Source organism: Monodelphis domestica, chromosome 8 (genome assembly GCF_027887165.1).
Source record: "Monodelphis domestica isolate mMonDom1 chromosome 8, mMonDom1.pri, whole genome shotgun sequence".
In the NCBI taxonomy this organism is placed as follows: domain Eukaryota; kingdom Metazoa; phylum Chordata; class Mammalia; order Didelphimorphia; family Didelphidae; genus Monodelphis; species Monodelphis domestica.
The window spans coordinates 54,503,505-54,575,593 of NC_077234.1; positions in this window are offsets into that span (position 1 = coordinate 54,503,505).

A 72,089-nucleotide genomic window follows, 5' to 3' on the forward strand; every position below is an offset into this window, starting at 1 on the left:
CATTCTGAATTTATCTTGGTGTTGGGTGTGAGATGTTGATCCAAACTCAATCACTCCCACACTGTCTTCCAATTTTCTCAGCAGTTTTTGTCAAATAGTGGATATTTGTCCCAAAATCTGGGATCTTTGGGTTTGTCATATACTGTTTTGCTAAGGTCCCTTACCCCAAGTCTATTCCACTGATCCTCCTTTCTGTCTCTTAGCCAGTACCATATTGTTTTCATGACCACTGCTTTATAGTATAGTTTGATATCTGGTACTGCTAGGCTACTTTCCTTCACATTTTTTTCATTATTTCCCTGGATATCCTTGATCTTTTGTTCTTCCAAATGAACTTTCTTATGTTTTTTTTTTCCAATTTAGGAAAAAAAAGGTTTCTTTTCTTAGTATTTCAATGGGTATGGCACTATATAAGTAAATAAGTTTGGGTAGGATTGACATTTATATTATGTTAGCTCATCCTACCTATGAGCAATTTATATTTTTCCAATTATTTAGATCTAGTTTAAATTGTAAGGAAAATGTTTTGTAGTTGTACTCATATAGTTCCTGTGTTAGTCTTGGCAGATAGATTCCTAAGTATTTTATATCATCTAGAGTGATTTAAATGGAATTTTCCTTTCTAATACTTGCTCCTGAGATGTGTTGGAAATATATCAAAATGCTGATGATTTACGTGGGTTTATTTTGTGTCCTGCAACTTTGCTAAAGTTATTGATTATTTCCACTAGCTTTGTAGTTGATTCTCAGGGATTCCTTAAGAGGAACATCATATCATCTGAAAAGAGTGATAGCTTGATCTTCTCATTGCCTATTTTAAGACCATATTTGTGTCATAAAAGGAATTTTTAGAACTCCTAATTTGCTTATTATGTCAAATAGTTTGTATTGTATTGGGATTAGTTGTTCTTTGAATGATTGATAGAATTCACTTGTGAATCCTTCAGATCTTGAGGATTTTGTTCTTATGGACTTCTTTGATAGCTTATTCAATTTCTATTTCTGATATGGGGTTATTTAGGTAATCTGTTTCTTCTGTTACTCTAGGCAATTTATATTTTTAAATATCTATCCATATTACCTAGATTACCATTTTTTATTGCCATATAATTGGTCATAATAGCTTTTAATGATTGCCTTAATTTCCTCTTCATTAGAGATGAGGTCTCCCATTTCATTTTTGATACTCTTGATTTGGTTTTCTTCATTTCTTTTTTAAATTAGATTGACTAGGAATTTGTCTATTTTATTTGTTTTTTCAAAGTACCAAATTCTAGTCTTATTTATTAATTCAATAGTTCTTTGACTTTCAATTTTATTAATTTCTCCTTTAATTTTTAGGATCTCTAATTTAGTTTTTATCTGAGGATATTTAGTTTGCTCACTTTCAAGTTTTTTGATTAGCATATCCAATTCCTGGACCTCTGTCCTCCCTAATTTGTTAATATATGAACTCAAGGATATAAGTTTCCCCCTGAGTACTGTTTTGACTGCATCCCATAGACTTTGAAAGGGTGTCTCATCATTGTCATTTTCTTCAGTGAAATTATTAATTATTTCTATGATTTGTTCTTTAACCAATTTTGGAGAATCATATTATTTAATTTCAAAAAAATATATCACTCTCCATGTACCCTTATTAATTATTAATTTATTTCATAATGATCTGAAAAGGTTGCATTTATTATTTCTTCTTTTCTGCATTTGTTTGGCATTTTTTATGCCCTAGTACATGGTCAATATTTTGTGAATGTACCATGTGCTACTTAAAAGGTGTATTCCTTTTTGTCCATATTTATTTTTCTCCATATGTTTATTAACTAATTTTTCTAAGATTCATTCAAATCTCTTACCTCTTTTTTTGTTTGATTTATCTAGATTTGATAGAGAAAAGTTCAGGTCTCCCACTAGTATAGTTTTACTGTATATTTCCTCCTTCAACTCCACTAGTTTCTCCTTTAGAAATTTGGATGCTATACCATTGGGCGCTTACATGTTGAGTACTGATATTTCCTCACAATCTATACTGCCTTTTATCAGGATGTAATTATCTTTCCTATCTCTTTTAATCAGATCTATTTTTACTTTGGCTTTGTCAGATATAATGATTGCAAATCCTGCCTTCTTTCTATCAGTTGAGGGCCAATAGGTTTTGCTCTAACTTTTAATTCTAACCCTGTGACTGTCTATCTTCCTCATATGTGTTCCTTGTAGACAATATATGGTAGGATTTTGGTTTCTAATACATTCTGTGATTTGATTTTGTTTTATGGCTGAGTTCATCCCATTCTCATTCAAAGTTGTGATTTCCACTTATGTATTCCCCAACATTTTGATATCCTTTACTAGTTCTGCCCTTTCTTCTTTTACTATGTCCTTTTAAATGTGTGGCTTGCTTTTAATCAGTCCCCCTCTTTCCCACCCTTATTATGCTTCCCTTTAAGCCCCCTCCATTTTTTTCCTTCTTCATTTTTTTGGAGTCTGTTAAGTTCTCTCCCCATTTTCTTTCCTTCCCTTTTTGTACTCTCCACCCCACTCCCCACTACCCCTTGGTTTTCCCTTCTCACGTTTACTGTAGGGTAAGATAGAGAATTCACTACCCCAATGGAGTAAGATGATCTTCCCTCTCAGAATTGATTACACTGAGAATGTGGTTTTAGTATCATATATAAGCACTCTCTTCCTCTCCTTATAATAGTATTCTTTCTCTCCCCTTCCCATGTGCCTCTTTATGTGATATAGATTACCCTATTTATCTTATCCCTTCAAGTTTCTCTTGGTGTCATTTTATATTCCCCCCCCTCCCTTTTTTCTCTTTTCACATATCATCTCATACCACTTATTACCCAAATCTCTACCTGTGAATGAGCCTTGAAATTACTATAAGAGTATAATTTTTGAGAGTTGCAAATAACATTTTTCTGTATATTAATATAAACAATTTGATCTCATTGAAGCCCTTAAAGAAAAAAATATAAATAAAAATTATGTTTTCCCTTTCCCTTCTCTTTCTTATTTACCTTTTCATGTTTCTCTTGATTTTTGTGTTTGGATATCAAATGCTCCACTTAGTTCTGGTCTTTTCTTTATAAATATTTGGAAATCTTCTATTTTGTTGAATGACTATATTTTCCCTGGGAAGTATATAGTCAGTTTTGATGGGTAGGTTATCCTTAGTTGAAGAACCAATTCTCTTGCCTTTCTGAATATTGTATTCCAAGCCTTGTGGTCGGTTAGTGTGGAAGCTTACAAATCTTGTAGAATCCTGATTAGTGCTCCTTGACATCTGAATTGTCTCTTTTTGGCTTCTTGTAAAATTTTCTCCTTAGCTTGGAAGCTCTTGAGTTTGGAAATTACATTCCTGGGTGTTTTCTTTTAAGGATTTAGTGTAGAGGATGTTCTATGAACTCTTTCAATGTCTATTTTGCCCCCTTGTTCAAGAACATCAGGGCAGTTTTCTTGGATAATTTCTTTTAGTATGATGTCAAGATTTTTGTTTATTTCTATGAGAATGACACCACAGGGTCTACTAGGAAAAAAAGACAAAATTAGGGATAGACTTAAGGCTTTGGAGAATGCCTCACATTTCAAATTGAAAGAGGTCATAGAAAATGTGATTGAGATAATTTAATACCAAAATAATTAACCTTTTGTTTTTATGCCATAGACCTCTGTCAATTTTATTTCTCTCATAATGATTTTTAAATGTATAACATAAAATACATGATTTAATTATATTGAACCAATTATCTAGTTATCTAATCTATTTATAAATCTATATTTAGATATAGGTATTTCTGCGTCTCTATATTTTAATTTTTATTGTCATGAAAAACACTTCCACATGGGTCTTTTTTTCATTGTTTTAAGAGCTAACTCATACATAACCAAAACACAAAATAAAACCCAAAATACCCTGATGTGAAAGAAAACTCCAACAGTTCTTTCTCTGGAGGTTGAGACCATTCTTCAACATAAGACTTTCAGGATTTTCTCATATCATTGCATTGCTGAGAGTAGCCAGGTTTTCAGGGGTAATCATCACACAATATTGCTGTTATTGTGTATAATGTTCTTCCAGCTCTGCTCATTTTGCTCTACATCAGTTCCTACAGATCTTTCCAGATTTTTCTGAAATCATTTTACCTATCATTTCTTTATAGCATAATAATATTCTATCTTAGATATGTACCAAAATTTGTTCAGCCATTCCCCAAATGATGGAAATCCACTCAATTTCCAATTCTTTGCCATTACAAAAAAAACTGCTATAAATTACATTTTTCTATTTTGACTTTTTAACTCTGAATCTTCACAGTGAATAATGGGGGTAAGGGCAGTGAGTGATGTTCAAAAACTAAGAAAAACTTTAGATTGCTAGATTTCTATCATTATAGGTGAATATGCAACCCCCCCCCACTTGGGTGGAGGTAGCTTATGACATAGTTTTGATCCTTCTGTAAGACTTGAAGTTATCATTTCTATGATGGGCTCTATTTTAGCTAAAATGGCTTTTAAACCAAAATTATTGTTTTTAAAATTCAAGCAAATTTCCTAGTAGGTTTTGTGCTAATAACCAGAAGTTGTGTGTATGTGGGCATGTGTATTTCTTCTTTTCAATAATCAACCTGGTCATTAATGACAAAGGAAGACAATTCTAGAACCTCTTTGACTTCAGCTAGTTGTAAGCCATCCCAGTTCCCTGACTACCCCCTCACACTCCTATATTCAATTTATGCTCAGTGGAGTCTATTAATGGCCACATAGTATATTAGCTTTTTCCTTATTGGCTGCAGACTACTAATTGACAGAGCAGAGTCTAGTGGGAAATGAGTATTTTACCTGACTAGTTTAACAGTCTATATAACTTTTCCTCAAAAACCAGCCAGCCTCACATTTAAGTGAAGAATGTTGAGAAGTCATGTACTCACCAGGGACTGGGAGATATTCAGAAAGCTGAAAATATTCATGTCAGTTTAGATGTGATTGACCAGACCTAAGCTGCTTGTTGTTTAATGGTGTTGGTAATTAACATTTGAGCTATGACTATAAAAAAAGACTAGAAAAATGAAAGGCATGACTTAAAGGGATAATGAGGAAAGAGATTCAAAGGATTTGAGATGTAGAGGTAGAAGGAATCTCAGAGGTCATCCAGTCCAAGTATCTCATTTAGCAAATGAAAAAACTGAAAAACAAAGATAGGAAGAGACTTTATTTACCAAGGTCACACAGTTAAAGTGGTAGACCCACAATTCAAACTGAAGGCCTCTAACTATAAGACCACAGTCCTTTTTTCCCTTTCACAAATTAAATTGTGGAAGAGCAGTTGAAAATCTTACTAGTATCCTCAAGTTCTAGCAAAAATTTTGAAAGATATTGGAAGAAAAATCAACATTTTTATTGAACCAAAAACAAAATGGATATCCTCAGTTGCCTTACATCATAGGTTATATACATATTTATAAACACCAAAAGGGAGTCAATTTAAAAAGAATGTAGTGAGGTATCAAGATATTGAAACTATAGAAACAAGATGGTAAAAAACTAGATGGATGGATGGAGGCAGGGTAGATTTCAGATTTGAGCTCTAACATTATTTGTTATTCTTCCTTTGGAAGATGATGTTGGTAAATACGTATAAGCCCAATTTATTGGGAGTCCCTCTTTTTAAAATTTTATTTAAGTAGTCAATCTAGAATATTTTTCCTTGGTTAAGAGAATCATGTTCTTTACCTCCGCACTTAACACTCCCTCTCCCCCCATAGCCTATGTGCAATTCCATGGGATTTTACATGTGTCCTTGATCAAAACCCATTTCCATATTGTTGATGTGTGCATGAGGGTGATCATTTGGATTCTAAATCCCCAGTCATATCTTATCGACCCATCTGATCAAGCAGTTGTTTTTCTTCTGTGTTTCTGCTACCACTGTTTTTCCTCTGAATGTGAAGAGTGTCCTTTCTCATAAATCCCTCCAAATTGTCCTGGATGTTGCTAGTAGAGAAGCCTATTGCATTCGATTTGGAGCCAAATGCAATGGTTCAAGTTGAAATTGTGTTAAATAATTGTGACACCATGGACTAGTCCCTTCACATTCTAGCCTTAAATTTCTCTCTTTCTGAATTATTTTAAAGTCTCTTCCAGCTTGACTCCAATAATCCTGAGATATACCAGCATCCAAAAAAATACCATATAGACAAGAAAAGTGCTTCCTAATATTCAAAGAAAGTATGAGGTGGAGACAATGTGTATGGAGGCAGGCAAGATTCATGAGGGATGAAATGGATATGAAAGTTTCATTGAAGTAAAGTTGTGCCTTGAAGGATGAAATGAATTTAGACAAGCAGACATTGGGGAGGGCATTATGGTGAAGAAATATGACATGTGCAAACACAAAAGGGAGTTTTTCCCGTCCTCAGAGCAGAGGAGATATTGTAAAAATTAAATTTATATCTCTAATAAGGAAAATATTCTATTTTATGCAGGTTATTAAGGAAGTCAAGGAATAAAGAGGATTCAAAATAAAACCATGTGCCCATGGCTGATTAGCCCATTTAAAATCCCCACGCTTAGTTTACCACCATACTTGCTGCATCATTGCAAAGGAAGAGAGAACATGGTAGGTGTTACTGCCAGTTAAATAACAATAACATGATCTTGCCAATGTGGAGATGTGGGAGATAGTATAAGGAATTCTGGGAAATACCAAGGACTTCTGGGGAATTAAGTATAAGGTTCAAAAATCTCTACTTATAGAACATGCTGGTTAGGAGTTAGAAGGATATGTTTCAGACCTTGAAAATTGATAAGATTGAGGAAGTTTGATGGCACAGTAAATAGAGAACAGGGGCCTGGAGGCAGAAAGAACAGAATTCAAATCCAGCCTCAGATACTTACTAGCTGTGTCTAGCAAGTCATTTAATCCTGTTTGTCTCAATTTCCTCATCTGTAAAATGAGCTAGAAAAGGAAATAGCAAAGCATCTAGTATCTTTGTCAAGAAAATAACAAAAGGAGTCATGAAGAGTCAAAAGTTTTTTTTTTTTTTAAATCAATAGTAACAAAGAAAATTGGTAAGATTTTAATTTGAGTATTTTTAAAGGATGTGTGAAGTAACACAGATACAAATAAAAAAATTAAACATTGCTCATCAATGAGGACCTCACTTTCTCTCTTCAGTTGGGGAAATTTGGATCCAGATAGTGGTTGGATTTATACCTCTAAAATGTGTTCTAGAACAGTGCAGCTATCGAACATCCTAAATGCTGGTTGATGCCACTTTTCGATGCCACAACTTAGCAAGTAACTTTTAAGTCTTCCTGAAATTCAAAATAAGCCCAAAGAATATCGAGCAAGAAACAAATCAGAGTGAAGGAAACAAAACAAGAAGTATAAGAGAATCACCTCTGTACTGTATTTTATCTATTTTCTCTTTAAATTTAAATTAGTGTGTGCAACAGAGGGTAGCCAGCACATTTTTCTCTACTATCAGAACTCAAGAATTGGTTGAATAGCTCCCATGAATACTAATTTCTTACTCCAGCCACCTTTTATATCATCAGAGATCATGCTCAAGTCATTACATTTAGAAAAGAATTTTTTTCACTTATTTTTCAAATTAACAAATACCTCTGTTTTATGAGTTGTTGCTTTAAATGATGTTATATTAGTAATGATTACAAAGGAATGAGGGGGAACCAGGAGTTTTAAACAAGAGAAAATTTGGAAAATTATAAACATTTCAAAAGTTATTCTTGATATATAGGAAGCTGATTTTGGAGATATTGTTACCAATCAGACAATAAAATCCCTTCTGTATTGAATAGGCCCTCTTTCTCACAGTTAATCCTTACGTGGGGGTGTATACATTCCTGGTTGCTAGAATTCTAAAGACTAGGCAGGGTGGAATAAAACTAAAATTCACATGATGAGTAAGTTGACTTTTTATTTTTTTTTCTAGCCAAGGTGTATTTAAATCCCCAGATCTAGTTTAGAATATGCTTTCTAGTTTTATCTGCTAGTGTAAGACTTTAGAGATTATGGGAAATTATCCTCCCCTCCACTAGTTTGCCCCAAAATATTCCTGCCTTAGATTTCAGAAATCCTAGCATGATCTCATATATACCTCTCTTACCCTTCATTGAGGTTATAATGGTTCTAGTCTCCCATGAAGTCCTTCCTATGCCCTGATTCATGAGATGGGGAAGAGTCTTTTCTACTTTATCCTGATATCCTGATATCCTGAATACCCTGAATGGTATTCCTAAATTAACATGAAAAAGTGGGCGTCTTCTCACACGTAGAAATCTCAATATACTGAATTCTAGAAAGTGTAACTCATGACTTTTTGGGTCTGGATGACTTTGCTGAAATAAATCCGCTAAGCAGTTGCCCCAATTGATTCTTCTCTGTAGGTGAAGTATGAATGTTATTCTTATTGAATTTAACTGACATTCAGTCCTTATTTTTTTCTAGGAACTTGTTATGTGACCAAATGGCTTCAACCACCCTCAACTCCATTCCTGTTCCTGCCCTCCCTTTTGTCTGTCCATCTGTTCTCAAATAATATCTAATTCAATCATCTATTTTTTAAAAATTTTTTCAAAGCTTATAGTCTGTCCTTTGAAAAATATCTACTGTGATTGGTAGATGTAAGAATTTAGGGGAGGTGATATAGGAGAAAATTCCCTTTAAATAGGAGCTCAGATAGAGCTGAAAAAAGATTCTGATTCAGATGCAGATTCAGGATTGAGCTGGTGGAGTCAGCTGAGATGAAGTTGGCCTGGTGTCACTAGAATCTTTGCTTGGACAGATCTTGTGGTGAGTGATTAAGGACTAACTGATCTTTCTCTTAGGGCTGAGGCCTGGGTTGGCCAGGGCTGCTCTGGGCCAGCCTATCCTTTTCTCATTATTTTCTTTTTCTCTCTTTCTCTCTTTCTTTAATTCCTCTTTGTATGAATTAAAATCTCTATAAAACCCAGTTGACTTGGGTATATTTTAATAATTGGGAATATTTCCCTGGCGACCACCTTATATGTGATTTAAAACAAGACACTGTCTTGAAAACACATTTTCTGCAGTCACAATTTACTCATCCACTCTTATATCTACTACAAGTTATGTCTTCCACTATTTTAATCACTACAGTTTATGACAACCAACTATTTTAGCTCTTACATGTGTACATATATATATATATATATATATATATATATATATATATACATATTCTATGCTTGTGTTCAGGTTTGTATTCTTATTTTTTTCTATATCCATGTCTATATTTATTTCTATATCTATGTCTATTTCTTTATTCTTATCTATATTATTAAAAAATGAGTGTCCCTAGCTCTACCACTAACACTTCATATAACACTAGAGTTCTGATCCAGACAGGAACTAAACCTGTGATTTCAATGATACTGAAAAACTCCTTGATGAATTAACTTCTACTGAGGCAAAATGCCACAGTCTCTGCACTTATAATTTTAAACATTTGCCTATTTCTCTGATAGGTTGAGTGATTTTCTAGAATTATTACATGCCAGAAACGATATTTACAATCTGTTTTTCTTGCATATAAGACCAATTTTCTAATAACTATGTCACGGTGACTTTTTGATAACTGAGTGTTATAAAAATTAAAATTAGATCTCAAATATTAAAATGCTATATTTTAGGAGATTTATTAGTGATCTTTAGAAATCAAGGAATAAAGAGGATACAAAATGAAAACCACATGCCCATGGCTGATTAGCTATTTCAAAATCCCCTCTCTTTGCTTACCACTGCCACCATGCTTGCTGCAAGCTCAAGAAAGAGACCCAAGAGGACTGCCCACTTGCTAATATCTTCTGTCTACAGGAAGTATGCAATGATAGGAAGTCAATGGGCTCCCAGGAAATATAGTTCTTTTTTAGGGTAACAGATTTTCAATTATACATTCCACCATGAGATCAGTGGAAGACTAGTCTCTCCAATGGATCTTGTAAACATAACCAACTTTGAAATTACAATAATTTGGGGATAAAAGAAAAAGAGAATAAAAACAATGATTCCTAGGCACATTGAAAAAAACACCAATTACAGGGCAGTCACCTTTGGCATAAGAGTATACATACAAAACAAAGGCATTCAACTCCACACAGTTCAAATCACCACAGCCCAAAGTTCACTCTAAATCTTCTGGTGCAGTGTGTGTTCTGTGGAGGCATCTTCATGGTTCCTTCTCCAAACAGTTCATTTTCTGAATTCAGAAAGGTAGTATGTTTCTTGTCCTAAAATTACTCCCCAAAAGTACTTAAACTTTTTATTTTAGAATAATAATACATTCCCCCCTGAAGAGGGTGATTGAAAACCATAGGGATCACTTAGGGATGCATGGCTGAGTTATGAGGTATAAGAATCAATTGGCAAGAGAAATAGAAAAAACATCCAAAAAAAAAAAAAAGAGAAAAGATAACTTCTGGATGAACTATAGACAATTCAAGGTCCTATGTGTAAACATTTTAAGTAAAAGAAAAATAAATTCATAACAAGTCTTTGAATCAGGGTCCAGTTAAAGTAATTTCTATCTCGTAAGTCTGTAGGACAAAATGCAGTAATATTTCACTTACCCATTTGTAGCCAAGACTACAGGAAGTTGCCATACTTTAAGAGATAAGGGGGATTAGATTATAGGATAAAATGAGAGCCTGGATGGAGCCAGAATAATCAATGTCATGCATTTTATATAGAGTGTGTGGTACAAGGAAGTCCTGCATTTAACACATGCTAAACAGCCTCAACCTTGAGTTGTGAAGTTTAGATTTACTCCACCCTGCTTAGTCTTTAGAATTTTAGCAACCAGGAATATATACACCCTCATTTAAGGATTAAGGGGAGGAAGGTCTATTACATATGTGTGCTAACAAGTGACAAATCAGAAACAACTAGATGACCCCTTGGCCATCCATAGCCAAGTTTAAGTCGCCATTGGTACATGTAAGACACAGGAAGTGACATAAAGAACTGCCTTTATATTTCACGTCACTTCCTGTGAGAGAGAAGTGGCCATGGAATTCGATATTGGAGGAGCTCAAGTGTGGGATCTCAGATTGCTTCCCTTAGACTGTGACATGGTGAGTGATATGACTGACTCCCCTTTCCTTGTCTTTTCTGGAGGCACCAGTCTCTGGAGAGGCCTGTCACATTGCTGAGACCTCGAAACTCCTGCCGGGTTCAGACCAGGCCAGAACAGCTATCCGTCTCTTTTCCTCTCTCTCTCTCTCTCTCATTTCTTAATTTCTTCCTTCTATTGTAAATAACCACCATAAATTTCCATTCTGACTTGAGTATTTCATTGGGATTTAGACTTTAAATCCCTGGTGACCAACTAAAAATATATTCAGTCCAAACCTAAATTTTACCCCTTACAATCTCTACCACATGACTAAGTCCTTATGCTCTTTGTACATAATGTCATCAATCCACATAGGATTGGTTTGGTCTCTTTGACCTTGTGCTCTATTGGCACTATGCAAATACATTTGTGCTTCTTTTGCACTGTGCAATGGCCCTCTTTGTGTTCCCTTTTCCTGGAATCAGATAGAATAATTAAGCAAAGTCCCATAATTGTTTTTTTAAACAATCAGTGGCATCATTTATATATTTTAAAGCTTTTGGGTATGCATTAATATTAAAGCAAATGTAATTTAAACATATTACTGCAAAATCAAAAAAGTCAAAGAAAATTTTAATACAATTCACATGTGCTTCAAATACAAAAAGGAACAAAAAAATAAATCTGAAATAGTATATTGCACATGCAAGCAAAAACAATAATAAAGTTTATATATATATATATATATATATATATATATATATATATATATATATATATCTTACAATCATTGACACACTGTGTCAGTTAGGGAAAGGTAGAATACAAAGGTTTCTCACCCAACATGAGATACATTTCGTTTTCAAACTTGGCCATAATCCACTGTTTACAAGTAACAATTTTTTATAAAAACAATAATACAACAAATAATACACATTCAAGAAGTATAAACATCCCCAAAGTTATAATATCCCATTTAATGATAATAGCAAACAAACCCATTATCTTTGCTGTATGACATTTAAAGCTAATGGATACTTGTCATAGGTTTCTCAGGTGTAGTAAATATTTCAACCTAGATTGAGATATTTTTAAAGAAAGTAAAACTTATTTGGGTCTAGAACATTACTAAGAAATCTAGATTTTTCTGGTGGAATTAAATTAAACTAAAGTGTCACAAATAAGAGATGCTCCCTCTTGGGATCCATTCAGGGGTAGCATGCCCTGTGATCAACTTCCCAGCTTCTTTGGTATGAGACTATTATGTTCCATCCATTCCCATTTTTATCTCTTTTTAAAATTTTTTTTATTTTTTTTTGTTACAATACTTACTTTATTTCCTTGACTCCCCTGCACCCTCCTTTCCTGCAGCTGACATGCAATTTCATTGCGTATCATTCACAGTTTTACAAATGTGGGAGGTGGTGATTGTAATTGTACTTCACTTCAGCTACTAAAAAGGGCCCTTTACATCTTGTTACAAATAACTTAGAGGTAGGCAAAATGATCAGTCACAGTGGTTGAAAAAAAAATTTAATCATGTCTAAAGATTCTTTAAAATCAATTTGAGATATTTAGCTCATTTCATTTACCAAAGGCTGTTAACCGGACTGACTGAGTCCATCCATCATCTGTGTGACAATTTACAAAGCCTAAATGGAAGAAACAGCTATATTTAAATGGGCTTATCCAATAATATTTGTTCAGTATGGTTATAGGGAAAAGGTAACAGAATATATCAGTTGTTAAAACACAGTAGATTAAACTGATTCAGTGTGACAGAATAGTATTGAATACATTAATATATGAATTTAAAACAACAAATTTAAATCTTAAAGCAGACAATCAGCAATATACAATAAATTATAGAGACTTTCATAAAACAATGAGTCTAAAAAAGCTTAAAATTTTCACCTCCTGTCTCTTTAAAGTTCCTTTCCTGGTATCTCCCATAGTGGGGGAGAACATGGGTTTGAGGAATCCTAAACTGGATGAATCTTATAGACTGGGCAGGCCCAAATAGCAAAGTGTTGTAGGGAGATGAATTTCTCCTCTAAATCTCAGGTGAGATAATTAAAAGGATCTGTGAACTCATGAATGGTAGAAGCTGTCTGAAATAGGCAAGGTGCTACTCTCTCATAGAGTACACCACACTTGTTATTTATTTCTGGTTGGAAGAATAACTTCCTTCTATCCTTCTCCCCCTAGTTTGTGATTCTTAAGACACAGCAGCAGCTACCAGAAGCCCAACAGGACTGGGGCTGTGGCTGGGCTTGGGCTGGAGATCAGGAGGAGGATTCAGAAGCAGGAGAAGGCAGTATCAACAACAACAAATGCCAGAGGCAGCAGTGAGGAACTGAGGAACATGGGCTCAAGCAGATGGGCGAAATAAGCAGCTTATCTCTTCTTCACCAAGAATCTCCCAGTTAAAAATAGCCCAGCCAGTAGGGAGAGCAACCAAGCAAAAAGTAGGGAAAGAAAAAGGCAGCAGCTCCAAAAAGTGGGTGGGTGGATGGGTGAGGTGGGAAAAAGCCTTGGCAGGAGAAACATAGCTTAAAATTTATCTAGGCCATCTTATAACAAAATTGAGGGGCTAGCTGGGTATCTCAGTGGATTGAGAGCCAGGCCTAGAGACAGGAGGTCCTAGGTTCAAATCTGGCCTCAGATACTTTCCAACTGTGTTACCCTGGGCAAGTCTCTTGACCCCCATTGCCTAGCCCTTACCACTCTTCTGCCATGGAGCCAATACACAATATTGACTCCAAGATGGAAGGTAAGAGTTTTTTTTTTAATTTAAAAAATTGAGAATTATTTTCTCCAAGTGGTTTCCATCACTATAAAAATTAAAATTGGGTCACAAATATTAAAATGTTATATTTTTAGGATATTTATTAGTGATCATTAGAAATCAGGAATAAAGAAGATACAAAATAAAAATCACGTGCCCATGGCTGATTAGCCATTTCAAAATTCCCATGCTTAGCTTATCACTGCCACCATGCTGGCTGAAAACCCAAGAATGAGAACCAAGAGGACCATCCACTCACTAATGGCATCTGTCTACAGGAAGTACATATCAACTGGAAGTCAGTGTGCTCCCAGGCAATGTTGTTCTTTTTTAGATTTTCAATAATACAGCATAAGGAAAAATATGCATAGTTTTAAACAATACATTTCTCTTTAGGTTGTTTAATATAATGCATATATTATATGATTTAATTCCAATTTGTGTTTTTTTCTTTACTTTTCCAATTGATTAAAAAAACAGTCTATAGGGGTCAATATGGCAACTTGTGCTCATATGTATATTTAAAAACAGAAAGAACTGTGAATTTATAAGGGTATAGATTCTCCAAGCCCCCACCTCCATATCTTTAATGATTTTAAAAAGCATTTATTATATTAAATATCCCCAATTCTATCAAACATCTAATAATCTTTTTTTTAAATATTTTACATTTCAAATTATCTTCATTATTTTTGCTACTTTAAAATCCTTGAAAAGTTTGATTCCAAAAATATATGTGAGGTCATTCCCAACATATGTCCATATTAACTAGGTTGTAAAAGAAAAACAAACAAAATAAAATAATAAAAAGGACAGTAAAAACAAAAAAGATGCTTCAATTTGCATTCAGAGATCATCACTTCTACCTCAGAAGGTACATAACATTTTTCATTATAGGTCCTTTGAAAATTGTCTTGGATTATTGCTTTGATCAGAGTAAGTCTTCACAATTGATCACCTTTACATTATTGACCTTTCTATGTACAATGTTCTTTGGGAACAATTACTTCCCTTTGTAGGAGTTCACACAAGTCTCCCAGGTTATTTTAAAATGATCTTACTTGTTAAATTCTATCATAATAATGTACCACAATTTGTTGGGCCATTTCCCAATGGGTGATCATTTTTCTAACTTCCAAATTCTTTGACATGAGAAAATTTTCTGCTAAAATACTTTGGAATATATGAATGAGGGTAGATCTAAAATAACAAAGAAAATACATAAGTATACCTGTTATATACCAAATTACCCTCAAAAAAACTATAAAGACTCAACATGAATTCTGGAGTGGCTTTAAAGGTGGAATTAAATAACTTTTCATGCAAAACAAACTCAAAAGAAAACAACAAAGTTAATATTGTTGTTTCCAAAGATCCCCAAGGGAAATTATGAATTGCTCTCAAGCCCAAAAGGAATTAATGGAGGAACTCAAAAAGAATTTTAGAAATCAAATGAGAAGGTAGAAGAAAAATGAGTAAAAATTAGAGTGATTTAGTAAAAGCACAAAAGATAATAATACTAAAAAAATTAATATCCGAAAAAAGAGAATAGGCTAATTGGTAAAAGAAGCAAAGAAAAATGATTAAAGAGAACTTTTTTTTAAACCCTTACCTTCCGTCTTGGAATCAATAGTGTGTATTGGCTCCAAGGCAGAAGAGCGGTAAGGGGTAGGCAATGGGGGTCAAGTGACTTGCCCAGGGTCACACAGCTGGGAAGTGTCTGAGGCCAGATTTGAACCTAGGACCTCCCATCTCTAGGACTGGTTCTCAATCCACTGAGCTACCCAGCTGCACCCGAGAAGAACTTTTTAAAAGGCAGAATTGACCTTAGGAAAAAGAGTTACACTGAAAAAAAATGGTATAAATAGTAAATTTGGACTTTCAGGTAATCATGGCAGTAGGGTAGACCCAGGACTCTTGCTCTCCTCACCATCTACCAATATAGACTACCTCAAAAAGCCAAAAAAAGCCCCAAACAAATTCATGTGAACAAAGGGATACTACAGTAGGGTGCAGCATTGAAGGTATGTGGGATTTGGGCATTTCCACACTATAAGGGCATGAAATAGCTTCCACCAAAATGCAAGCTGATCAACCCTCCTCCATCCAACCTACAGAGCCAGAGTCAGAGCCAGTGAGCTAAAATCAGTGAGTGAGCAAGTGACCTCTAGAGCTAGCTAGGGACACTTCTAGGTCCTTGATAGCTGACTGAGACCACCAAAGACCTACCCCTGAGAGTAGCTAGACCTGAGACAAGAGCAGGATGAAGAGCTCAGACCTTAGGCACCCATGTGAAAATAGTGCTGAGAATGCCAGTAAACAGTAGAAGCTGCAGAGACTCAAGAGGTAGCCTCAGGCAAAAAAAAAACAAACAAACAACCATGCTCCTTAACTCCATACAAAGAAAGCCTGCCCTCCTCACTCAGACTTCTGATTGGAAAGGGAAGGAAAAATCACCATAGTGATGGGAAACAATGTCCAGGAAAAACAACTTCCCAAGACCAAGAAAAAAAAATGGAGAGGGCATTGACCCTGGATATGGAGGGGAAATCCATATTATAGAGGAAATAGCAGAAGAGGACATACAAATCAATGCACCTAAACCTTCCCCAAAAATGGAAATTGGCCACAAGTTCTTTAAGAATTTAAATCAGAGCTCATAAAAAAATGAAAGGATTTTGGTGAGAAAAATGGGAAATAGTTCAAAAAGAAAATGACAGAGAATACCTCCATACCTTGGGGTCTAAGCCTCTTCTCTAGACTACATTCCTTCCTTTTTTATATCTTATTTTTTCAAGACAATTTGAAGGAGTAAATAGTAAAACAATACTAGTGGAAGACCTGAACTTTCCTCTATTAAATCTAGATAAATCAAACCAAGAACGAGTTAAGAGATGCAAATTAATCTTAGGAAAAATTAGAGTTAATAAATATATGGAGAAAAATAAATAGGCATAAAAAGAAATATACCTTATTTTCAGTAGCACATGATACATTCACAAAGATTGATCATGTAGTAGTACATAAAAACATGGCAAATAAGGGCAAAAAACCTGAAATACTAAATTCAACCTTTTCAGATCATAATGCAATGAAAATAATAATTATTAAGGGTATGTGGAGAGTCAAATAAAAAATTAATTTGAAATTAAATAATGTGATTCTCCAAAATCAGTTAGTTAAGGAACAAATCATAGAAATAATAATTTCATTGAAGAAAATGACAATGATGAGGCATCCTTTCAAAATCTATTGGATGCAGTCAAAGCAGTATTCAGTGGGAATTTTATATCCTTGAGTTCATATAGTTACATATTAGGGAGGGTAGAGGTCAATGAATTGGACATGCAAATCAAAAACTTGGAAAGGGAACAAATTAAAAATCCCTTTATAAAAATTAAATTAGCGTTCCAAAAATTAAAGGTGAAATTAATAAAATCAAAAGTGAAAAAGCATTGAATTAATAAATAAGACTAGAAGCTGGTATTTTTAAAAAATAGACAAAGTACTGTTCAATCTAATAAAAAAAGGAAAGATGAAAACCAAATTGACAGTATCCAAGATGAAAAGGGAAACCTCACCTCTAAGAAAGAGAAAATTAAGGCAATCATTAAAAACTATTATGCCCAATTATATGGCAAAAAATATGGCAATGTAGTTAAAATGGATGAATATTTATAAAAATAAAAATTGCCTAGATTAACAGAAGAAAAAATAGAATACTTAAGTAGTCATGTATCAGAAAAAGAAATTGAACAAGTCATCAAAAAATCCCTAAAAAAATAAACAGGACCTGATGGATTCTAAAGTGACATCTTTCAGATATTCAAAGAACAACTAATCCCAATACTTTACAAAATATTTGACAGAATAAACAAAGAAGGAGTTCAACCAAATTGCTTTTATGACACAAACATGGTATTGATTCCAAAGCCAGGCAGGTCAACAAAAGAGAAAGAAAGCTATTGACAAATCTCCTTAAGCAACATAGATGCAAAAGTCTTAAATAGAATACTAGGAAAAAGACTCCAGCAAGTGATCATGAGGGTTATTCATTATGATCACATGGGATTTATACTAGGAATGTAAGGATAATTCTATATTAGGAAAACCATCTACATAATTGGCCATATGAACAAGCAAATCAACACAAATCACATGATTATCTCAATAGGTGAAGAAAAAGCCTTTGAGAATATACATCACTCATTTCTATTGAAAACACTAGAAAGGCCAGGTAAACATGACTGTAATCTAGACACGAATCCCTTCCTCTCCCCGGCACAGAGTGAAATAGACTATCTCAAAAGAGCATAAAAATCACCTTTGGAAGAATGGAGGAACTCTCCAGTACCCCACAGAAATGAAGGCACGTGGGGTTTGAACATTTCCACACTATAAGAAGGAAGAAAAGCTTGCACAAAAACATGAACTGAGTCGCCCTTCCCCACCGCCACCTCCCCCATCAAACCAGAGTAGGGTATTAGAGCGCTAACTGGGACAGCAAGTGAGTGAGGAACGTCTCTATCGGGGGGGGGAGGGGCACACCAGGGTCCTTGGGATCTAAAGACTGCTAGGAAATGACCTCTCAGGGCTGTTTCACAGGAGAAACCTGCACACTGAAGAGCACACAGATGGCGGTTCCCCTGCAAACTGGGAACAGTGAGGAGTCTCGAGAGTCTGTAAAAACTGCCTAAGGCCAAAGCGTTGCCCCTTGCTGTAGTGAGGGGGGAGCAAGCCAGGTTCCCTGGTAACTGACAAGGAATAACAGAGTTCCACCCCTGAGAGAGGTTTTACAGGAGATTCCTGCGCACGGGTGAGAGGAGATCACAGAGCACGGGGGCGGGTACACTGAGAACCAAGCTGAACACAGGGGCCTGTGCACTGAGTACCGGGGAGGGCACACTAAGAAACCTCCAAACCTGGGAAGAACTAGTCTGAGGCAATCTAAATTCACAAAAAAACCTGCCCATATCACCCAGACCTCAGACCAAAAAGGAAAAGGGAATAAAACCACCAAAGAAATGGCTCACAAGGCCCAAAATCAAGCCTTCAAGAAGAAAGGGAAAAAAGTGACTATTGAAAACTTTTATGGCTGGAGTACATAAGGAAAAGAAGAGAAAGAGAATGAAATCCAAACAAAATCAAAACATGCCTCCCAAAATGGAAATTATCCACAAGCTCTGGAAGAACTCAAATTGGAGCTTATCCAAAAGATGGAAACCTTCTGGAAAGAAAAATGGGAGAAAGAGATCATCAGTTTGATAGACAAAACTTCACAATTGGAGAAAGAGCTGGAAGCATCTAACAGAAGGGCAGATGAAGCTGAAAAGCAAAACCAGTCCCTAAAGACCAGAATTAAGAGACTGGAAGACAGTGAGCTTGCAAAACAGCAAGAATTAATAAAGCAAAGCCAAAAAATTAATGAATTAGAAGAAAACATAAAATATCTCACTGACAAGGTAACAGATCAGGAAAACAGAGGAAGAAGAGAGAACTTAAGCATTATTGGTCTGCCCGAAAAAGCAGAGATAAACAAAACCTAGATGCTATACTACAGGAGATTATAGTAGAAAATTGCCCACATGTTCTGGAGCAAGGGGGCAAAATAGAAATAGAAAGGGTTCATAGAACACCCTCTATACTAAATCCCCAAAAGACAACCCCCAGGAATGTAATTGACAAATTCAAGAGCTTTCAAGGAAAGGAGAAAATCCTACAAGAAGCCAAGAAGAGGAGCTTCAGATATAGGGGGGCTCCCATAAGGATCACACAGGACTTAGCGGCTAACATGCTAAGAGACCACAAAGCATGGAACACGATATTTAGAAAGGCAAGAGAGCTGGGTCTCCAACCAAGAATCAAATACCCATTAAAACTGACTATATACTTCCAGGGGAAAGTATGGGCATTCAACAAAATAGAAGATTTCCAAGTATTTGCTAAGAAAAGACCAGAACTCAGTGAAAATTTTGATATCCAATTACAGAAAGCAAGAGAAACATGAAAAGGTAAATATGAAAGAAGAGGAAATGGAGATAAATCTTATCTTTTTCTTTAAGTCAAACTCTCTTCTATAAGGACTACATTTATTTCAAATTATATATATTAATATGAGGGGGAAATGTACTGTATAACTCTCAAAAAATGTAAGCATCATAACAGTAGTTAGAAGAATCATGCATAGGGAATGATTGAGGCATCCAGAAGATTTGGTAAAGTGGGGGCAAGAAAAGAAAAAGGGGGGGGGGATTGTTGATGCTGCTAAGATTTACTTCAAGAAATAGGGGTGGGGAACTAAATAGAATAGTCTTTCCCATACAAAGATTCACATGGAAAGGGGAGGGGAAGAACTCTCATATGAGAAGAAGAGGAAGAGAGTGCGAAGTTGTATTACTTAAACCTTACTCTCGGTGAAATCAACTCTGAGAGGGAAGAACATCTAGATCCATTGGGATCCTGAATTCTATCTTAACCAACAGGGTAAGAGAGAAAGGAAAATTAAGGAGGGGGAGAAGGGAGTATAAAAAGGGAGGGAAGGAGATATGGGAGGAGAAGGGAGTATTAAAATGGAGGGGCTAGAAAGGGAAGCATATCAAGGGAGGGGACTAGGGGGACTGACCTAAAGCAAATCACTGGTTCAAAAGGTTATAGCTAAAGAAGAAAGGTCAGAACTATGGGAAGATATCAAAATGCCAGGGAATCCACAAATGACAATCGTAACTTTGAATGTGAATGGGATGAACTCACCCATAAAACATAGACAAATAGCAAATTGGATTAGAACCCAAAACCCTACCATATGTTGTCTGCAAGAAACACATATGAGGCGGGTTGATACTCACAAGGTTAGAATTGAAGGATAGAGTAAGATCCTTTGGGCATCAACTGATAGAAAGAAGGTAGGAGTTGCAATCATGATATCTCACAAAGCCAAAGCAAAACTAGACCTGATCAAACGGGATATGGAAGGTAAACATATTCTGTAAAAAGGGAGTATAGGCAATGAGGTAATATCACTAATCAACATGTATGCAACAAATGGTATAGACTCCAAATTTCTAATGGAGAAACTAGGAGAATTGAATGAGGAAATAGACAGTAAAACCATATTAGTGGGAGATCTGAACCAACCACTATCAAATTTAGATAAATCAGACCAAAAAAGAAATAAGAGGTAAAAGAGGTGAATGAAATCTTAGAAAAACTAGAGTTAATAGACATATAGAGAGAAATAAATAGGGACAAAATGGAATACACCTTCTTCTCAGTATCACATGGCACATTCTCAAAAATAGACCATATACTTAACACAGAACATGGTCACAGAAACATGGTATTCAAATGAAGAAAAGCAGAAATAATAAATGCAACCTTTTCAGATCATAAGGCAATAAAAATATTGATCAGTAATGGTACATAGAGAGCCAAATCAAAAATTGATTGGAAATTAAATAATATGATACTCCAAAATTGGTTAGTTAGAGATGAAATCATAGAAACAATTAATAATTTCACTGAGGAAAATGACAATGGTAAGACATCCTTTCAAACCTTATGGGATGCAGCCAAAGCAGTACTTAGAGGAAAATTCATATCCTTGAGTGCATATATTTACAAATTAGGGAGGGCAGAGATCAAGGAATTGGAAATGCAAAAAGAAAAACTTGAGAGAGAACAAATTAAAACCCCCCAGAAAAAAACAAACTAGAGATCCTAAAAATTAAGGGAGAAATTAATAAAATCAAAAGTGATAGAAATATTAAACTAATAAACAAGACTAGAAGCTGGTACTTTGAAAAAACAGACAAAATAGACAAAGTACTGGTCAATCTAATTTAAAAAAAGAAAGAAGAAGGCAAATTAACAGCATCATTGATGAAAAGTGGGACCTCACCTCCAATGAAGAAGAAATTAAGGCAATCATTAAAAACTAGTTTGCCCAACTATATGGCAATAAATATACCAACCTAGGTGATGTGGATGAATATTTTCAAAAATATAAATTGCCTAGACTAACAAAAGAAGAAATAGATTTCTTAAATAATCCTGTATCAGAAAAAGAAATCCAACAGACCATCAAAGAACTTCCTAAGAAAAAATCCCCAGGACCTGATGGATTCACAAGTGAATTCTACCAAACATTCAAAGAACAGCTAATCCCAATACTATATAAATTATTGGACATAATAAGCAAAGAGGGAGTTCTACCAAATTCCTTTTATGATACAAACATGGTACTAATCCCAAAGCCACCGAGAAAGAATATAGATGCAAAAATCTTAAATAGAGTACTAGTAAAAAGACTCCAGAAATGATCAGAAGAGTCATTCACCATAATCAAGTAGGATTTATACCAGGGATGCAGGGCTGGTTCAATATCCAGAAAACCATCCACATAATTGACCACATCAATAAGCAAACCAACAAAAATCGCATGATTATTTCAATAGATGAAGAAAAAGCCTTTGATAAAATACAACACTCATTCCTATTAAAAACACTAGAAAGCATAGGAATAGAAGAAATAGAAGGGTCTTTCCTAAAAATAATAAACAGTATATATCTAAAACCATTAACTAATATCATCTGCAATGGGGATAAACTAGATGCATTCCCAATAAGATCAGGAGTGAAACAAGGATGCCCATTATCACCTTTATTATTTGACATTGTACTAGAAACACTAGCAGTAGCAATTAGAGAAGAAAAAGAAATTAAAGGCATTAAAATAGGCAAGGAGGAGACCAAGTTATCACTCTTTGCGGATGACATGATGGTCTACTTAAAGAATCCTAGAGATTCAACCAAAAAGCTAATCGAAATAATCAACAACTTTAGCAAAGTTGCAGGATACAAAATAAACCCACATAAGTCATCAGCATTTCTATATAATTCCAACACAGCTCAGCAGCAAGAACTAGAAAGAGAAATCCCATTCAAAATCACCTTAGACAAAATAAAATACTTAGGAATCTCTCTCCCGAGAAAAACACAGGAACTATATATGAACACAACTACAAAACACTCCCCACACAACTAAAACAAACTCCACAAAACTAAGACTTGAACAATTGCAAAAACATTAACTGCTCATGGATAGGATGAGTCAATATAATAAAAATGACCATCCTACCCAAACTCATTTATCTATTTAGTGCCATACCCACTGATCTTCCAAAATTTTTTTTACTGATTTAGAAAAATTCATAACAAAGTTCATTTGGAAGAACAAAGGATCAAGGATATATATTCGGTGAAATAATGAAAAAAATACAAAGGAAGGGGGCTTTGCGGTCCTAGATATCAGACTATATTATAAAGCAACAGTCATCAAAACAATTTGGTACTGGCTAAGAGACAAAAAGGAGGATCAGTGGAATAGACTTGGGGTAAGTGACCTCAGCAGGACAGTATATAACAAACCCAGAGAACCCAGGTTTTAGAATAAAAATACACTATTTCATAAAAACTGCTGGGAAAATTGGAGGACAGTGTGGGAAAGATTAGGTTTAGATCAACACCTCACACCCTACACCAAGATAAATTCAAAATGGGTGAAGGAATTGAACATAAAGAAGGAAACTATAAGAAAATTAGGTGAGCACAGAATAGTATGCATGTCAGATCTTTGGGAAGGTTAAGATTTTAAAAGCAAGCAAGACTTAGAAAGAGTCACAAAATGCAAAATAAATAATTTGGACTACAACAAATTAAAAAGCTTTTGTACACACAAAACCAATATAACTAAAATCAGAAGGAAAGCAACAAATTGGGAAACAATCTTCATAAAAACCTCTGACAAAGGTTTAATTACTCAAATTTACAAAGATCTAAATCAATTGTACAAAAAATCAAGCCATTATCCAATTGATAAATGGGCAAGGGACATGAACAGGCAGTTCTCAGATAAAGAAATCAAAACTATTAATAAGCACATGAGAAAGTGTTCTAAATCTCTTATAATCAGAGAGATGCAAATCAAAACAACTCTGAGATATCACCTCACATCTAGCAGATTGGCTAATATGACAGCAATGGAAAGTAATGAATGCTGGAGTGGATGTGGCAAAGTAGGGACACTAATTCACTGCTGGTGGGGTGGTGAACTGATCCAGCCATTCTGGAGGGCAATTTGGAACTATGCCCAAAGGGCGATAAAAGACTGTCTGCCCTATTATCCAGCCATAGCACTGCTGGGTCTGTACCCCAAAGAGATAATAAGGAAAGAGACTTGTACAAGAATATTCATAGCTGCACTCTTTGTGGTGGCCAAAAATTGGAAAACAAGGGGATGCCTTTCAACTGGGGAATGGCTGAGCAAATTGTGGTATATGTTGGTGATGGAATACTATTGTGCTCAAAGGAATAATAAAGTGGAGGAATTCCATGGAGACTGGAACAACCTCCAGGAAGTGATGCAGAGAGAAAGGAGCAGAACCAGGAAAACATTGTACACAGAGACTGACACACTGTGGTACAATCAAACATAATGGACTTCTCCATTAGTGTCAATGCAATGTCCCTGAACAATTTGCAGGGATCTAGGAGAAAAAACACTATCCACAAGCAGGGGACAAACTGTGGGAGTAAAAACACCAAGGAAAACCTAGACTACAGGGGTTGAGGAGATATGACTGAGGAGAGACTCTAAATGAACACTCTGGTGCAAACACCAACAACATGGAAATGGGTTCGAATCAAGAACACATGGTATACCCAGTGGAATCGCGCATCAGCTATGGGATGGGGGGTGGGGGAGAGAAAATGATCTTTGTCTCCAATGAATAATGCTCGGAAAAGACCAAATAAAATAATGTTTAAAAAAAGAAAACACTAGAAAGTATAGGAATAGAAGGGCCTTTCCTAAAAATAATAAACAGTATATATCTAAAACCATCAGAAAACATGCAATGGGGATAAATTAGAAGTATTTCCAATACTTCTATTTGAAATTAGGATTGGAACAAGGATGCCCATTATCCCCTCTATTCTTTAACATTGTACTAGTAACATTAGCAGTAGTAGAGAAGATAAAAAAATTGAATGTCTTAAAATTGGCAATGAGGAGTCCAAGCTATCACTCTTTGCAGATGATATGATGCTCTACTTAAAGAGTCCTAGAGATTCACCTAAAAATCTAGTGGAAATAATCCACAACTTTAGCAAAGTTACAGCATATAAAATAAACCCACCTAAATCATCAGCATTTTTATATATTTCCAACACATCTCAGCAGCAAGAATTAGAAAGATAAATTCCATTTAATATCACCCTAGACAACATAAAATACTTAGTAATCTATCTGCCAAGACAAACACAGGAACTATATGAGCAGAACTACAAAACACTTTCCTCCCAATTAAAACTATATCTAAATAATTGGGAAAACATTAATTAGTCATGGGTAAGGATGAGCTAAACTAATAAAAATGATAATCCCACCCAAACTCATTTAATTATTTAGTGCCATACCTATTGAACTACCAAAAAACTTTTTTACTGAATTAGAAAAAAAAAAACATAACAAAGTTCATTTGGAAGAAGAAAAGATCAAGGCTATCCAAGGAAATAATGAAAAAAAAATTTGTGAAGGAAGGGGGCCTAGTAGTACCAGACCTCAAGCTATACTATAAAGCAGTGGTCATCAAAACAATATGATACTGACTAAGAGACAAAAAAGGAGGATCAGTGAATAGGCTTGGGGTAAGTGACCTCAGCAAGACAGTCTATAATAAACACAATGATCCCAGGTTTGGGGACAAAAATCCACTATTTGATAAATGGAAAATTGGAAGACAGTATGGGAGAGACTGGATTTGGATCAACATCTCAAATGCTACACCAAGATAAACTCAGAATTGGTGAATGACTTGAATATAGAAGGAAACTATAAGTAAATTAAGAAAACACAGAATAGTATACTTGTTAGATCTTGGAAAAGCAAAGATTTTAAGACCTAGCAAGAGTTAGAAAAAATTACAAAATGTAAAATAAATAATGTTGATTACATTAAATTAAAAAGCTTTTGTACAAACAAAGCCAACGAAACCAAAACTAGAAGGGAAGCAACAAATTAGGGAAAAAATCTTCATAACAAAAACATTTGACAAAGGTCTAATTGCTTAAATTTATAAGAGCTAAATCAATTGTACAAAAAAATCAAGCCATTCCCCAATGATAAATGGGCAAGGGACATGAATAGGCAATTTTCCGATAAAGAAATCAAATCTATTAATAAGAACATTAAAAAATGTTTTAAATCTCTTATAATTAGAGAGATGGAAATCAAAACAACTCTGAGATACCTCCTCACACCAGTAGATTGACTAAAATGACAGCAAAAGAAAGCAATAAATGGTGGAGGGGCTATGGCAAAGTTGGTACATTAAAGCTTTGCTAGTGGATTTGTGAATTGATACAACTATTGTGGAGGGCAATTTGGAACTATGCCCAAAGGATTCTAAAATATTGTCTGCCCTTTGATCCAGGCATAGCACTGCTGGGTTTGTACCCCAAAGGGATAATAAGGAAAAAACTTGTACAAGAAGATTCATAGGGGTGCTCTTGGTGGTGGCTAAAAATTGCAAAATGAGGGGATTCCCTTCAATTGGGGAATGGCTGAACAAATTGTGGTATATGTTGGTGATGGAATACTATTGTGCTCAAAAGAATAATGAACTGGAGGAATTCTATAAGAACTAGGATGACCTCCATTAATTGATGCAGACTGATAGGAACAGAACCAGAACTCTACATATAGAGACTGATACACTGTGCTACAATTGAATGTAATGGATTCATACATTAGCAGTAATGCAGTAATCCATAACAACTTGGAGGGATTTATGAGAAGAAATACTACCCACATTCAGAGGATAAACTGTGGGAATAGAAAAATAGAAGAAAAACAACTGCTTGATTACATGGGTCGAAGGGGATATAATTGGGGATGTAGACTCTAAATAATCACCCTAGTGTAAACATTAATAATATGGAAATAGGTTTTGATCAAGGATACTTGTAAAATGCAGTAGAATTTTTCATTGGATATGGGAAGGGGGGTGGGGAAGGGAGGGAAAGAATATGATTCTTGTAACTAAGGAAAAATGTTCTAAATTGATTAATTAAATAAAATTTAAAAACATACAATTGATTTATTATTGAAATAAAATAAAAACAAAACTGAAAAATAAAATGTCGAATTGGAAAAATGAAAATGGAGGTACAAAAGCTCATTCAAGAAAATCACTTCTTAAAAATTAGAATCAGATGAGTGGTAGGAAATGACTCTGTGAGACATCAAGGAACAATCAATCACAATAAAAAGAATGATTTTTTTTTAATGTGTAATATCTCTTTGGAAATCCTAAGAGTAATAATCTTAGAATTATTGGACTATCTGAGCCATGATCAAAACAAAAAGCTTAAATGTCACATTTCCATAAATTTTCAAGGAAAACTATCCTGATATACTGGAGCCAGGTTGTAAAATAGAAAGTAGAATACTCCACCATTCACTTTGTGATTGAGATCTGAAAAGGATAACTCTCAGGAATATTACACTCAAATTCTGGAACTCCCAAGTTAAAGAAAAAATATTGTAATCAGCCAAAATAAAATAAAAAAGAAATAATGCTTTAGGGGGAAAATGGATCTTCAATGAAATAAGGACTTTGATATATTCCTGATGAAAAGAATAGAGCTGAATGGAAAACTTGACACTCAAATACAAAACTGAATAGAAACAATTGAGAAAATTAAAAGAGAAATAAAAAGGCATTCAATAAGGTTAAATTGCTTGCATATCTACCTGGGAATAATTATTGTAACTCCTGTGAACTTTATCCTTATTAGGGCAGTTAAAATTAGCATATACATAGACAGAGGCAAGAGTGTGAGTTGAGCATGTTGGAGTGATGTCTAAAAATTTAATTAAATTAAGGCATGAGAACGAATATTGGGAGAAAGGGGAAGGGAAAATAGAATGGGGTAAATTATTGTACATAAAAAGGCATGAAAGAGCTTTTACAATAGAGGGGACGAAGGAGGAGGTGGGGAGGGGAGCACATACTATTTACTTTCATCAGAATTGGCTCAATGAGAGAAGACCATACACAATCAATTGGGTATAGAAAGCTACCTTGCCCTATAGGAAATTAGGATGAGAAGGATAAAATAGAAGTGGGGTGGGACTGATGGAAAAGAGGGAAAATTGGGGATGATATTGGACAAAAACAAAAGAGGGGGGAAAAGGATAAAGAGTAATAAACAGTATTCAAAATCTTGCCAAAATTTTTACATGTCTTTCAAAAAAGGCCTCTTTTCTCAAATACATTGAGAAAAGAGGTGAATGCATAAGAATAGAAGTCATTCCACAATTGATAGATGGTCAAAATATGACCAAGTGGTTCTCAGACAAAGTAATAAAAAGTCATGCAAAAAAATTCTAAATCACTATTAATTAGAGAAATGCAAATTAAAAAAAAAAAAACCTCAGAGCTACCAACCCACACCTATTAGATTGGCTATTATGACAGAAAAGGAAAAAGACAAACTTGGAGGGGATGTGGGAAAATTGAGAGATGAACTCACTGTTGGGGTAGTTGTGAACTGATTCAACCATTCTGGAGAGCAATTTGAAACTATGCCCATAAGGTAGAAAAATACACACACACACAAGCATGCATATATTCATATACATATGTGTATGTATATATCCCTTATCCAGCAATACTTTTAATAAGTCTGTATTCCAAAGAGATAAAAAACAAAAATAGGAAGAACTTATTTATATATACAAAAATGTTTAAAACAGCTTCTTTTGTGGAGGTAAATAACTGGAAATGAAGGCATGAATGAGTAAATAATAGTGTATGATTGTAATGGAATACTATTGGGCCATAAGAAATTATAAGTAGGAGGGAAGAGCTCAGAAAAACCTGGAAAGACTTACATAAATTGAAACAGAGTAAAATAAGGGGAACCAGGAGAACAATGTACAAAATGACAGAATATACTATGCTGAACAACTGAAAAACTTAGCTATTATGAGCAATACAATGATTCAAAACTATCCAAAAGGACTCACAATAAAATGCCAGCTGCTTCCAGAGAAAGAACTTGTGAAGCCTGAGTCCAGACTGAATCATTTTTTCCACTTTTCTTTGCTAATTCTCTTTTTTTCTCAAGTTTCCTTCTACAAAAGGATCAATATGATTCTACATGATTTTGTATGTAAAAATCTATGTGAGATTGCTTACCATCTCAGGGTTGAGGGGAGTTGAGAGAGGAGAAAGGGAGGGGGAGACTTTGACATAAAATTATTTTTAAAATGTTGGAAACTGTTTCTACATCTAATTAGGGGAAAATAAATAAATAAGTAGATAAATAGATAGATAAATCAATAAATAAAAGAGTTTTGTACAAATAGTTCCTTTTCCCTTTTCTTTGATCTCAGGGAAAGGGACACAGTAGATAATATTGCTGGGTCAAAGAGCATGCACAATTTTATATCCCTTTAAGTATAGTCCAACTTTTCTCCAGAATGGTTAGACTAGTTTACAATTTCCACAACAGTGCTTACTATCCCAATTTTTCTATCAAAACCCTTAGCACAATGCCTTATATATAATAGGGATTTAATAAATACTTATTCCCTCCCTATGAACATACAGTCAGTTACAAATATAGGAAGGATAGGCTTTTAGCTGTTTGGAATGTACCAAACAAGGGATGGTAAAAATATATTTGCTTGATGTTTTGTAAATCTATGTTAAAAGTATTTTACTTAGAAAAAAGGCAAAATATTGACTAGAGTATTTCTCCACCCACCTGGTCACCAGAGAATGGTCAAAGTGTAAAAATAATAGCCCTAGATATGCCACAGAATTCATTCAACACTAAATTGAGAAAGGAGGGAGAAAGGAAGTAAGTAAGGAAGGAAGGAAGGAAGGAAGGAAGGAAGGAAGGAAGGAAGGAAGGAAGGAAGAAAGGGAAGGAGGAAGGGAGGTTGGGAGGTTGGGAGGGAGGGAGGGAGGGAGGGAAGGAAGGAAGGAAGGAAGGAAGGAAGGAAGGAAGGAAGGAAGGAAGGAAGGAAGGAAGAAAGAGAAAGAAAGAAAGAAACAAAGAAACAAAGAAACAAAGAAACAAAGAAAGAAAGAAAGGAAGGAAGGAAGGAAGGAAGGAAGGAAGGAAGGAAGGAAGGAAGGAAGGAAGGAAGGAAGGAAGGAAGGAAGGAAGGAAGGAAGGAAGGAAGGAAGGAAGGAAGAAGAATAAAGAAACAAACAAACAAAGGGAGGGAGGAAGGGAGGGAGAAAGAAAAAATCTTAAATATGGTCTTAGATATATATATATACACATGAATACACAGAAAAGGAGTAATAGCAAAGATTTAACATTATCTAATTTTTATCTTCTCAACAACCATGTAAATTAAGGTGCTATTCTTATAATCTATATATAATCTATACATAAAAGTGCTATAATTATAAAATGGGATTATTAATAATGAGGAAATGGAGACATGGAAAGATAAATAGACTTAGTCAAGGTCACACCTGTAATAAGTAACTGAAGCATGAATAGAATTCACATCTTCCTGATTCCATTCAGCTTTCTACCTCCATGACTCAACTCATTGTAACTTATTGGGTATGTTCCTTGTGGGGTGTGTTGTAGCAGGGATCCTTTTGTAAGTCTGGGTTGGACTAGATGGTTTCTTGGGTACTTTATAACTCTGAAATTCTGTGATTCTGAATTTACATAAAGTTTCTCAGTTTGATGTTTTACATATGTGATCTCATTTGAGAACTTAAATACCAAAGCTAACACTAGAAAGCATCAGACAGGAATCTGAATGGGTTTTCAGGGGAATAAAAGGCAATAAGGAAAGAGATTGTGCTTGGGTGGCCTGGCAACTAAGACTGAGACAGATTGTAGGAAGAGATGAGCAACCCAACACTTGTTCCTCATTCATTTGGAGACAGCAACAGATTGAGGACAATAAGGAAAGTCCAGCAACAGCCGCAATGGCGCAGTGAACTGTGTCTCAGCTGTCCAGCAGGCTGGCGAACAAATGGACTATATATAGTTGGAAGAGGACTAATTGGCTTAAGTTCAACCTACATCTGAATACTAAGATGCATGGGAAATAGGGGGAGCTTTTGAAAGAATTGGGGGATGCTTTCCATGCCTCCTTTTTTGAGATATAAATGTTTAAAGCAGGAAATGGGCTCAGAAGGTAAGATTGACAGAGTTTGGCTTCTCTTTCTACATGGCATCATGTTTTACAACAGCCATCTGGCAGCTGTTGTTTTGTTTTTCTAAAAATCACAATCTTTAAAAAAAATCAAATACAGACCTTACCATGGTAGTGTAGACATTAGCCCCACACTAGAATTTTCTTTCCAGCAGAAGAGGAGCCAGAAAAGTGACTATCAACATAAGATTGAATAAAGTACAGGCAGGTGGCGTAACTCAATTGAAGGGATCATAAGAAAACATATCAGGGGAAAAAAGCATCTTAGTTAATACCATAATAAATAGTTCTGTTTGAGAACAATGCATGCAGTAACTGCAAATATATTGACGGTAATAATAATGACCACAATAACCAGCATTTCTAAAGAGATTTAAGTTTTGAGAAGTATCTAAAAATACTATCTCATTTGATTTTCACAGTCACCTTAATGGTTAGTTGTTCTTATTTTCCCCAATATATGGATGAGGAAATTGAGGCAGATAGAAGTTGAATGGCTTCCTCAGAGTAATATAGCTAAGGAAATATCTGAGGCAGTATTCCAACTCAGGAGTTTCTGAGTTCCAAGTTCAATGTTCTATCCTCTGTACCACCTAATTAGCTCCAAGTCCCAGTTTGTCATCTTCAAAATGGGGATCCTGAAGCCCATGTCTTTGGATGCCACTATACCAATTTATCATGAAGGACAAATGAGATAGTTTATGTGAAGTGATTCTTAAACTGGTTCCTATTGCCAGTATCATATGGAAATGAGTGATTGAGACCTCCAGAACCACAGCCCACCTTCTGACTTTCAGCAAGGTTTTCATGCTATGCCCCCACAAAATTAAGATATTCCTTATGTGATTGTTGATAGTAGCAGTGGAAGACAGGATAAAACCTTCTTTTTCCATGACTTTGTATAGCATATTCCAGATCTCTGGATTATACTTCGTCCTGTTTTCTTCTTCAATTCCATAGCTTTCTTCAAAGCTCAGTTAAAGTGTCATCTTCTGTAGAAAGCTTCTTACTGATATCCCCTAATGGCATCCCCCAAATTACTCTATATATATTTCATGTTTACTTTGCTGTATTATTATTTCATTCTACTAATAGAATTGTAGAATCATGAACTTGGAGCTAAAAGGATCTTGGAAGGTCATCTTGTCAAACTTTTTAATTTTCAGATAAGGAAACTGAGGTTAAGGTAGGTTAATGACTTTCTTCTCAGGTTCACATAATAATGTATCTGAGGTGGGATTTGAACTAGTACTTCCTGACTTCAATTCAGACACTGACTCCATTCTACCAGACTGCCTACTTTTCCAGGTAAGGACTAATCAGTTCTCTATCATGTCTAGTGGTAATTATTTTTCTATTCTAGGTTCTCTCTTCTCCTTTCTGATAATGGGGGAGCTGAATTTTCTCTAATTATATTCTTACTTCTCTTCCCATAATCATACCACATTCACACATTATACCACATACCACATCATAACCTTTAGTTCAGACCTTCCTCAGCGAAAAGCAGAATATCTTCAATCCTCTGAAAGAATAATAGCAAGGTATAAACTCTTCTTAGCTCTTCACTAAAGAGTACTTTTGTTTCCAGCCCCTTCACCTTCATATTTTCATCAACTAGGCTAAGGGGCAAACAATAGGCACAAATATCATCATTCCTTCACTCCCAAATATAAATCTATCAATAAGCATTTATTAAATACCTTCTGTATACCAAGCACTGTCCAAGTTCTGAATTAAGACAAATCAGACAAAAGGCAGTCCTTACTCTCATCTACTCTCTTTTTCTCATTTTACAGATGAGGAAACCAAAACACAGGGAAATATGATCATTTGCTCAAGATCACACAGGTAAGTAAGCATAGGAGGCAAATTGAAACCCATGTCCTCTTGCTCTAGATCTAGGGTTCTTCCCATCACAACATGCCAGGCTAAAGATCTTGGATATAATTTGGCAGGCACTGAGTAGCCAGCTGCATCTCATAATCTAGGCCAGAAGTATTAGTCATCTACTCTATCTTTCCAATGTGAGCAGCTAAATTCTTCTCTTTCAGATAATTAGTGAGTTCACTGAGAAGAGACTGTGGTGTCCATGGCTCTAAGCCTTAGTACAAGGGCATTTGTGAACAGCACTTGGAAAAGTCCAATAAAATAGCCTTCTTGTTTTGGCCCCTGTAAAAGATATTGTTCTAACACTGGCAAAAGCCTTTGGGGAGGAAATGCCTCCCAGTTTTATTCCTCATTTGATGAGATTATGAGCTGGTTACTGAACAAAACTATCCCTGTAGTCATAACTTTTCTAATCACATCTCTTTAATACTAACATTTGGGTATTGCTATCCATCTTTAGAACTTGGAGCAGTCCAGTCTCAACAGAATTCATATTTTAGGTGACCCAAAGAACAGTAGAAATATACTTTGGCAAATAAAAATAAGACTTAAAAACACCATTCAAAATACAAAGGCCCAAAATGAAGATAGATCAGTCATGTAGTCACAAAAGAAAAAAATAGGATAAATGAGCCAAGGTCTACATTGCTCGATATTAAAGGAATAAGAAGAAGACTTAAGCATTTACATGAATCACTTTTGGGATGTCTTGAATGAGCAGCCTAGAGAATGCACAGACATGAAGGGATTTCTATATGTTTTGGTGACCAGAGTACCCACATCAATGAGATCATCAATTTATTCATGTGTTAATTGAAGGTTTCCTTGTACAGGTGAAATATAATCACAATGGTGCATTAGGAAGATTAATCTGGCAGCTGGAGGAAGTAAAAATTGAATCCAAGGAAGAGAGACACTAGAAACAGGAATGCACTTTAGAAGGCTACTGCGATAGTCCATGCCAATATATGAAATTATAAAAATTGGTTTGGATATTTGAGGAAAGCAAATATTGCCCAATGTGAGCAGGCAACATAAAGGAGGGAGGAAATGGCCTAGTGATATGATATATATACAAAATCTGAAATACAAGCCTTCTGTTGGTGTAACCAATAGAAACTGAATTGGGGAGAAAGGAGAGGTTTATGGGAAAATGACTCAAGATTGCAAAAATTAGTAATGAAGAAATGAAAGGGAAGGCATAGTGAGCTCTCAGAGTCATAGAGCAAAGGAGAAAAAATGGCAGAAACATTTAGTATTAACTAATTCAAGGTGATTCTTAATTCAATAGAAACAATTTCTATGAAGTGGAAATAATTAACCCTAAATTGTAAGAATTAATGGGGAGAGATTGAAAGGAAGGGAGACAGTCTATTGGAAGAGCTTAGAGGCAAAGGAAGAAGTGGGAGCAGGTGGGAGATAATTCATTAGATCTATTACCTCCAGTTAATTCAGCTTAATGTTTCTAACCATTATTGTTTCTAAGGAAACTGGTTAACTTCTCTCACAATTCAAAGAATTGTAATCATCTATATCACCTTACCTGAGAAATTAAAATAATAGGTTTTATTCTTTAAGCTTTGTGTGTTTAAATCCCACAGAACATATATGCTGCTACCAGACACAATTCTTAGTAATAATTCCATATCCTCCTGAGTGAATGCCTTGATTTTCCAGCCTTGTCTCTTTTTTTCTTAAAGTTTTGAGGTCTCAAAGAGGGACACCATCCCCACATTTTTCTCTAATCCCTGTCAGTCAGTCAATAAACATCTATTAAGGGCCTACTTTTTGTCAGGCACTGTGCCAAATCCCAAGAATACAATGGAAAGTAAAAGATAACTTGTGCTTTCAGAGAATAGACAATCTAAATGAGGCAGACGATATTAAAAATAACTATGTACATATGAGCTATATGTAGGGGAAATTATATATATATATTATATATATATGGAGGAGGGACAGAGAGAAGGCAAGAGAGTGTGGTAGAAAATATTTTTTGTATAAAGTAGGATTTTAGCTGGGTCTTGAAAGAATCTGAGGAAGTATTAGATTATCAATAAGCAACCCATCATTATATGAGCTTTGAGTACTATAGGCTCTAGAAAAGGAAAAATAATTTTCTTGGTCCAATCTCCTCATTTTCAAATCTGGAAACTGAAAATCAAATATGTTTAATGATTTCCCTCAAAGACATACATTTTTCAAGTAGCAGAATTAGGATGATAAACCGAGTCCTCTGACTATAAATCCTACATTTCCAATATACTTTACTGTATCCATTATCACTGATAAGTGTTGTCAAAATGTGTAGGTAAAGGAAGGAAACAGAGCATCTATTCCATTGTATTTATTAGGCAGTTTAGAATGAAGGAGAAAGAAAATGGGTAGGAAAGACCTGGTGACTTGCCAGCAAGATACTGAACTGGAGAAATCAACCAATCCACCCACATCATCAGAAACTAATTTTTTATGTGGTATCCCTGTGTGAAAATGCATTAGAAAGGCATTTTACAGAGGACAGGGAAGATAAGGTTCACATCCTCAAGGAACTTTTCAACATGAAAGGTGACTTCCTATATGTTAGGTGGGAGGTAGATCAAAAGAACTGAGCTGGAATTACTGAAGGCATCCCTCATTGATTTTGTGAATAATGGTTTTCAGCTTTACTTGCTGCCTCTCTTTATTTCATTCTAAAATTCCCTTCTGCTAGCAGCCCATGAGTAAAATGCTTTCTTGACATTCAACTTCAATAGCAGTCTTTTTTGTTATATCAATTTCCTGCCAAAATTATATAAATCCTTTGCTTCATCTGCACATTTCATGTTTTTCGTTAGCCTCTTTCAGATAACCACCAATTCATGAATGTCTCAGTCATGCCTGAGATTAAGGATAACCACTTGTATAATCTTAGTTCTTAATCTGTAGACTGGAATTTCCTGAAGCCTGAAAAACCTATCTTATTTGAAAGCAGTAAAGAAGACTGTTTCCTTAAGATAAAAATGAAAGGAAGGATTGAATAGTGCATTAAGAATAGGCCTTAGCATCAAGAAGTTGAAGTCTTAACTTTCACACAAACTAATCATGTCTGCGGTGGTAGACAAAGTTCCCTATCAGGAGTTCCCCATATTTATAAAATTATAGAAAAATTTTAAGGAAACATAGTTGATCAATAAGCACTGATTAAGTACTTAACTACAAATACCAAGCACAGTGCTAACTAAGAACCAGCTCTATAAAGAAAGGCCAAAAAAGTAGTCCCTACTTTCAAGGAGATTACAGCCTAATGGGAAAGACAAGATACTCTACTATAAGGGCAGGGAGAGAATGGAATCTCCCCTGCTGGGTCAGGACTAGAGTGAGGTAGAGGTGGAATGGAGTCAAGTAGAAAGAGGATGGATTGATTTTCCCACTCTCTTCTCTCTGGCAAACCCCACTCTGGCTGCCTTCAAGATCACAAGCTTCTGTTCCCTCAGAGACTTGGTTGAAACAAGTATGGTACCAACAGCTTCTCCCTCTCTGAGGAGAGAAATGTAACTTCCCTCCCCCCAATCCTCAAAGTTGCCTTCCTCTCTTAGATACTATGAAGCCACTCACTTGCTCTTATGAACAGCTGTTTATTCTAAGGTAACAAATATTGAGGAATAAGGAAATGGGAAAGAGGGAATGGGAGGTCCCTCAAGTAACTGAACCCCTTCTCCCCAAAATCTGGCAGGATCAGGCTTTGCTTGCCTGACACCCCCTGGGGTCAGTTGTGAAGATGTCCTGACTTCCTAGCTGCCTTGGCTATTATAACAAGTTCAAGGACTTCAGGGGATTCAGAGGAATTCTTATAGTGAACAGCTTCCTGTTGAAGTCCTATTCACTCAGGTTGTTTCTTTGTAAATTGGGTCAGGGGTCATAGGAGGAGGGTGCTGGTTCAGAGATCCGCTCAGGTCCTCCTTTCTCCTGGGCTTCCCAGAAAGAAGTCTCCTCTCCAACTGTGCAGATTCTCTTCCTTCCTTCAGAATTCTCTCTCCTTCTTGCCCTTCCCCATTCTAGCTGGTCCTGGTCCTTCAGCCTGCAAAATCTGCTTCTCTCTTCCTTCTGATAAGTTGAATCCAATTCCTCTCTTACAATACAGACCAGGATGTTCACCTTATCCCTTGATTACTGCCTCTTGATTACTGTGTCTGTTGGTGAATTTTCCTTTCATCTTTTCCTTCTCCAATCCATTTTTCAATTGAGCCATTAAAGAGATTTTCCTCAAACACAATTCTAATCTTTTCCCCTCCAGTTTCTCCTAATTGCTTCCTGGACCAAATGCAAAATAATCTGTTTGGAATTCAAGCCTTTCATAACCAAGGCCCTCTTGTGTTTCCAATATTCTTATACCTTACTGCTAGACTTGTCCTTTGCATTTTTTTAAAGTTTTACTGAATCATTGATGTAACTTTTCCCCCTTTTTATTATTCTAAAATTATTTAGATCTGTCTTTCCTTGGGTAAAAAGTGTTTTATAATGAATTATGTTCATGCAGTCCCTACATTTGTTTTGGCAGGTATACTCCAAAGCACTTTATACTATCTGTGGCTATTTCCTTTCATTTTTTGAAAATTTTATTTAATTAGTCAATTTAGAACATTTTTCCTTGGTAACAAGAATCATATTCTTTACCTCCTCTTCCCCTCCCCCTCCCATAGTCGATGCAAAATTCTACAGGGTTTTACATGTGTCGATCAAAATTTATTTTCATTTTGTTGATGTTTGCACTAGGATGTTCATTTAGAGTCTACATCCCCAATCATATCCCCATCAAATGATATGATCAAGGAAATGATTTTTTTCTTCTGTGTTTCTACTCCTACATTTCTTCCTCTGGATGTGGATAATGTTCTTTCTCATAGATCCCTCTGAATTGTCCTGGATCATTTCACTGCTGCTAGTAGAGAAGTCAATTACATTTGATTGTGTCACAGTGTATCCATCTCTGTGTACAATGTTCTCCTGGTTCTGCTCCTTTCACTCTGCATCAATTCCTGGAGGTAGCTCCAGTTCACATGGAATTCTTCCAGTTCATTATTCCTTTGAGCACAATAGTATTCCATCACCAACATATATTTCTGTGGATATTTTAAATGGAGTATCTCTCTCTCTATTTCTTCTTGTAAGAGTTTGTTAGTAATATATAGCCATGCTGATAACTTATATAGGTTTATTTTATATCCTGCTGCTTTGCTAAAAATTATATAGTTTCAATTAATTTTAGTTCAATTTCCAAAATTTTCCACATATACCACTGTCATTTGTTAATCGTTTTATAATCTCTTTTTAATTCTGATTCCTCCAACTTTTTCTTCACTTTTTGCTATTACTAGCATTTCTATTATTAAGTTAAATAAAAATGTTGATAATGGGCATCCTTAATTCATTCCAGATCTTATTGGTAAGACTTCTAGCTTATCCCCTTTACAATAATACTTGCTGATGATTTTGTACATGCTGTATATCATTTAAAGAAAAAATCCACTCTTCCTATGCTTTGCAGTATTTTTATAAGAAAAAGTGTTGTATTTTGTCAAAAGACTTTCTGCTTCTATTGCTATAATCACATAGTTTTATTATTTTTAGTATTAATATAATTAATTATGTTAATAGTTTTCTTTATATTAAACCATCCCTACATCCCTCATATAAATCCCATTTGGTCACAATGTATAATCTCTGTGATACATTGTTATAATCTCCTGGTTGGATTAGTTTTAGGATTTTTGCATCCATAATGAAATCAGTCTGTAATTTTCTTTCTCTGTTTTTGCTCTTATAGGTGTCAGCATCATATTCATCTTACTTCAAATAATTTATTTAATATTGTAATTATGTTATATTTAACTGTTTACAAAAATATAAATTGCCTAGATTAACAGAAGATGAAATATAATATTTAAATAATCCCATATCAGAAAAAGAAATTGAACAAGCCTTCAAAGAACTTCCTAAAACAAATCCCCAGCACAAGATGGATTCATAAATGAATTCTATCAAACATTTAAAGATTAATTAATCCCAATACTCTACAAACTGTTGGACAAAATAGGCAAAGAAGAATTCTTATGGAACACTTCTTATGATACAAATATGGTATTGATTCACAAGTCAGGAAGACCAAAAACAGAAAAGAAAAAACTATAGACCAATCTCCTTAATGGACATAGATGTGAAAATATTAAATAAAATACTAACTAAAAGACTATAGCAAGTTATCATAAGGGTTATTCACTATAACCAGGTGGGATTTATACCAGAAATGCAAGAATGGTTTAATATTAGGAAAGCCATCTGCATAACTAAAACAACCAAGCTAATAGAAATCTCATGATTATCTCAATAGATGCAGAAAAAGCCTGTGACAAAATACAACAACCATTCTTATTGAAATCACTAGAAAATATAGTAATAAATGGACCTTTCCTCAAAATAAGAAACAGTATTTATTTTAAACCATCAGCAAGTACCATCTGCAATGGACATAATTTAGATGCCTTGCCAGTGAGATCAAGAGTGAAGCAGGGATGCCTATTATCGCCATTACTATTTAATATTGTACTATAAATGCTACCAGTAGCAATTAGAGAAGAAAACAAAATTCAAGGGATCAAAATAGGCAAAGAGGAAACTAAACTATCACTCTTTGCAGATGACATGATGGTATAAATAGAGAATTCAAGAAAATCAACTAAAAAGCTAGTAGAAATAATTAATAATTTTAGCAAAGTTGCAGGGTACAAAATATACCCATATAAATCATCAGCATTTCTCTACCTTTCCAAGAAAACCAAGCAGCAAGAGTTAGAAAGGGAAACTCATTTAAAATCGCTCTACACAATATAAAATACCTGGGAATCTACTTGCCAAGACAAATTCAGGAATTAAATGAACATAACTACAAAACACTCTTCACACAAATAAAACTAGATCTAAACAATTAGAAAAACATCAATTGCTCAAGGGTAGGATGAGCTAATATAATAAAAATGACAACCCTACCTAGATTAATTAATTAATTTATTTATTTAGTGCTTTTTTATAAAATTAGCAAAAATATTACAAAATTCATCTAGAAAAACAAAAGATCAAGAATATCAAAGGAAAATGAAAAAATGTGAAGGATTGAGTACTAGCATTACCAGATCTCAAAATATACTATAAAGCAATGATCATCGCAACTATATGGTACTGGCTTAGAGATACAAGGGTGGATAAATGGAATAGACTTGGGATAAATGACCATAGCAAGATAGTGTTTGATAATCTCAAAGATCCCAGCTTTGGGGACAAGAACCCACTATTTGACAAAAACTGCTGGGAGAACTGGAAAACAGTATGGGAGAAATTAGCCTTAGATAAACATCTTATACCCTGTACCAACATTAACTCAGAATGGGTAAATAACTTAAATATGAAGAGGGAAATCATAAACAAAATAGGTGAACAGTATACCTGCCACATCTATGGGAAAGAAGGAATATAAGACCAAGCAGGGAATAGAGAACACTACAAAATGCAAAATGAATAATTTTCATTATATTTAATTTAAAAGTTTCTGTAGTGTAATATTTATTGGGAAAGGAAATGGGATTGGAAAATGGGGATAAATGGGAGGTTTGTATGGGGTATGGAGGAGTTGAGTAGAGAGAGGGAATATTGCTCAGTGAAGCAAAGGAGGGAGATGCCCCCTGCTGAGAGGAAGCAGCAGGGGTCCGATAAGGACTGTTTGTCCTGAAATGACTGAACTGAAGTTCAGTTCCCTCTATGCCCAGAAAAGATAGTCCACTATCTGACTGCAAATTCAAATAATATAAAGTTTAATAACCAATTGGGATTGGAGTTTTTTTCTCAGCTTCAGACCTGAGGCCAGGCCCCAGAGGCTGGTGGAGGGTTTGTCCCATTCCCATCTACTGTATATCAGTCCTCGCTTTGTCTAATTCAGAATCTTAGCAGTACACAGAAAGCAAACAAGAACAGGTCTAACCTTCAGAAGCCTGTGTCTTTGGGCTGAACCAAGGAGAGCATGCCACTCCAGACTGGGCTGAACCAGCTCCTCTCTCCTCCAACACAAGGAAGCAAGTCCCACTCAGCCGTAAGGAAGTGCTAGTCACAAGACCCAAATGCCACTCCCAGTTGCCCCTTCCCCCACAAACTGTCAGTCTTATTTCCTTTCCACAGTACAAAACAAAACAAAACAAACAAACAAAAAAAAATGCAACCAAAATTAGAAGGGAAGCAACAAATTCAGAAAAAATAATTTATAATCAAAACCTCTGCCGAAGGTCTCATTTCTCAAATTTATAAGGAGCTAAGTCAATTGTACCAAAAAATCAAGCCATTTCCCAACTGACAAATGGTCAAGGGACATGAATAGGTAGTTTTCAGATAAAGAAATCAAAACTATCAATAAGCACATGAAAAGTATTCTAAATCTCTCATAATTAGATAAATGCAAATCAAAATAATCACATATAGTAGATTGGCCAATATGACAGTAAAGTAAAATAATAAATGTTGGAGGGTTTGTGGCAAAATTGGGACTCTATTGCATTGCTGGTGGAGTTGTGAATTAATACACCCATTCTGGAAGGCTATTTGTAATACTATTTTGCTATAAGAAATGATGAAAAGGAAGAAGAAGAAGAAGAAGAAGAAGAAGAAGAAGAAGAAGAAGAAGAAGAAGAAGAAGAAGAAGAAGAAGAAGAAGAAGAAGAAGAAGAAGAAGAAGAAGAAGAAGAAGAAGAAGAAGAAGAAGAAGAAGAAGAAGAAGAAGAAGAAGAAGAAGAAGAAGAAGAAGAAGAAGAAGAAGAAGAAGAAGAAGAAGAAGAAGAAGAAGAAGAAGAAGAAGAAGAAGAAGAAGAAGAAGAAGAAGAAGAAGAAGAAGAAGAAGAAGAAGAAGAAGAAGAAGAAAGGAGGAGGTGGAGGAGGAGAAGATGGAGAAGAAGAACAATAACAAGGACTAGAAAGAGAGGTAGATTATATTTGGTGAATAATCCTACTTACAGAAAAGGAAAAATAGGTTAATATAATAGCAGCAGCAGTAGCCATAGTAATAATAAATTATTATAATCAAAATATGTAAATTTTAAAATCTTAAAAGCATTTTTCATATATCAAAATCAAATGGAACAAAAGTTAGCAAAAGCTAGTTGGAAAATTATTTTCACATGCAATTGTCTTTACAAATATTGTTGAATATATCATAGGAAAATTTTCCTACTACAAGTACTTTGTCTCTACATGTTGCCATGTCAATTTTTGAAAAATGTGAAATTCAATAAACAAACCCACTGTTTTGTCTACTCAATGCCACTAAAAAATGAACTGAATTAACCACTTCATTGACACTTTGCTTTGCCATGGTGTAGCAAAAATAAGTCTTGATTCTAATGAGGTAGGTATTTACTTTTCCATTATCTCAGGAACTTGGCCTTTGCCTATTGATTATGCATACATTAATTACATATGTTTGGATTTCCAAGTACAACCTCTTAGGAAGTACAGCTGTCCTTTCTAAAATTATCTACAATACCATTATCCTTCATTGAATTTTGTGCCCTCCAGATTTTACTTGCTTAAAAAAGTTAATGGACATAACAGTTGGCACTGCCCCAAGGTTGCAGCTAATGGGCGAACCATTTTCAAGTGATTCATTCTCTTGTTCTTTAATTTAAAGCAGTTCTCTGGTGGCTGCCATATGTGAATAAAGCCTTCCTCTAATTGACAGCCAATACAGCTTGTTAAAATGAGCTCCAACTTGGTTAAAATTCAAAGCAGAGCATCTTCAGTACTAACTTGTTTATCTGTAGAAAGGGAGCCAAGGCAAATGAGCAGGTGACAAGCCTTCTATGAAACTGTGTAGCTAATTAAAGTTACCTAATTCTATTCCATGGCAGTATGCTATTGCAGCTAATGTTACCTCTAGAGGATAGAACTTCATTCTTAGAAAAGATTTACATGATTGCCTTATTTCAAAGATTCTGGAATCCCAGAAATAAATGGTGAAATTATAGTCTTATACTTTACAAAGGGATGTTAAATGGAGAAAGTTGAAAAATTACATTTAAGTTCATATTCTGCCACTATTTTGACCTGGAGCAGGTCACTGCCTTCCTTTGGAGCTATCTCCTAATTTTTAAATTAAAGGGTTTGACTATATGAACTTGGAGATCTCTTTAAGCTCTAACCTTCTATGACCCTGTATGATGACATATTTCCTTCAATATACTCTGCAGGATTGACATTTGCATTATTTGGAGATCAATGAAAGGTCACATAACTAGCTACCATTTTGACATCACAACTATCTCACTTGGTAATTTTTCTCTTGCTCTTATGTAAAACCTGGAAAAATCATTTCATTTGAGAGCTTATTTTTTTTATTTTTCATATTAACATTTCTAGTGCAAATGAAAGAATAAAACCCATATTGTTTTCTCTTTGGTTCCACTAGATCCTTCCATGGCACCAAGAATCTAAATAAATTAATACAATGATAAAGGTAAGAATGCACAGCATGCTTTCCAACCTAGGTTTTTGTACTATCCCCCTAGGAAATGGTAACTATAATGAATAGCCTCAATTCAATTGGAAGCAGTAGTTGAAGCAAATGGATTGTTAATGAAATTTTGTTATTTGTCTTGGTTTGGAATTGCTTAGGTCAATAAAGATAAGCATTTCAGATCAGGAGCATTGGGACTTGGCTGGTTCTGTTGAAAATCTAATTAAAAGTTTTTTTTCATCTTTGATTATATTGGAACTTAAAAATATAAGGATACTATAATTAAGTAGATCAACTCTCATTCAAGATAGTGCTGGGAAGACAAGAGGAGTTTAATTGATTATCAATAGGCTTTTGTATAATGTTTTCCCCTCTTCTTAAGTCAAACTTTCTCAAAGAAAAATCTTTATCTTTTTCCTAAGAAAAAATGTCAACCTTTTATTAACAGTTTCAAAAAAAACAAGAACTAACAAATTCAAAGGAATTTGGATCATAGATTCTTTCCTCCTACTATCTATGAGGGTTCGATAATTACCTTTAGGCAAACTCTGCAGTATTAAAACATTATTGTTCCAGACTAAGGTTTTTCTTGTCTGAACATTCCCTTATCTGCAAATACCTTTAGACTGTAATAGTATATCATAAATTCAATTTAAAATGAGTCAAATATATAGACAAAATGTTCTTTATTTCCTTGCCCCCAATGACTAGATATTTAGAGCGTGGTTTGTTTTTGTTTTTATTTTTTGACTCAGACAATGTCTTATTTCAAACCTTAACTAAAGGGACTGTAATTAACTGAAAAGAGCATGGACTTAGAGACTGCTGACCTGAGTTCTTATTATTCATCTCCCATAAATTAGCTAGGTAATTCTGGGAAGATCATTAATCTCATCTGCAAATGAAGTAAGTTGGACAAGATGATTCCTAGGCATCTTCAGATTCTGTAATGTTATTCTATTTTGAATTCTTCTTCATGCCACTCCATTTGATCATTTACCATTATAAAATATGCTGGCAAGAATACCAATCATCTCAATTTCTGTTCTCCTGAAATGGAAAACCTCCTATATCATTTCCCCCCACTCCTTATCTAAAAGCAGCATGATATGATGGAAGGAAGGAAATAAGCATTTATTAATCACCTACTATATGCCAGCCATGGTGCTAAGCGCCTTATAATTATTGTCACATTTGATCCTTACAGAAACCCTGAGGGAGAGATGCTATTATTATTCCTATTTATTTTGAAGAAACTGTAGCAGATAGAGCCTAAGTGCACAGAGCTGATACATTTGGCCATGGAGGAAAACCTTTCAGGAGATCTAGGTTGAATTGTAGTTATAATAATTAATTAATTATCAAACACTGTGCATTGCATTTCAACTGCATGAGACTCAATTTTCTCAACTATAAAATGGCAATGATAATGCTTTGGGTCATAATGAAGAAAGTGCTTTATAAAGTTTAAAATAATTTATGGAAAGTGTTTACTACTAGAAATATAATATGGTTTTGAGACTTGACTGGCATCCTGGGATTTATTGTTCAGAGGGACAGGCAATATTTTCTGTGTCTTGAGGATGATTTGGGCTATTGTAATGTCTGAGTAAAAACCAATGAGTCACACAAGTTTTAGAGAGTTTTTAAAGAGAAGTGCAATTCATAGAGAGCAGTGGGGAGAATAGACAGAGGAAGAAGTGGGAACTAGTAAAGCACAAGTTGAACAGCAACAGCAGTAGTGAAGATAGCATCCTCAGATGCTCCTAGGTCTTAATAAGCAAAAATGGCGGGGGGGGGGGGCGGGGGGGCTTGGGAGGAATACTGTTAGCATGGAGCAAAAGTCCAAACATAAATTGAATGGATAGCTGAATTGCTACTGAAAAGGAAGAAATGCAGGGAACTAAAGACCCTGAAGGAACCTTGGAACATAGTATTCAAACTGAAGCAAGGGGTACTGGTTGTGCTTATCTCTTCAAGGGGGTAATTCCAAAAGTTATATTTTTCTCCCCAATTTCTCATTTCCTTTCCTGTCCAGTAAATTGGTTTAATTCTTTATCCTAAACATTTCCTGTATTTTTATTTTACTTTAAAAAATATAGAAGTTCTGGATTAGCTGGAAACACACACAATTTAAATTACTCTTAGAAGCCAAACCTCTTTTCCAGTATTAGGAATTTCTGTAACTGGGGGCTCTGAGCTATTATGATTATGTTGATTGCTTTTCATCATCTGTAAACTCCATAAAATAGCAAGTAAAGGACTGCTTGTATCCGAGGGATATTATAGTGCCCTTGGAATGTTGTCATAGAGTTTGATTAATTGAAACTCTAGAGAGTAGGTGGTGAGAGAGGAAGAGATAAGTGAAGAAAATGCTATATCCTAAATCCCAACCATCACTCCCTTAGTGAAAAGATAATAAAGGCCTTTTCCACAAAATAAGGAGAGTGGAAAAAAATTAAACTACAGATAAGTCAACTCTATCTTCCACAGTGATTTTCACTAATAGTGATACCCAAAGGTAAGCCAATTTTCATCTATAAATAGGCCATCCCTGTTTTAATATTTTCTCCTTGAGGCATTTTTAGATATTCTAGTTATAACTATTATAGTTCTATATTTGAAGTATTCTAGACATAATTTGAGGAAAAAATTCCTCAAAAAAGATGTACATAATGCAGGATCATGTGAAAATGGAAATGAAAGATCACTGAATCATCATATGACTAGAATTGGAAAGGACTTTAGAAATCATCTAATCCAATTCTCTCACTTTAAATATTAAGACTTGCCAAGGTTGTAGAGCTAGGAGGAGAGCCAAGATTCATATTCAGCTACCTCTGACTCTAAAGAGAGCATTGATATGATTGAATATATACTCCTCTGTCATTTAAAGGTCGTTATATTCTGGACCCAGTTTCTTTCCACAGGCTTATTATACATTATCCCTTCCTAAATTCCATAGCCTGGGCAGACTGGATTTTCTGATTTTCCTCCTACGTTGCTCTCCATCTCCCATTTCAAGCAGTTTTCAGAGTTGTTTCCCATGCCTAAAATTTATTCTTTCCTCAAATCTACACCTTAGAAGCCTTATTTTCTTTCAAAGACAAGCTCAAATGACATATTTTGCATGAAAATTCTCCTTATCCTTCTTGACTATATCACTTCCCCAAAATACACATCTATTTATATGTATTTAATAAATATATATGTAAATTTTCTCTCCCCATATGGGATATAATTTATTTGAGTCAAGAGAGAGAACTTATTTGTCTCCTAGCCCTATTCCTAGCACAATTCATTTCACATAGTAGGTACTTAATAATTCTTGTTAATTGACTGAACAAATGGCTTCAGTAGCCACTGTAATATTTATTGGTAAAGGAAATAGGATTGGGAAAAATGGGGATAATGGGAGGTTTGTATGGGGTAAGGAGGAGTTAAGGGGAGAGAGGGAATATTGCTTGGTGAGTCAAGGGAGGGAGATGCCCCCTGCTGAGAGGAAACAGCAGGGGTCCAAAGAGGTCTGTTTGTCTTTGAATGACTGAAACTGAAGTTCAGCTCCCTCTATGACCAGAAAAGATAGTCCACTTATCTGACTGTGAATTCAATAACATAAAGTTTAATAACTAGTTGGGATTGGAGTTTTTCTCAGCTTCAGACCTGAGGCCAGGCCCCAGAGGCTGGCGGAGAGTTTGTCCCACTCCTGTCTACTCTTGTTCTAATTCAGAATCTTAGCTGTACACAGAAAGCAAACAAGAACAGGTCTAACCTTCAGAAGCCTGTGTCTTTGGGCTGAACCAAGAAGAGCATGCCACTCCAGACTGGGCTGACCAAGCTCCTCTCTCCTCCAATACCAGGACGCAAGACCTCTCCCTGCAGGAAGGAAGTGCTAGTCAAAAGACCCAACTGCCACTCCCAGTTGGCCCTCCCCCACAAACTGTCAGTCTTATTTCCTTTCCACAATTGTCCCCTTTTTTTTGTTGTGACCTTCCCAAGGTCACATATTTATATTATAGTTACCAATTTACTAAATCTACTCTTAGGAAATCTTAGCAGGAAAGTTTGGGCAAGGGAAGTTTTGGGTTTTACAATAAATTCATTACAATAAATGTTGAACAAAACTATTACAAGAAATTTGAATCTTAGGGCTAATACTACTTACTCTATGTTAACTAAAACAAATACCTTATTTACAGAAATTACTTACATATAATACAACAGTATACATTGTTCCACATCATAATGTCAGTCAACTAGAAATATCTATTGATCTTTCTATTTGCCTAAGACCTTATGGAACTAACTATATACATATTTACATTTTGCATAAATACAATTTCAGATACTTGTTTATAGAAACAAGATTTCTCAATATGTCAGTATGTGATTTTGTGTTTTGTGTCTAATAGTGTTGTGTTGAATTAATACTTATCAAGTTTCTTCAGATTTCCACTTCTCATGTTGACTGATGGATCTCTTCTTTCTTCCATGTTATGTAGTGATGCATGCTATTTCCCTAATATGTGAAATTACTTTTGTTTTATTATTTCAACACATTCAGTCTTACATATAAGTCTCATTTTCGATCTGTCCTCTTCTTATATAAACAAATTTACAAAGTTCAAAGTCTTAGCTGTCTATTTCAGCTTTTCTTCTTTGTTTCTTGTCTCTAGCTTCTTTTCTTGATGCTTTTCCTCTGGGCTAGTTTAAAATCTTTTCATCTGGGATGCTTTTCCTCTGGGTTGCTTTTCCTCTGGGATGCTTTTCCTCTGGGTTGCTTTTCCTCTGGGCTGGGAAGTTGTCTCGAACATTATGTGTCACTATTATTTCTTTGTGTTATACTTTTTATGTTAATCAGTTTTTGTTTTAATTTCTCAGCCCTATCTGTTGTCTAATTATCTTCAATGTCTGTTACAGTGGTGTTGAACTTTTTTCTGGTTTCACGTGGGAACAGTGAAACCATGAGTCTTTCCCTGCAACTTTTATAGCTGTTGGGGTAGTAAGCAATACTTCATGTGGTCCACTCCACTTTATGTCTGTAGCCAATTTTCTATTGACATTTTTTAAGTATACTATGTCTCCTGGTTTGATGTTGTGCAAATTGTAATCCAGGGGTACTGTTTGTTGTATCAAGCCCATTTCATGCAATTCTGCTATTCTTGTCAGTAAAGCTTGTATGTATTTTGTTAATTGACAATCTAGTTTGTGAGAAGTTCTACGTCAGAGAAAGGAAGATGTGATAGGAGCATTACATTGTTTTCTTCTTCTTCCTTTTGTTTTGTATCAGGTATATGATTTTCTTGTACTGCAAATTTAGTGTCTCTATCCACTTTATCCACTTCCACATACTTTTCACAAAGTTCTTCGTAATTCTTGACTCCCAATGCTGCCAGCATTTCTTCTAATGTGATTGTGTAGTTTATTTCCTTAACTAACTCTTCTGACTGGATCGTTTGTTCTTGATTTGAGTTGTTAATGTAATTATCTGTCTCCTCCTCTTGTAAAACTTTTTCTTGTGCAGTTACTATTGGTTGGAATTCTTCTGCATAAGGATTTAAGGTTGACTTTTCTATTATATCATTGGTATTTTCTTGTGTAATAGCATTCTTGCTTTCAGAGACATTGTCTCCAGGAGGTCTGCTAATTTGAATGTTCTCTGTTATTGCATTTTCCTCCCCATTGGACCCTTCTGTTTTTTGCTCATTCATTTACAGTTCATTTACAGATTCATTTACAGTTTTTGTATTACAGACTGTTGCCACTTTTGTTCCTTCTTTCTTTGTAGATTGTTCCACTGTTCCAAAAAATTTCTCTTTAATCTCTCTTACATCATCATCTAATTGGATTTCTTCTTCAATCTGTTCTTTAGTTTTATTTTGTGCTTTTGGCAACCCAGGTTCTATCTGCATGCAGTCTCCTTCCTTTTCCTTTTTCCTTTTTCCTTTCCCATTTTTCACTTTTGATGTTACCCCATTTACCTGGCTTCATAACTGACTTTGTTTGGCAGCACCTGAGACTACTTGCGAATAACGTGGTTTTGCTCCTTGTTGGATGTATCTCTCCATGGTTTCTAAATTTGGTGCTTGCAATTATTTCTTGCAATTACAATCACAACATTTTGCATTTGTTTGTGTATTATTGCTGCTATACTTTATATTGCTTTTCCAAGATCTCGGTTTGTTATTAGCTTGGAATAATTGTGCCTTTTAAATAACAGTCTTGAACCATGTGACCCATTTTTCCACAGAGGAAACATCTGGGTAAATTTCTCCTTTGATTACTTTGTGTGTAATTTCTTGTGGGTTTGTATGATTGCAGAGTGGCTAGATTTTTTATTTCTTCAATTTCTTTATGTAAGTTGCAGTTTTTCTTAAATCTTCCTGACTTAGTGTTTCCCAGTCTGGGCATTGAAGTTTAAAATATGATCTAGTAGGTGTGTTACTGCCTTTCACAAATTGTCTCCTTATGTGTTGGAGATTGTGTTCAGTTAAATTTTCAAATCCAAGCACATCCTCTGCTACTTCAATAACTCTATCGAGGAACTTTGATGGATGTTCCCCACTTTCTTGTCCCCACAAACTGTCAGTCTTATTTCCTTTCCACACCACCAGATTTTTTTAAAGGCAAACCATTTACCAGAAGTTCTTTTACAAGAGGACAATCTATTCCTTTGAGAAACTTTTATTTTTATATTGAAAAAAATCATTCATTAACTGAATCAATTAGTTGTTATGATTTTGTTTTTTGCTGTCACAAAAAGGTAGAATTACATAGGAGAAAAAGAAATAAAATATGTTTAAGAAAAAGAAAACATGTGGAATTTAAATACAAGTTTTAAGAATTCTTGGTTTAGCTCTTTGTTATTCCTGATTTATCATTATTTTTATAACATTACCCAGATTAGCATAATAGTTGAGTCTAAACTAAGGTACCAGTAATAAGAAAATTATTTGCTGTGAAAGATTTCAGTTTTTATCTTTGTTCCTCCAGAAACTAGAGTAAGTGCCTTACACATAGAAGGGAGATGAATATTTGTTTAATTTAATGGTATTGAATGAAGTTATTGGATGAAAAGATTGTAAATCTTAAATTAACAAAAGACTTGTCGATGCATCAAGTATACTGTTCTAGTGTCTATATAAGGCTCTGTGGCAGATATTAAAGTATATAATGCAATTCCTTGTCTTCAAGGAGTTTATAATCTAATTGAGCCAAACGGATTACCAGCCAAGAAACGAGTCAGTAGCACATGCTATTAATGATATCCTGTAAGTAATTTTAGACAGTGGAAAAGACAAAAGTCTTCTTTTGAACCCTCATATTCTCATGGTACTACTTTGTGACTGTGAATCTCCAATCCCCAAAGAACTAGAGTTACAAAGGGACCAAAGTATGGAAGAATCTGTTGTGATTAAAAGTAGACTATAGGATATCATCAACAATTTCTAGTATACAAAAATGGCATTAAAGGTATCATCATGTGGATTAGAAAAATAAGTGGGCAAGATATGTTCCAAAAATGAGATATAAAAGATGGATAGTGTAAGTGCTACACTGGGACCCAAAAATGATAAAAGTCTAGAAAAAAAAATCTACAATATTAGATAGCTGCAATATCAATGATTTTTATGAGAATTTAATAAATAATAATTTCATAGAATGAGAAATCATGAGATAATCACCATATACACTAGTGAGTGAAATATCTGACTACACTAAATTATGGATTCCATTGACATATCAAAGTATGATCATCCTCTCCCCACTCTATTTGTTTACATTTTATCAATGAATTAATTGAGAAAGTAGTAGCTTGTCCAAGCTCTCACAGCTTTTGTGTAGTATTGTCAGTTTTCCCAGCTGGGCTTCTGATTCAGTTTATTACTTGTTCTAGGTCATTTCATCCCACAAGAATAAGGTGGTTTCAGTGGGAATGGAGAAACAAAGGTGGCTATAAGTGAGATATTTAGTTTGATAAGGATGTGGATTAGAGATGGAGGAGTGTAAAAGGAAGAGGCTGTGTTAATTAAGAATCTACTGTTTTGAACAGACATGACTGGGAGACTTGGTGATATTATTGACAGGTATGATGGGTAAGTTGAGAAGAGGATCCAGGTTTGGGCCCTCTGTGTAGTAGAGGAAATGATCAATTTTGTGTAAAATGTGGAATTTGAGGTAACGATCATTGTTGAAATCTGAAAAGTTAATTGGAAATAGAGAACTGAAACTTGTAGAATAAGACTAGAAATAAGTTGAGTCATCAGTTACTGAAAGAAGGGTGAAACCTAAAACCAAGAGAACTTTATGTTTTCCTTTCCTGAAAAATACTTCAAAAATTCTTTAGTGAATGAAATTTCAAAAAGTGATAACAATGAATTGTTATTATTAACATGACCCTTCTATACATTATTATCTTTTAGTAACTAATAAGTGTCAAAGATTTCCATATGGAATAAAAATAGACAGAATGAGACAAAGGAATTCACAGCTTAAATCTGCATGGTCTGGAAGCTGGTAAGACAAATCCTAGAACCCTAAAGGCCATTGGTTTCTTTAAATGCTCATGATTTCCCATTAGTTTTTAACAGTATTTGTCTTGAATAACATCTAAATTCCTTGTTTTCAGAGATAAAAAAAAATAAGGCCATTATAAACTTTATTTGTAGCATATAAATTCTGCTTGCAAACAAAATGCATGATGAAAAATAGCTAGGTATAAATAATTCAAGCCTGAGAAGTGAGTTTTCTAAGCCATTAAATATGGAATGAATAATTATACAACATCACTGAAGCTATAGACATTCAGTGAGTCAAGACACAATCAGAAAATAGATTGCATGTCACTAAAATACCACAATTCACATACATATACCAAGTAGTTTATAGATGATAAAATTCTAAATGATATCTATTCTCCTTCTGATTCTGTGAAAAGTAATCAGTTTCATTTTATTTTTTGTGAAGGTGCCTAACTTAGATCTAGCTATCTATTACAAGTGAGGTCTGACCTTGGGATGATTCAAGTAAAATTATTTCTATCTACCAGTCTTTTCCTTCCAGACCCTACTGATCTGCCACATCTTCTCTCTAGCCTTTTGTTGCCTCTCTTTTTCCATGCTTTTAAATATCTCCCATCCCAAATGCAACTAATAACTTTGGCCTCACATTTTCATGATATAGTCTCTTAATCTCAACTAGATTTATTTTACTATCTCTTGTGTCATAGTTATTTGTATAATGGTCCAAATCATATTGCCCATTATCTCCTAGAAAGCAAAACTTATTCCATAGAATTTTATTTTTATTATTAGCATCTAGTATAGCACTTCACATATATGCAACTAATTAATATTTGTTGAATGTATGTAAAATGAAAATACAGATAAAGGAATAAATGAGTTTGAATCCTAGTCATCCAATGGTCATTTATTAAGAGGACCTTCCCTTTTACCTATCAATGTTTTTGTTTTCATGGTTTTGTTTTATACTACATATAAAAAGTGATATCACATATGGAGGGGACATCAGAATAAATCTTTTGTGAAATAATGCTTGTGACAAGATACTTGTCCCTAGAAAATTAGAGAAGCCACAACCTATAATTCATTACTAAATTGTTCTGTAATATCATTAATTTCTGAATTCTCCCCAATGATACAAATCAAAATTAACCCATGATACAAATAAAAATGTACATGAGTCACTTGGCTCTCATCTATTCCTCTAATAAGTTCATTTGGTGAGAGAATGAGTAGTGTGCTAGTAAATATTTAACAACCAGCTGTTGTAGAAAGTAAGGCATAGAGTAAATTTCATGTATTAGCTTTAAGATGAATGGAGGAGAATTTGGATATAAGCCCTGGGAGAATATTCAAACAAGAGAAAAGGATCTTGGGAGTTTTTACTGGCATTAATTGAGCTGGAAGGAGGATCTTTGTTCTGGCAATTTTCCCTTGGAAATCCTAATCTCGTGGAAAAGTTAGTGATACCTGGGTTTGAGAATTTGCCTTGGAGTATACTTGTTTTTCCCTGAATTACAGAGACCATCTGTCTGAGATCTATCTGTCAGAAATCCACTTGGTGATGGTAAACCGCAGGGTTTAATCATCTGGGACTCTGGGTATACCTAGGAACCACCCAAGGCTTTAGGTAAGGGTTCAAATACATCTGAGAGTCCTTCCTCTTTATCCTTTTTTAAATAATCCATACTAATTAGGTTAATTTTAGTCAAATAGCTGGGTTTTATGGGTCTTAGTTAGAGATAAGGAGTTTAGAGTATTTTGAGTGAATTCTCAAGAAGAAGAAATAATTCACTGTGAGATAAAAGAGACTAGATGGAGATTAGATCTATAGTTTTAAGAACCTGCCTATCATTTTCTCTTTACTACTATTATAAAAAATAAACTTTGTTTCTAGAACCCAAAAGGTTTTGTGCTTCACTAGCCCTAAAGAGGCCCCTAGGTGAGTGATTATCATCTTCCATCCATCCAGGAAGGATTTTTATTTGACTGTCAAGGTGGGGAAGTTAGAATAAAATTATTAACATTTTCCCCATCGTTTTAACTCCAGAAAATCAATAAAACAATGAGACACGCCCTGATTTTTAGAATTTGCTGATTTCAAAGGTATAATTCTCATGCTGAAAATTTAACAATTGACTCTATAAACTCACTGCAGCACACAAAATCCAGGAGAGAGGTCTAGCCAATGTGCTAAGAAACCTTCCCTTATTTCTCTCAGATTAAGAAGCTACTAATGGAGTACTCTGGAGCACTCCCTCATTCTTGATATATTACTAAGCCATCTTCTTTTATACTCACACAATTCCTTGATTACAGTTTTCACTTTTGTTCTTTAGATTTGGTTCTTTGTTGGAAAATTGTTGTAGATTCATTAGTAATACAACAGGCCTTTCCTTCTTCCTGTTTGAGATACATTACTCCTGAAAAAGCAATTGTGTTCTTTAGTTTATAGTCACTTAGCAATACCCATATAACATTAATATTTAAAATGATGGACTTTTGCTTTCATGAGAAAATTGCCATCAATAAAGGAGTTTTGCTATTGCTCCCAAGACTCAATTGAGTCCACAACTGGCCTTCTGTTCAATTCCAGTACAAACAGCTTGCTCTACTTAGCTATCTGTCCCAGGTATAAATACTGACAGATCCTTAGACATGGATTTCTTAATATTTTCTGTGTCATGGACTCCATTAGTAGTCTGACAAAGCCTTCAGATTCTTCTCACTAATGGTTTTAAATATATAAAAAAATAAAGTAAAATTAAAAGCCTAGAGTCATAAAAAAATAAATGTTTAAATTTAAGTTTATATTAAATAGTTATGAACATATATAAGAAAATAAATTCATAGACTATAGCCTAAGTTTCCCTTTTCTAGGTGATGCTCATCAAAAATGCATGTTAAAATCTGAGCAAGACATTCTTCATCCACTTGATCTTTCTTGTGTGGATAGACAGGTCAAACTCCTTTGCATGAATATGGAACTCTTCTTGGAAGTTGTGCATGCAGTGCTTTGGGTTTTGGTGAAAACACAATATCAGATAGAAAAGGAAAAATCTAGAGTCCTATACCATCCACCAAGAATCCTCCCTTTATTTTTATTCTATTGAACCTGCTCCATCACAGTACTCTTGATGATATAAATCCTCCAAGTTTATGTTTAATCTGATGTTTATTTTCACAGGATCATTGATCAGTGTTATTTTTATTGTTGTATCTTCCAAAATATGCAAAGAGAGGTTGACAAATGAGTAAAAGACACATTTTTATAAAAAAGCTGATAATATAGCTTTTAAAATTCTATTGAATCAATTACTTTTGCAGAATCATAAACAATAACCATAATGGGCTCTTATGTTCTCTGTATCTCTCAGTTAATTGTGGAGTGGAATAAAGTAAGTTACAGTTACACATCACTTAAAAATAATATTTGTTCTTTACTAATTCCTTAAGTAAGAATGTTCTTGATTTATATAGATATGATGCTCAAAATGTTGTCTGAATGGAAGAGTGGGCATATACAAGAGTAGGTAGTTACAGAGGTTCTCTAAATAGACTTTTCACTATTAAGTTTTTAGATTCTATCATGAGTTCAGCTTTTCTTTTTATTGTATCCTTTGTGTGTGATGTCTGTTGGTTTGATTATTGATATGGTCAATTATGTGAATAGTTTTCCTAATATTAAATCATCCTTGAAATTCTTGGTATTAATTCCACCTGGTCATGGTGGATAATCCTTGTGATAACTTCATGTAATCTTTTTGCTATTATTTTATTTAATATTTTTGCATATATGTTCATTAAGGAGATTGCTCTATAGTTTTCTTTCTCTGTTTTTGGTCTGCCTGGCTTTGAAATCAATACCATATTTGTGTCATGAAAAAATTTGGTAAGTCTCCTTCTTTGCTTATTTTGTCAAGTAATTTGGGATTAGTTGTTATTTAAATGATTGAAAGAGTTCACTTGTGACTCCATCTGTCACTAGGGACTTTTTCTTAGGTAGTTCCTTCAAGGCTTATTCAAATTCTTTTTCAGAGATGGGATTATTTAATTTTTTATTTCCTCTTTTATTAATCTAGGCAATTTATATTTTTATAAATATTCACCCATTTTACCTAGATTGTCAAATTGATTGCCATATAATTCTGCAAAATAGTTCTTACTAATTATTTTACTTTCCCCTTCATTAGAGGTGAGGTCATCAATTTCATTTTTGATACTTTTAATTTGATTCTCTTCTTTCTTTTTTTATTAGATTAACCAATTATTTATTTTATTTGTTTTGTCAAAGTACCAGCTCCTAGTCTTATTTATTAGTTCATTACTTCTTTTTCAATTTTATTAATTTCTCTTTTAATTTTTAGGATTTCCAATTAAGTTTTTATCCAGAGTTTTTTAATTTATAATTTTTCTAATTTTTTTAAGTTGCAAGACCAATTCACTGATCTCCTACCTTTCTATTTTGTTGCTCTAGACACTCAGAGATATAAACTTTCCCTTGTGTACTGCTTTGGCTGTATCTCATAGGCTTTGATACCATGTCTCCTCATTGTCATTTCCTTTAATGAACTCCATAATTGTTTCTATCATTTACTTTTTGATCCACCAGTGTTGAAGAATTAGATTATTTAGTTTCCAATTAATTTTAAATTTGCTTTTTCATGGATCCTAGTTGAGTATAATTTTTATCTCATTATGACCTTAAAAAATTGCATTTATTATTTCTGCATTTCTGCATTTGTTTGCAATATTTCTAAGCCCTCATACATGGTCGATCTTTGTATATTTGCCATGTACTGCTGAGAAGGTCAATTCCTTTTTATTCCTATTCAATTTTCTCCAGATATCTTCTCTCCTTGATACAGTTTCTTGCCGGGTCTGCTCTCCTGTCACTCCAGAGCCTCAAACATTTATTGACTACCTTTTGGTTTTTTCTTTTCTTAAAAGTTGTTTCACTCTGTCTCCTTGTTAGATCTTTGACTCCTGTATTCATTTTGTGGAGATATTTTAATTTTGGTCAGAGAGGATTCTCGTGGTTCTGCAGAGCTGCTAAGGATTTCTCTGCCATCTTGGCTCCACCACCTGAACTAGAATCAAAATGCTATAATGATTTTTTAAATCTATTTTCTATTTTTCTTCCAACTTTATAAGCTGGATAGGAAAGTTCATGACTTTCATGAATAGAGAGATGATAATCTAATTGTACTCTAATAACTCTAATTGTACTAATTATAGATCTCTAGAATATTGTATTCTTTTCTTGGTACCATAGTTTAAGAAATACATTAATAGATAAAGTATGTTTACTGGAGTGCAACAAGCATGGTGAAGGGCTTTGAATTCACTTCATATGAGGATAGGTTGATCAAACGGATGTGTTTATCTTGTAGAAAAGAGACTTGAGGCAAATAGGGAGACTTCTGGGTAAGCATGGCTGTAGAGTAGATGCAACTGGCTTCCTCTCCCAAGACTCAATGATACAGATGACCTCAAAAGACCCCCCAAAAACAAAAACAACCATCCTCATAAGATCGGAGAGACCCCACATGAAGGCCCAGCACTGAAGGTAGGTGGGACTCAGGCATTTCCACAATATAAGGGAACAAAAAGCTGACCCACCCTCCCCCCACCCACCACGCCTATGGAGCCAGAGTTTAAGTTAGCACTGGCCAGAATCAAGAAGTGAGAGAGGGGCACCCCAGGACTGAACAATGGGCAGCCCCAGGTCTGGGGACCTGAATAAGACAACCTAGGACTCCCTCCTGTGAGTAGTAAAACCCGAAACCCTGGCAGGCAGGTAAGGTGACTCAGACAGCGGGCACCCAGAACTAGCACGCTATAATTAACAAGTGCGCGAAGGGATCCCCTGACGTAAGCAAGGGGCACCCACAGGTCTTGGGATTTATCTAAAAACACCAAAGACCCACACCTGAGAGCAGTAATACCTGAAACACTGGCAGGCTGGGGATGGCAGACCCTGGGCTTCCCCAGGAAGACAGTGCAGCTGCAGAGAACGGAGAATTTTCCTGAGGCTAAAGCCTTGAGCATTAAACCCTTACTCTGAGAGCCAGCCCTCCTCGCTCAGATTTCTGACTGGAAAGGGGAGAGAAAAACCATAGAGATGGCAAACAGTGCACAGGATCAACAGCCTCCAAATACCAAGAAAAGCAAGAAGAAGGGGGTGACTTTGGACACATTTTATGGAGCAAAAATACAAAATACAGAGGAAATAGAAAAGGAAAAACAAATAAATGCTCCAAAACCTTCCAAAAGAAATGGAAATTCTCCAAAAGCTCTTGAAGAATTTAAATTGGAAATTATCCAAAAGATGGAAGCTTTCTGGCAGGAAAAATGGGAAATAATGCAAAAGGAACTCAGCAATCTGAGGGACCAAAATACGCAAATGCAAAAACAGCTCAAAGTCTCAAAAAACAGGTCAGAACAAACTGAAAAGGAAAACCATTCTTTAAAGGTCAGAATCAGGCAACTGGAAGACAATGATCTTGCAAAAGAGCAAGAATTAATAAAGCAAAGTCAAAAGACTAAGGAATTAGAAGATAATATAAAATGTCTCACTGACAAGGTGACAGACCTGGAAAACAGAGGAAGGCGAGACAATCTGAGAATCATTGCTCTATCAGAAAAGCCAGAAATAAACAGTAATCTTGTCATTATAATACAAGATATCATCAAAAAAACTGCCCAGAGAGTCTAGAACAAGGGGACAAAATAGGCATTGAAAGAGTTCACAGAACACCCTCTACACTAAATCCCCAAAAGACAACTCCCAGGAATGTAATTGCCAAATTCCAAAGCTTCCAAACAAAAGAAAAAATCTTACAAGAAGCCAGAAAAAAGACAATTTAGATATAAAGGAATACCAATCAGGGTCACACAGGACCTAGCAATTTCCACTCTGAATGACCATAAGGCCTGGAACATGATATGTGGAAAGGCAAGGGAGCTGGGTCTTCAAACAAGAATCAGCTATCCAAAACTGGCTATATAGTTCCCGGGGAAAGTATGGACATTCAACAAAATACAAGATTTCCAAGTATTTGTAAAGAAAAGACCAGGGCTCTCTAAAAAGTTTGAGATCCAAACACAAAGAGAAAGAGAAACATGAAAAGGTAAATATGATGGAAAGGGAAAAGGAGAAAAATGTTATCTTTTTCTTTTATTCAAACTCTCTTATTTTAGGACTACATTTACATCAAATTATATATATTAATATGTGGGAAAAATGTAATGTGTAACTCTCAAAAATAGTATGCATCATTAGAGTAGTAAGAAGAATCACGCATAAGGAAAGTTTGGGGCATCAAGACGATATGAAGAAAGGGGGGGAGAAAAAAAAAAGGGAGGGGGGGAATCATCGATGATACTAAGATATCCTCCAAGAAATAGAAAGGGGAAAAAAACTAAATAGAATAATCTTTTTCACACAAAGATACACATGGGAAGGGGAGGGGAAGAATTCTCCTATATGAAGGAGAGGAAGAGAGTATTTAGTTAAACCTTACTCTAAGTGAAATCAGTTCTGAGAGGGAAGAGCATCCAGATCCATTGGGATCTGGAATTCTATCTTATCCAACAGGGTAAAAGAGAAGGGAAAACCAAGGAGGGTACAGGGGGTGGGGGGGACACAAAAAGGGAGGGAAGGAGAAGGGGGGAAGGGAACAAAAAGGGAGGGGCTAGAAAGGGAAACATACCAAGGGAGGGGACTAGGGGGACAGATTTAAAATAAATCACTGGTTTAAAAGGTTATAGCTAAAGAAGAAAGGTCAGAATTAGGGGAGGATATCAAAATGCCAGGGAATCCACAAGTGACAATCCTAACTTTGAATGTGAATGCGATGAACTCACCCATAAAATGTAGACGAATAGCAGAATGGATTAGAATCCAAAACCCTACTATATGTTGTCTTCAAGAAACACACATGAGGCAGGTAGATACTCATAAGGTCAGAATTAAAGAATGGAGTAAGACCTTTTGGGGCCTCAACTGATAGAAAGAAGGCAGGAGTTGCAATCATGATATCTGACAAAACCAAAGCACAAACAGACCTGATTAAAAGGGATAGGAAAGGTAAATATATTTTGTTAAAAGAGACTATAGACAATGAGGAAATATCACTAATCAACATGCATGCAACAAATGGTATAACACCCACATTTCTAATGGGGAAACTAGGAGAATTGAAGGAGGAAATCGACAGTAAAACCATATTAGTGGGAGACTTGAACCAACCATTATCAAATTTAGATAAATCAAATAAAAAATAAATAAGAAAGAGGTAAAAGAAGTGAATGAAATCTTAGAAAAATTAGAGTTAATAGACATATGGAGAAAAATAAATAGGGACATAAAGGAATATACCTTCTTCTCAGCACCACATGGCACATTCACAAAGATTGACCATACACTAGGTCACAGAAACATGGCATACAAATCAGAAAAGCGGAAATAATAAATGCAGCCTTTTCAGATTACAAGGCAATAAAAAATGATCAGTAAGGGTACATGGAGAGCCAAATAAAAAATTAATTGGAAATTAAATAATATGATACTCCAAAATCGGTTAGTTAGAGAAGAAATCATAGAAAAAATAATTTCATTGAGGAAAATGACAATGGTGAGACATCCTTTCAAACCTTATGGGGTGCAGCTAAAGCTGTACTCAGAGGTAAATGCATATCCCTGAGTACATATATTAAGAAATTAGGGAGGGACAGAGATCAATGTATTGGAAATACAAATAAAAAATACTTGAAAGTGAACAAATTAAAAACATCCAAGAAGAAAACCAAACTAGAGATCCTACAAATTAAGGGAGAAATTAATAAAAACCAAAAGTAATAGAACTATTGAAACTAATAAATAAGACTAGGAGCTGGACCTTTGAGAAAACAAACAAAATCAACATAGTACTGATCAATCTAATTAAAAAAAAGGAAAGAAGAAAAGCAAATTAACAGCATCAAAGATAAAAAGGGGGACATCACCTCCAATGAAGAGTAAATTAAGGCAATCATTTAAAACTACTTTGCCCAATTATGTGGCAATAAATATACCAACCTATGTGATATGGATGAATATTTACAAAAATATAAATTGCCTAGACTAATAGAAAAAGAAATAGAATTCTTAACTAATCCTGTATCAGAAAAAGATATCCAACAGGACATTAAAGAACTCCCTAAGAAAAAATCCCCAGGGCCTGATGGATTCACAAGTGAATTCTACTAACACTGAAAGAACAGCTAATCCCAATACTATACAAACTATTTGACATAATAAGTAAAGAGGGAGTTCTATCCAATTCCTTTTATGACACAAACATAGTACTGATTCCAAAGCCAGGCAGGTCAAAAATGGAGAAAGAAAACTATAGACCAATCTCCCTAATGAATATAGATGCAAAAATCTTAAATAGGATACTAGCAAAAAGACACCAGCAAGTGATCAGGAGGGTCATTCACTATGATCGAGTAGGATTTATACCAGGAATGCAGGGCTGGTTCAATATCAGGAAAACCATCCACATAATTGACCATATCAACAAGCAAACCAATAAAAATCACATGATTATCTCAATAGACACAGAAAAAGTCTTTGATACTTTGATAAAATACAACACTCATTCCTATTAAAAACCCTAGAAAGCATAGGAATAGAAGAGTCATTCCTAAAAATAATAAACAGTATATATATATATATATATATATATATATATATATATATATATATATAATCATCAGCTAACATCATCTGCAATGGGGATAAACTAGGTGCATTCCCAATAAGATCAGGAGTGAAACAAGGATGCCCATTATCACCTCTATTATTTAACATTGTACTAGAAACAATAGCAGTAGCAGTTAGAGAAGAAAAAGAAATCATAAGCATTAAAATAGTCAAGGAGGAGACCAAGTTATCACTCTTTGAGGATGATATGATGGTCTACTTAAAGAATCCTAGAGAATCAACCAAAAAGCTAGTCGAAATAATCAACAACTTTAGCAAAGTTGCAGGATACAAAATAAACCCACATAAGTCATCAGCATTTCTATATATTTCCATCACAGCTCAGCACCAAGAATTAGAAAGAGAAATCCCATTCAAAATCACCTTAGACAAAATAAAATACTTAGGAATCTATCTTCTGAGACAAACACAGGAACTATATGAACCCAACTACAAAACACTCTCCACACAACTAAAACTAGACCTGAGCAGTTGGAGAAACATTAACAGCTCATGGGCAGGACAAGCTAATATAATAAAAATGACCATCCTAGCCAAACTTGTTTGTCTATTTAGTGCAATACCCATTGAAATTCCAAAAAAAAAATTTTTACTGATTCATCAAAAACCATAACAAAGTTCATTTGGAAGAAGAAAGGATCAAGGATATCCAGGGAAATAATGAAAAAAAAAATACAAAGGAAGGTTGCCTTGCAGTTCCAGATGTCAAACTCTATTATAAAGCAGCAGTCATTAAAACAATTTGGTACTGGCTAAGAGAAAGAAAGGAGGATCAGTGGAATAGACTTGGGGTAAGTGACCTCAGCAAGACAGTCTATGACAAACCCATCTGTGACAAAAACCCACTATTTGATAAAAACTGCTGGGAAAACTGGAAGACAGTGTGGGAGAAATTAGGTTTGGATCAACATCTCACACCCTACACCAAGATAAACTCAGAATGGGTGAATGACTTGAACATAAAGAAGGAAACTATAAGCAAATTAGGTGAACACAGAATAGTATACATGTCAGACCTGTGGGAAGGGAAAGACTTTAAAATCAAGCAAGATATAGAAAGAGTCAGAAAATGTAAAATAAACAATTTTGATTACATCAAATTAAAAAGGTTTGTACAAACAAAACAAATATAACCCAAATTAGAAGGTAAGGAACAAATTGGGAAACAATCTTCGTAACAAAAACCTCTGACAAATGTCTAATTACTCAAATTTATAAAGAGCTAAACCAATTGTACAAAAAATCAAGCCATTCACCAATTGATAAATAGGCAAGGGACATGAACAGGCAGTTTTCAGACAAAGAAATCAAACTATTAATAAGCACATGAAAAAATGCTCTAAATCTCTTATAATCAGAGAGATGCAAATCAAAATATCTCTGAGGTATCACCTCACACCTAGCAGATTGGCTAACATGACAGCAAAGGAAAGTAATGAATTCTGGAGGGGATGTGGCAAAGTAGGGACACTAATTCATTGCTGGTGGAGTTGTGAATTGATCCAACCATTCTGGAGGGCAATTTGCAACTATGCCCAAAAGGCGATTGAAGACTGTCTGCCCTTTGATCCAGCCATAGCACTGCTGGGTTTGTACCCCAAAGAGATAATAAGGAAAAAGACTTGTACAAGAATATTCATAGTTGCGCTCTTTGTGGTGTTGAAAAATTGGAAAATGAGGGGATGCCCTTCAATTGGGGAATGGCTGAACGAATTGTGGTATATGTTGGTGATGGAATACTATTGTGCTCAAAGGAATAATGAACTGGAGGAATTCCATGGAGACTGGAACAATCTCCAGGAAGTGATGCAGAGCAAAAGGAGCAGAACTAGGAAAACATTGAGACTGATACACTGTGGTACAATCGAACATAATGGACTCCTCCATTATTGTCAATACGATGTCCTTGAACATTCTGCAGGGATTGAGAAGAAAAAACACTAGCCACAAGCAGAGAACAAATTGTGGGAGTGAAAACACTGAGGAAAGCAATTGCTTGACGAAAGGGGTTGAAGGGACATGACTCAGGAGAGACTCTAGATGAACACCCTAATGCAAATACCAACAACATGAAAATGGGTTCAAATCAAGGAAACATGTCATACCCAGTGGAATCCTGCATCAGCTATGGGAGGGGTGATGGGAGGGGGGGAGGAAAAGAAAATTATCTTTGTTTCCAATGAATAATGTGTGAAAATGACCAAATAAATAATGTTTAAAAAAAAAGAAAAGACACGAAGTGAGGGAGCTCATAATACCTGTGTTCAAAAATCTAGAGGGCTGGCGGCATATAGGTGATTCAGTGAATAGAGAGGTAGGTGAAGAGATGGGAGGTCTTGTGTTCAAATTTGATCTCAGATACTTCTTACCTATATCATTCTATGCAAGTCATTTAATCCCCATTGCCTGGATGTTACCATTCTTCTGCCTTAAAATCAATATCAATTCTAACACAGAAGGTAAAAATGTTTTTTTTAATTAAAAAGAGTCTAAAAGAATGTTTATAGGTGGGATTGGGTCTATGCTATTTGGTCACAGAGAACAGAATCATGAAAAAAAGCAGAAGTTGCAATGAAGTCATTTTAGACTTGATGAGAGGGAAAAAAATTACTAACAATTAGAACTTGATGGAGGTATAATTGCTTGCCTCAAAAGTTGATAGATTCACTCTCTCTTTGACTAGTATTGGACCATATACCCACAGATATCCTTTCTATCTCCCAAATTCTATGATTCTGTAATAGTTATCCTTTCATTTTCATCACTGAATGATTTTGGCATGACATCTTAGTAAAATTTCTTGCCAAGCTTTCTTTAAACAGATTTTACCATCCATTACTTTGTCTTTCATTACTAGATACCATGTTTTATAATTGCCCATCATCTTTGTAAAATTTTATGAACTAGTTTATATTCTAACTTTTATTATTAAAGTGTTGCCTTCTGCAGTCATATTCTACCATTTGGCAAACAAATCATATTTCCTCTCTGGATTCTTTTGTTTTCCTTGTGTACCAATTAATTTACATTGCTTAAAATTGTAGAGCCTATTGGTTTAGTAAAGGTTTTTGTCATTTATGTTATCTTTTCCCATTTAAAAATTATTTATTTAAATATTTGAGTTGTGTCAGTGAATACCCCTGCCCTGAGGGTGAAGGGCAGTTTGCCTCAGTTTTCTCAGAACTTATTTTTATCTTCATTTGCTCATTACTAGGCCTCCATAATACTTCTCAGACATGTTTATCAAATGATAACATCCCACAAGTATATATCTCTCCTTTTTAGGTCCCCTTTCCTTATTTTCTTCTTCCATTAAAATATAAGCTCCTTGAGGTCATATCTTCTCCAATCCAGCCATGAACACAGTATCTTGCATAGAATAAGTACTCATTTAAGGTTCTATATTTTCTTCTTTTTTGATTTGAATTTCAATTTTGTTTTTTCTAGATATGTCAACACAATTTTTGATATTTGTTTTCTGACATTTTTCAATCTATGTTCTCCACCTTCTTCTTACCCTTTCCCCCTCCCCAAAAAAACAGGTAATATGATATGATATAGGTTGTAAATATATTATCATATTATAGTTTCATGTTTTTTTACAAAAAATATTTTAATCAATTCTCATGAACTCATTTTCTTAAAGCATAACTCAGGAATAACTTCCATTTCAATAAAAAGTCTTTTCTTGAATATTAAAAAATAAATAAAATTAAATATAAAAATAAAATTAAAATATAAAAATCATTTGCTGTAATAAAAACAGTAATTTGCATTTATATAGTTTTCTACAGTTAAGAGAACTTTCCTGATCACAACCCAAATGAGGTATTATTGTGTATTTCTAGCAATATCTTTTATTTCCATCCCTTTCTCTTATACTTATACCACAACTAACCTAATCCATTACTTTATTACCTCTAACCTAAACTGCTGTAATCATCCCCTAATTGGTTTTCCTACATTCAGCCTTTTTACTCTCCAGTCTCTCCCCCATGAGGATGCCAAATTGATATTCCTTGAGCACTAGTCTGATGATTACCATAACTTCCCTTCCTAAAATCCTCAGTGTCTTCCTACTGCCATTAGGGTAAAATATATGAAGTCCTATGCTTAACATTTAAAGCTCTTCCCAATTTGGCTGCAGGCTAAATATATGTTACTCCCCTCTCCCTAACTCTACCCCAGAGATGTCAAACACTGAGCCTGTGGGGCCAGATGCAGCCCACTACACTCCAGAGTGGACTGAACCCGATTAAAATGCAATTGGGAAAAAAATTAACAAAATAAATGAAATTATGAGCAAGCCCAAATAGTGGTTATATGTGCTTTTCTAAGTCAATATGTCAATAAGTCAATATTCATGGTGATCCTCGTGTATGGCTTAGTGGTCCCATTTCTAATTGACTTTGACACTATCTGCACAGAAAACAAACCAGCTTACTTGTTACTCCCTCTACATAAGTAGTTCTCAATATTTTTCATTCTGTGAACCCCTTTCAACAGCAACAAAAGCATGTCATAAACCCCTAAAGGTAATTTAATAGGCTATTTAAAACATTCTAAAATTATTTGTCCTTCAGTCTACCATGAAATATATATATTTTTAGCACAAACCTTTTAGACTATTGTCTAGAATCCCTTGCCACTAAATGGGAATAACATGATACCGTAGTTCTTACCTCTACATATTAACAGATAGCTGGAATGTTATCTGTCCTTTCCTTTGATGTGGGAAATTCTAGCTTTCTTCGAGGATCATTTCAGGCACTTGCTTCTCTGTGAGTTGTCCTCTGATTCCTTCAGTTGTGAATGGTCCCCTCAAATCACCAAAGATTCATTTTAAATATACACTAACTTCTATAGAAATCTGACATTGGAACCAAAAAGATTTGGATTCAGGCCCTGCTTCTGATACATACTGGTTGAGTGACTAGTCAAATCACTGAGCCACTCTAGCCAACCCTAAGTTGCAGAGAAGGTTTTGACCTGAATTAATAGAGGGAGTTTTCACGTTAAGGAGATTACAGTATCAATGAAATCACTATTTTTTCTACCTATCCCTTATATATATTATCTATAAATATCTGTATCCCTTAGTAGAATACAAGTTCTTTGTTGCAAAGCAAGGTAAGAAACATTTTATACAAACAAAAAGAAAAACAATTCCTGCCTTCTAATGGGGGGGGGGGGGTGAGGAAACCACATCAAAACAAAAAAAAGAAAGGGGAAAAGAAGAAAATTCTTAGTGTCAAAAGAGTAGGGTCAAATATATATCTCAGAAAGTAATACTCTAGATTAGAAATAAATGTCCTATGTTACAGTAAAATTTAGCTGCAAAATGTATGATATGGTTGGCCTAGGTCTGTCCCTAAAATGGCATCCCTGGAAGGAACTCACTAATGTGAAGAGAGATATTGTGTCATGGTAGATGGCCAGGACTGTCTCACTTTACTGTCCCCACCTATCTTTGCAGAAAATAGATGATAAATAAAGGTTTACTGATTAAATGAATGATTGAAGAATTCGGTGTGATCAACAAAAGGAATTAACTATATGAAGTCTTCATCTTTAAATTCTGAAAAAGGATGACAAAAATTCATTAAACTCCCTCCATCCTTTGAAGAGGAATATAATGTTTGAATTAAAAAAATCAGTGGGCTTGAAGTGCCTTTTACTCGTAATGACTCTGGCCCTAAGAATTAGGTTTTCTGCTAAGTCATCTTTTCCTTTACATTTTCACTAGCTTTCCATTCCACAATTAATAAGAGTTGGCTACAATGGCATCCTGGCAGCATGAGATGTGACTTGTATTTAGATGACTCCATGTTCTGATTTAGCAAGTGTGTTTTCCTTAGCTAAAGTTTAATTTCCCTTTGGCAAATTCAAGTAATAGCACAAATTTTCATAGTTCCCTGAAGGTATAGGTATGCCAAGACAGGAAATTAGTTACAAGCCACACCTAACTCCACGATTCCCTATGTACATCATTCTATGCATGTACATACATGTTTTTATATGTCCCTGGAAAGATTGAGGAGAAATCTCAACAGTTTTATGAAACTCTAAGTATGCATCTCATCTCACCTATTCTTAAATGTTACTCTAGATTAGAAATAAATGTCCTATGTTACAGTATAATTTAGCTGTAAATAGTATGACAAACACTAGACTAAAATTGTACTTGAAAATTGTCTACCTATTTAAAATCTTCCCCCTCCTGCTCTCATTTGGAGCCATGGGTGGTCTCCAAAGGCAGGTTTCACTATAATTGAAAACTAGCATTAAGTCAACAGTTCAAGATCAAACATTTACTCATGAATTATTTCCTGGCAGGCATGCAACCTTGCAAATGAAAATTAATTATCCAGTCATATCAGCAAGAATTCAAAAGTAAAATGCTGCCATTATCAGGAAGGTGTCCTTGCCAGAAAATTTCAATATTGATCCATTTTCTGGCTCAAAAGGTATGCACAATGGTAAAGGGAATCCACTTTGAGAGTTTGCTGGGAGAATTAATAAATGACAGATTAACCCCAGCTCACCTCCTTTAGATCAACAAATATGGGGAAATCCTCCAAACTCCTTACTCAGTTGTAACCTTCCTGAATCCCTGCCATTATCTCTTAGCAAAGTCCTTTGCCTAATGTCCTCTCTCTTCTTCTGAGTCAGCATGGAATACTCAGCTTTAAGCTGTCTTTGGCAGGTCAACACTTTTTATCGGGAGAAATAGGCTGCTGCCTAGAACCATAGAGGTCTATAACCTCCACTTCCAAAGCTAGTTCCAAGCAAATTTGGATGAATCCTTTCCCAACCAGGAACAAACAGATTACTCATTGAAAAAGCCCTCCTTGAAGCATTGTGACCTGTGTAATAAGCACATTAGATAGACAGAGCTGCATTTCCTTTTCTTCATGTGGACAGAAAATAGAATTCAGTTTAATAACATTTCACCATTGCTTTCATGGTTGTTGGGTTTTTCATTTTTACTGTTCATTCCAACTCAACTTGTTTCCTATTTTTGTTTAGAAAATGTATCCATTGGTGTAATCACAGTCACTCTATCAGATCATCTTTTCTCATATGAACAAAACTGCCATAAGATTACAAGTTGAGTTCTCAGAGAAAAGAAATTCCCTTCACCATAAAGACCATGTAATGGTTATAGCAATCTCATGTGTTACAAATTCTAAACATTATCTGTAATATCAAGGGGATCTGAGGTTCCTGTTGCCTAGCATGACAAAGTCTGGACAAATAAGAATCCTGTTCATGAAGTAATAAATGTTAGAAGAGATGTGGCAAAATTGGGATATTAATGCATTACTGGTGAAGTTGTGAATTGATCCAACCATTCTGGAGGGCAATTTGGAACTATGCACAAAGAGCTTTAAAATACTGTCTGCCCTTTGATCCAGCCATACCACTGTTGGGTTTATACCCCAAAGAAATCATAAGAAAAAGACTTGTACAAAGACATTTATAGCAATACCTTTGTGGTGACAAAAAATTGGAAAATGAGGGGATACCCTTGATTGGAGAATGACTGAACAAATTGTGGTATTTGGTGGTGGTGGAATACTATTGTGTTCAAAGAAATAATGAACTGGAGGAATTCCATGGGAACTGGAATGACCACCAGAAACTGATGCAGAGCGAGAGGAGCAGAACCAGGAGAACATTGTACACAGAGATAGATACACTGTGGCACCATCAGCAGCAATGCAATTATCCAGGACAATTTTGAGGGACTTATGAGAAAGAATGCTATCCACATTCAGAGAAAGAACTGTGGGAGTAGAAACACAGAAGAAAAACAACTCGAGGGGCATATGACTTGGGATGTAGACTCTAAATGATCACCCTAGTGCAAATATCAATAATATGGAAATAGGTCTTGATCAATGACACATGTAAAACCCAGTGGAATTGCATGCCAGTTATAGGGGGCAGGAGGAAGAGGGGAGGGAAAGAACATGAATCATGTAATCATGGAAAAAATATTCTATTAATATTTTTTCAATTAAAAAAAGAATTCTGTTCATGAAATTTAGGAGATTGACCTTAATGGATTTTGCACATCTGGCTCCAGGTATCTGACTAAGCATTTCTTTAATTTTGCAAATGTATCCAGATACTTATAGTTAAACAGTTCTACCCCACCTCTTAAATTATTTATAGAAGTCTTTCCATTTCTCCTTAAAGATCTATTTCTTAATACTTAATTACCTTTTGAAGAAGCCAGCCTACCAGAAGGAATTAGAGATAGCCTATGAAAAGAAATCAAGGGCATTTATTTAATTGTGATCATGCTTATATATTGATAGTCTTTGTTTCTGTGATCCCTTTCTGCCAAATCCATCCTGATCAAACATCCCTGACCATTCCTCTAGTTTTCTAAGTATCCTATAGCCTAAATCCCTGTAAAACATATGTTTCCAGGGTTTCTCAATACCTCATAATTTATGGAAATTTGTAGTAAGTATTCAGTTAACAGTTGTTGGATTGAAAGTAGAGAGTTAGATATTTCTCTGACCTGGTGAAAATTTTTCACCCCTTCTCTTCTTGGTGAAATAGAGAAGTGATGAGAAGAATGGGGTCCATTCCTGAAAGACCAAATTAGATTTTGTAAAAATTCATAACATAAGAGATCTATATCTATCACACTCACTCACTAACAGAAGGTACAAAAGCTTCAGTGCTACAATACCAAGTAGTATGAAAACAAATTTAAGAAATTCCAGGCTGGACTTAGGTGTATCATGATATAGTAGAAAAACCTCTGGATTTGGAGTTATATTTAGGGCCCATGTGGACAAGTTCTTTAACTTCTCTTCTCCTCAGTATCTTTATCAAAAAAATAAATTTTGACTAGATGCTCTCTAAAATTCCTTCCAGGACTAAATTTATGAATTAATGAGCATATATTAATCCAAATTCTACCTTTATATTTAGATCATGTAAAAGTATTTTCATAACCAATTGGAGCACCTACCTGTAGGACAGAAAGGCTAGGAAGAAAGTGGATATTCTGGGGGTGGGGTGGGGTAGAGACTAGAAAAGTGCATTGGTTTGTGCCTCAACCAGTTCGCTTTTTCTCTGGACATTAGACTAAGAAGATAGATCACATGAAGTTGCATGATTACCAGTATTCAATGACTTACAATCATGTTGTCTCAATGAAATAATATTAATACTAAAATAAAAAGACCAAAGAGGAAATGTGTTCTAAAAAGACACCCCTCTGACATTGGAAGTACCCTTCTCAAGGAAAGAAATGAGCCCAATTCTTCAAACATAGGTCATTGTATTTTGCCCATATTCTGTGGAAATGCAAATATAATAATGGCTAATATTAATATAATATTTTCAGGTCTGCAGAGGACTCTAAAAATATTACACCATTTGAACCTCAGAACTCTGGCAAATAGGCACTAAGTCTTCTCATTTTACAGATGAGAAACTGAGATTAAATGACTTTCCCAGGATCACACAAAAACAGCTTGAGGCAGAATTTAAACCTGAGAATTTCGGACTCTAAAAACATCACTGTTTCTGCTACATCATCTAGCTGTTCAGTCTAAGTAAGAGCAATGTGAGAAAATTCATGTCACACTGAAAATTTCTATTCTTCAATGACTGAGTCAGAGAGTCCTAGCATGGAGAATAAATTAGAAGGAAACTAAAAGAATGTACCTTCGACAAAAGGTCACAGTTATGGATGATAGTGCAAGTTGTTCACTTTTACACACAATATTTCTGTGGCATACTCAGCATCCTTCATCTTTTGTGAGTGCCTAATTATCAGCTCTTCTCTATATGACTGTATCACACTGAAATCAGCTGTACTGGGGAGGGAGGCTTCCTGGCACTGGGAAGTCTTCCCTCAGCCTCTTTCTACAATTATGATAATTTCTACTCAGTGACAATTGTGCCAGTTTGGGTCAGTAAGCCAGGCAGTCTTCACAGCTAAGAGGACCAAACTCTGAATTCAGTCAATATTATTGTCTTCTTCTAAAAATGAAGAACTTTTCATTAAAATATTCATTTGATTTTTACATGATGGCACATGTAAAACTTGTCAGATTGCTTACCATTTCAGGGAGTGGGAAGGGGTGGGAGGGAGGGAAATAAGATGGGAAGAAGGAGGAGAATTTAGAACTCAAACATTTTTTAAAAAAGGATATTAGAAAATATTTTATGTGTATTCATGAGGAAATAAAATGCAAATTA